The sequence below is a fragment of the Coregonus lavaretus genome, assembly GCF_964263955.1.
Source record: "Coregonus lavaretus genome assembly, chromosome: 19".
In the NCBI taxonomy this organism is placed as follows: domain Eukaryota; kingdom Metazoa; phylum Chordata; class Actinopteri; order Salmoniformes; family Salmonidae; genus Coregonus; species Coregonus lavaretus.
Window position 1 is genome coordinate 24,580,922 of NC_140006.1, and position 60,948 is coordinate 24,641,869.

Consider the following 60,948-nt stretch of genomic DNA (forward strand, 5'->3'; position numbering starts at 1 on the left):
CCCGGCCTGTCCCTGCTCCTCGCACCAAGCCTACGGTGTGCGTCGCCAGCCCGGTCCGGCCTGTCCCTGCTCCTCGCACCAAGCCTACGGTGTGCGTCGCCAGCCCGGTCCGGCCTGTCCCTGCTCCACGCACCAAGTCTACGGTGTGCGTCGCCAGCCCGGTCCGGCCTGTCCCTGCTCCACGCACCAAGCTTACGGTGTGCGTCGCCAGCCCGGTCCGGCCTGTCCCTGCTCCACGCACCAAGCCTACGGTGTGCGTCGCCAGCCCGGTCCGGCCTGTCCCTGCTCCTCGCACCAAGCCTACGGTGTGCGTCGCCAGCCCGGTCCGGCCTGTCCCTGCTCCACGCACCAAGCCTACGGTGTGCGTCGCCAGCCAGGTCCGGCCTGTCCCTGCTCCACGCACCAAGCTTACGGTGTGCGTCGCCAGCCCGGTCCGGCCTGTCCCTGCTCCACGCACCAAGCCAGGGGTGCGCATCGTCAGCCCGGTACGGCCCGTTCCGGCTCCACGCACCAAGCCAGGGGTGCGCATCGTCAGCCCGGTACGGCCCGTTCCGGCTCCACGCACCAAGCCAGGGGTGCGCGTCGTCAGTCCAGCACAACCCGAGCCTGGGTCACCGGTGCCTGGTAAGGTACCGGTCAGCTGCTCCACAACGGAGCTGAAGCGAACCGCTCCTGCTACGTCCAGTTCTGCTCCAGCCAGCGGGGCCAGACCGGACCAGGGGCGCTATGGGGGGTTTATTGGAGGGTGGTGGGCAAGGCCGGAGCCAGAACCGCCGCCGAGGAGGAATGCCCACCCAGCCCTCCCCTGTTTTGTTCTAGTTGAGGCACGGTCGCAGTCCGCGCCTTTAGGGGGGGGTACTGTCACACCCTGGCTCTGGGACTCTATATGTTGAGCCAGGGTGTGTTCATATATTGTGTTGTATTTCGATGTTGGGAGTTCTAGTTTGTTTATTTCTATGTTGGCCTGAATGACTCCCAATCAGAGGCAACGAGTGTCAGCTGTGGCTGGTTGTCTCTGATTGGGAGCCATATTTAAACTGTCTGTTTTTCCCTTTGTGTTTGTGGGTTTTGGTTCCGTGTTGGTCTATGTTACCTAGGACGTTACGAGTCGTTTGTTGTTTTGTTCATTGTCAGTATTTATCACTATAGATAAATAAACATGTTCGTTCATCACGCTGCGCCTTGGTCTATTCCGTACGACGATCGTGACATTATGTTAGGTCCTGATATGGCTGTGGGCTACACTAGTTCATTTAGCAGACAAGATTTGCTTATAATTCCGTGGCATTATTTTATATTATTTTATAGTATGAAGAATACAATTGAACAAAGCTGAATAAAATAGAAAGGATATTTTCTCCAAACATTTTTAGCGAGTGCGCACATGCGGCTATTCTGTGTTGAGCGGTTAACAAAGAAATAGGTACTCCTATATGCTTAATTTAGAGTTATCAATGTAACTTTAGTTGTTCTACAAATGTTGGGCTATATGTTTTGATATTTAATACATTGTAAGGCTGCATGATGCGACTCTAATGATGATTTGAAAAAAGTCGCATGAAAGACATGAGCTCTGCTTAGTTTTTTGCGCAGGCTGTACACACTTTCGTCAGTCTCTCATTCACAATTTGAGAAGCACTTGATAATGCCTTCAATTTCCTGGCGGCATCCCCTTTGTGTGGCCATAATGCCCCCTAAAAAGATCCATGCCTTTTGTAGCACTTCTCCCTAAATGCTGCCCGCTCCAAAGTACCTCTCATTTCACTCACACGGCTCTCCATCAGGTGATCGGGTCTTTCTCACAGGTTCCCTTGGAGAGTTCATCAATGAGCTTGACGCCTTGATAAGTTCCTTTCCTGAGGATGGCTCACCCCTCACAGTTCTGGGTGACTTTAACCTCCCTACGTCTGCCTTTGACTAATTTCTTTCCACTCCTTTCCTCTTTTGACCTCACCCTCTCACCGTCCCCCCCTACTCACAAGGCAGGCAATACGCTTGACCTCATCTTTACTAGATGCTGTTCTTCTACTAATCTCACTGCAACTCCCCTCCAAGTCTCCGACCACTACTTTGTATCCTTTCCTCTCTCGCTCTCCTCCAACACTACTCACTCTGCCCCTACTTAAATGGTAATGTGCCGTCGCAACCTTCACTCTCTCTCTCCCGCTACTCTCTCCTCTTCCATCCTATCATCTCTTCCCTCTGCTAAATCCTTCTCCCTCCGATCTCCTGATTCTGCCTCCTCAACCCTCCTCTCCTCCCTTTCTGCATCTTTTGACTCTCTATGTCCCCTATCCTCCCAGCCGACTCGGTCCTCCCTTCCTGCTCCGTGGCTTGACGACTCATTGCGAGCTCACAGAAGAGGGCTCCGGGCAGCCGAGCGGGAATGGAGGAAAACTAGACTCCCTGCGGACCTATCATCTTTTCACTTGACCGCTGGCCATGTCCCTTCCGTCTTCAAGAGAGCGAGAGTTGCACCCCTCCTCAAAAAACCTACTCGATCCCTCCGATGTGAACAACTACAAACCAGTATCCCTTCTTTCTTTTCTCTCCAAAACTCTTGAGCGTGCCGTCTCTAGCCAACTCTCCTGCTATCTCTCTCAGAATGACCTTCTTGATCCAAACCAGTCAGGTTTCAAGACTGGTCATTCAACTGAGACAGCTCTTCTCTGCGTCACGGAGGCTCTCCGCACTTCTAAAGCTAACTCTCTCTCCTCTGCTCTTATCCTTCTAGAACCTATCCGCTGCCTTTGATACTGTGAACCATCACCACTGGTGTCCCCCAGGGCTCAGTTCTAGGCCCTCTCCTATTCTCTCTATACACCAAGTCACTTGGCTCTGTCATATCCTCACATGGTCTCTCCTATCATTGCTACGCAGACGACACACAATTACTTTTCTCCTTTCCCCCTTCTGATAACCAGGTGGCGAATCGCATCTCTGCATGTCTGGCAGACATATCAGTGTGGATGTCGGATCACCACCTCAAGCTGAACCTCGGCAAGACGGAGCTGCTCTTCCTCCCGGGGAAGGACTGCCCGCTCCATGATCTCGCCATTACAGTTGACAACTCCATTGTGTCCTCCTCCCAGAGTGCAAAGAACCTTGGCGTGACCCTGGACAACACCCTGTCGTTCTCCGCTAACATCAAAGCGGTGACCCGATCCTGCACGTTCATGCTCTACAACATTCGCAGAGTACGACCCTACCTTACACAGAAAGCGGCACAGGTCCTAATCCAGGCACTTGTCATCTCCCGTCTGGATTACTGCAACTCGCTGTTGGCTGGGCTCCTTGCCTGTGCCATTAAACCCCTACAACTTATCCAGAACGCTGCAGCCCGTCTGGTGTTCAACCTCCCAAGTTCTCTCATGTCACCCCACTCCTCCGCACACTCCACTGGCTTCCAGTTGAGGTTCGCATCTACTACAAGACCATGGTGCTTGCCTACGGAGCTGTGAGAGGAACGGCACCTCCTTACCTTCAGGCTCTGATCAGACCCTACACCCAAACGAGGGCACTACGTTCATCCACCTCTGGCCTGCTAGCTCCCCTACCTCTACGGAAGCACAGTTCCCGCTCAGTCCAGTCAAAGCTATTCGCTGCTCTGGCACCCCAATGGTGGAACAAGCTCCCCCACGACGCCAGGACAGCGGAGTCTGACCACCTTCCGGACACACTTGAAACCTTACCTCTTTAAGGAATACCTGGAATAGTATAAAGTAATCCTTCTTACCCCACCCCCCATAAAAGAAATAATTAAAAATTATAATAATATATATATATATATATATATATATATATATATATATATATATATATATACAGTGGGGAAAAAAAGTATTTAGTCAGCCACCAATTGTGCAAGTTCTCCCACTTAAAAAGATGAGAGAGGCCTGTAATTTTCATCATAGGTACACGTCAACTATGACAGACAAATTGAGAAAAATAAATCCAGAAAATCACATTGTAGGATTTTTAATGAATTTATTTGCAAATTATGGTGGAAAATAAGTATTTGGTCACCTACAAACAAGCAAGATTTCTGGCTCTCACAGACCTGTAACTTCTTCTTTAAGAGGCTCCTCTGTCCTCCACTCGTTACCTGTATTAATGGCACCTGTTTGAACTTGTTATCAGTATAAAAGACACCTGTCCACAACCTCAAACAGTCACACTCCAAACTCCACTATGGCCAAGACCAAAGAGCTGTCAAAGGACAACAGAAACAAAATTGTAGACCTGCACCAGGCTGGGAAGACTGAATCTGCAATAGGTAAGCAGCTTGGTTTGAAGAAATCAACTGTGGGAGCAATTATTAGGAAATGGAAGACATACAAGACCACTGATAATCTCCCTCGATCTGGGGCTCCACGCAAGATCTCACCCGTGGGGTCAAAATGATCACAAGAACGGTGAGCAAAAATCCCAGAACCACAAGGGGGGACCTAGTGAATGACCTACAGATAGCTGGGACCAAAGTAACAAAGCCTACCATCAGTAACACACTACGCCGCCAGGGACTCAAATCCTGCAGTGCAAGACGTGTCCCCCTGCTTAAGCCAGTACATGTCCAGGCCCGTCTGAAGTTTGCTAGAGTGCATTTGGATGATCCAGAAGAGGATTGGGAGAATGTCATATGGTCAGATGAAACCAAAATATAACTTTTTGGTAAAAACTCAACTACGTCGTGTTTGGAGGACAAAGAATGCTGAGTTGCATCCAAAGAACACCATACCTACTGTGAAGCATGGGGGTGGAAACATCATGCTTTGGGACTGTTTTTCTGAAAAGGGACCAGGACGACTGATCCGTGTAATGAAAGAATGAATGGGGCCATGTATTGTGAGATTATGAGTGAAAACCTCCTTCCATCAGCAAGGGCATTGAAGATGAAACGTGGCTGGGTCTTTCAGCATGACAATGATCCCAAACACACCACCCGGGCAACGAAGGAGTGGCTTCGTAAGAATCATTTCAAGGTCCTGGAGTGGCCTAGCCAGTCTCCAGATCTCAACCCCATAGAAAATCTTTGGAGGGAGTTGAAAGTCTGTGTTGCCCAGCGACAGCCCCAAAACATCACTGCTCTAGAGGAGATCTGCATGGAGGAATGGGCCAAAATACCAGCAACAGTGTGTGAAAACCTTGTGAAGACTTACAGAAAACGTTTGACCTGTGTCATTGCCAACAAAGGGTATATAACAAAGTATTGAGAAAGTTTTGTTATTGACCAAATACTTATTTTCCACCATAATTTGCAAATAAAATCATAAAAAATCCTACAATGTGATTTTCTGTATTTTTTTTCTCTCAATTTGTCTGTCATAGTTGACGTGTACCTATGATGAAAATTACAGGCCTCTCTCATCTTTTTAAGTGGGAGAGCTTGCACAATTGGTGGCTGACTAAATTCTTTTTTTCCCCACTGTATATATATATATATATATACACAATTATAAAAATAGAACAAAAAAAAAAGACACACAAAAAAAAAATATTGGTTGTCCCACTGGCTATCATAAGTTGAATGCACCAATTTGTAAGTCGCTCTGAATAAGAGCATCTGCTAAATGATGTAAATGTAAATGTAAATGTACAAGTAAAGACAGACACATCGGGGACGCAACTGTGCACGTCCTTATCCAATTCCGAGGTGCATATTGAAGATATTGTAAGAACTGTCCACATTTACTTTTCGTCAGCCAACAAGATGAGTAGGCCTAACGAACAGCAAAAGTACTAGCCTATGTCAATCTACTATCCCCCATAGTACAAAAGTTGACCTATTCTATTCTGTGCGAGAAACAAATATTCCAAACATAGTCTGGGACAGTTGTGGGATGCAATAGATCCCAAATTAGTACAACCACTAGCTTCAAAAAAACGTTCTTACGCAATGAGGCTAATGCAACAGATCAGAACCTTTAGCTTAAAATGTTGATAAAATATTAGGCTATTTCTTCACATTGTAAGCGCAGCAATGCACAAACGGCAGTAGGCTTTAAGCGCGAATGTTCCATTAGCGGGGAAACACCATTATCAAAAGTGACCACAAATGTGATTATGCATGTAATGCTTTTATTATAAAGGTGCATTTTTATGGGGAAAATGATCTTCCCCAAACTTGAAACTCACGCGCTGCATACAGTATGTATGCCACTTAGGCTCTACACCGGTTGTAAAGCAGATTAATGTGCTTCATTTTAAGTTATTTGGCCACTTTAGTATGGGCTAGGCTACATGAGGTGTGCAACTATGATTAGAAAAAGTCACAAAAAAAGGCATTGTTTCTTGCCTTAAGCTGGACATCATTCACAAGTGATAATATATAATTCACAAGTGATAAGCTAATATTGTCACCCATCAGACTATTCTTGATTTAATGTTGTCTTTACATATACTAAATAATAAATGTGTGAAATTTGTTTTCATTTAGAATGGACCATGTCTCAAAACAGGGGCAGGGGGAAAAATATATGTCATCTCTGCACTTAAATAGCAAATGGAGGATGCTTTTCCTGTGGTTCATTTTCATGCCAGCCAGGTTGGCTATACTCCTGTTGTAAATATAAGCAATGTGCTTAATATTTGCATAATATTAAGAAAGTTGAGAAATAAATATAGTAAGCCTATAGAAAGCTGATGTTTTCTCACACAATTGCATAGCCTAAAGAAATGTTGCGCAACATGAGCTCATGGGCTCTCATTAAGTGTTTGATTAGATTTTCGATTATAATTGCATTGATGTCAGAGTGATTAGAGAGACAATAGAGTGCTGAGTACCAGGCAGTTAGCAAGTTTGGTAGGCTACTAATGACCATCAGCAGCATAGAGCTTGGAGAAGCCTAATTACCGTGACTAAACGGTCACATGGAATTTGACTGCCTTCATACTCATGACCGCTGGTGTGGCGGTAATATGGTCACAGCAACAGCCCTAGTCAAAGATACCTTTTTAAAAATGTAGGGGCGTGGATCAGAAAACCTGTCAGTATCTGATGTGACCACCATTTGCCTCATGCAGCGTGACACATCTCCTTCGCATAGAATTGATCAGACTGATGATTGTGGCCTGTGGAATGTTGTCCCACTCAATGGCTGTGCGAAGTTGCTGGATATTGGCGGGAACTGGAACATGCTGTCGTACACGTCAATCCAGAGCATCCCAAACATGCTCAATGGGTGACATTTCTGGTGAGTATGCAGGCCATGGAAGAACTGGGACATTTTCAGCTTCCAGGAATTGTGTACAGATCCTTGCGACATGGGGCTGTGCATTATCATGCTGAAACATGAGGTGATGGCGGCGGATAAATGGCACAACAATGGGCCTCAGGATCTCGTCATGGTATCTCTGTGCATTGTGTTCGTTGTCCGTAGCTCAAGCCTGTCCATATCATCACCCCACCGCCACCATGGGGCACTCTGTTCACAACTTTGACATCAGCAAACTGCTCACCCACACAACGCCATACACGCTGTCTGCCATCTGCCCAGTAGAATTGAAACCGGGATTAATCCATGAAGAGCACACTTCTCCTGCGTTTCTGTGGCCATCAAATGTTAGCATTTGCCCACTGAAGTCATTTACGACGCCAAACTGCAGTCAGGAAAAGACCCTGGTGAGGACGACGAGCATGCATCTTCGGTTGTGCAAACCCACGGTTTCATAAGCTGTCCGGGTTTATGGTCTCAGATGATCCCGCAGGTGAAGAAGCCAGATGTGGAGGTCCTGGGCTGGTGTGGTTACACATGATCTGCGGTTGTGAGGCAGGTTGGATGTACTGCCAAATTCTCTAAAACGACGTTGGAGGTCGGCTTATGGTAGAGAAATGAACATTCAATTCTCTGGCAACAGCTCTGGTGGACATTCCTGCAATCAGCATGCCAATTGCACACTCCCTCAAAACCTGAGACATCTGTGGCATTGTGTTGTGTGATAAAACTGCACATTTTAGAGTGGCCTTTTATTGTCCCCAGCACAAGGTGCACCTGTGTAATGGTCATGCTGTTTAATCAGCTTCTTGATATGCCACACCTGTCAGGTGGATGGATTATCTTGGCAAAGGAGAAATGCTCACTAACAGGGATGTAAACAAATTTGTGCACAACATTTTAGAGAAATAAGGTTTTTTCTGGGATCTTTTATTTCAGCTCATGAAACATGGGGACCAACACTTTAGATGTTGCGTTTTATATTTTTGTTCAGTATAGTTAACTATGTATGCCTATTATCATCAACTGAAGAGTACATGGTGTGCTCACTCGAAGTTCACGATAAGGCATGTCCCCTGTGGAAATACACAGACTCAAATTCAACACATCAATGTGTTTTACAATGGAATCCACTAAAGTGGCTCTGGTTCATAACCATGTCACAGCACCAATCACTCTCACAAGACTGAAGCTTTTACAGTACTCCCAGATTGACTGTGACATTAATTGAATCTCCTGGATTCTATTCTCTCTACCCCACATAGTCTATTCTCTCTATATGGCATGAGTCATGTAGATAGAGTTGACTCCATCAGTCTGCCTGAGACACGGTATTTCTAGTGAATGTTCCCTCCAGAGGCCATGGAAATCCGACTCATTACAGTGATTCCTCATGAGATCGGTTGCAGGGCGAATCGGTACGCTAATCCATACCATGATCTCACTATCACATGCTCCAGTTGGAGGTTTGGCCCTCCATCCTCAACACAAACAGCAGCTTTCATAACGCAAGCCTGAAGGGGGGGATCTGGGGGTGGTGCGTAGGGGGTGCAGTAAGAGGGTTTGAGGAGTTGCTGCTGGATGGATCCACCACCACTACACTACATATCAACTCTGAGGTTACAGAACAGAGAAGATCCCATCCAGCCAGCGATCACGCAGAGACATACACCTTCTTGCGGGGGAGGGGGAGAAAGAGGGAAGGAGGAGGGATGTGGCGCAGTGGAGGGACTTTTTCCACATTTTGTTACGTTACAGCCTTACTCTAAAATTAATTACATAGTTTTTTTTCCTCCTCAAACTACACACAATACCCCATAATGACAAAGACAAAACTGTTTTTTAGAAATTTTAGCAAATTTATGGAAATAAAAAAAAAGGAAATATAACATTTACATAAGTATTCAGACCCTTTTCAGTACTTTGTTGAAGCACCTTTGGCAGAGATTACAGCCTTGAGTATTCTTGGGTATGACGCTACAAGCTTGGCACACCTGTATTTGGGGAGCTTCTCTCATTCTTCTCTGCAGATCCTCTCAAGCTCTGTCAGGTTGGATGGGGAGCGTTGCTGCACAGTTATTTTCTGGTCTCTCCAGAGATGCTCGATCGGGTTCAAGTCCGGGCTCTGGCTGGGCCACTCAAGGACATTCAGAGACTTGTCCCGAAGCCACTCCTGCGTTGTCTTGGCTGTGTGCTTAGAGTCATTGTCCTGTTGGAAGGTGAACCTTTGCCCCAGTCTGAGGTCCTGAGCGCTCTGGAGCAGGTTTTCATCAAGGATCTCGCTGTACTTTGCTGCGTTCATCTTTGCCTCGATCCTGACTAGTCTCCCAGTCCCTGCCGCTGAAAAACATCCCCACAGCATGATGCTGCCACCACCATGCTTCACCGTAGGGATGGTGCCAGGTTTCCTCCAAACGTGATGCTTGGCATTCAGGCCAAAGAGTTCAATCTTGGTTTCATCAGACCAGAGAATCTTGTTTGTCATGCTCTGAGAATCTTTAGGTGCCTTTTGGCAAACTCCAAGCGTGCTGTCAAGAGTCTTATACTGAGGAGTGGCTTCCGTCTGGCCACTCTACCATAAAGGCCTGATTGGTGCAGTGCTGCAGAGATGGTTGTCCTTTCGGAAGGTTCTCTCATCTCCACAGAGGAACTCTAGAGCTCTGTCAGAGTGACCATCAGGTTCTTGGTCACCTCCCTGACCAAGGCCCTTCTCCTCTGATTGCTCAGTTTGGCCGAGCGGCGAGCTCTAGGAAGAGTCTTGGTGGTTCCAAACTTCTTCCATTTAACAATGATGGAGGCCACTGTGTTCTTCGGGACCTTCAATGCTGCAGAAATGTTTTGGTACCCTTCCCCAGATCTGTGCCTCGAAACAATCCTGTCTCGGAGCTCTATGGACAATTCCTTCGACCTCATGGCTTGGTTTTTGCTCTGACATGCACTGCCAACTGTGGGACCTTATATAGACAGGTGTGTGCCTTTCCAAATCATGTCCAAACAATTGAATCTACCACAGGTGGACTCCAATCAAGTTGTAGAAACATCTCAAGGATGATCAATGGAAACAGGATGCACCTGAGCTCAATTTCGAGTCTCATAGCAAAGGGTCTGAATACCTATGTAAATAAGGTATTTCTGTTTTTTATATTTCATAAATGTGCAAAAAACATTTAAAAACCTGGTTTTGCTTTGTCATTATGGGGTATTGTGTGTAGATTGCTGAGATTGTTTAATTTTTTAATCCATTTTAGAATAAGGCTGTAACGTAACAAAATGTGGAAAAAGTTATTAGGTCTGAGTGCTTTCCGAAGGCACTGTAAGTCAAACCACTGTAGCTGGCAATAGCATCCATGTTAATGTAGCCAGTGGCACCTAGTGTTGTGTATTTAATAAAATATACAGGTTTTGATATTGCTATTTTGTAAATGAGCAGGGGTTATAATTGTTTGTATTTTTCAGAGTGCTCCGGAGAAGCCTTTGGCTGCCTTTACTGTGTCATTAGTTTGTGTCCCTTACATTAGGTAGGCAGGATTTGGTATTTTGTCTAGTCCGCCCAAGCAAATGACCTGGTATTTCAGGCAAAATATTTGGGGTTGCCTTATCGGTCGGATTAGTATTATATTTTTTAAATGTTAAATGTTTGTTTGTCTACCTGTTTAATTTTGGGACCACTTCCCTATAGACCTCCACGGCTGGCTGTTCTTAGGAGGGAACTATTTAGTTAGACAGCAGAGGCAAGTCTTATTAATCCACGTGTGCGCTTTTGCATGCTAATTATCAAGAGTGTGTTATCATCTTACCAAGAGTGTTTCATCACGAGTGTACCATCTTGCAAAGTGTTTCATCACAAAGAGTGTGAATACTTGCTATTATTTCATGCCCTGCTGCTAATTATTGTCGGTGTTCTCCAAGTGATCGCTCCAGTCCGTGAGTTTGTTCTACTGTGGTCATTTATCTTTAATAATCCTTGGCAATTTGGTTAACTCTGTCATTTATTTGACAGAGCTGTGTTTAACTTGTCCCAAGGACCTCACCTTGTGTATAAACAAGGTGGCATAGTACAGTTTACATGAATGTTGATGTGATGCTGCCTACGAGGACATAGGAGGAAAACTAATGAGGCACTTGCGTTAGGAATCCCCCGTATTAACACAGTCTTAAGAGGTACAGTATCTATGACTGGATGTTCTGCTCTTAATTGCCAAAATGAATCCCCTCTGGTGACTATTGACTTGGGGTGGTCACTGCTACACTGTCAGACTCTCACCAGAAACAAAAGAGGACAAAGGCAATTGTACACAGACCATAAAAATGGAGGAATTGTTATTAGTGGACCAGACTTAATTCAGTTGAATGGTAACATGGTGAGACTGTTGAGGTCAAACTAGAAAACGTGAGAATACAAACAACCCATTTAAAAGATGTTCAAAACAAGCTTGGATCCCACAGTTTCTGTGCCAGGACTTGGTGACACGTTGACTATGTCTGAAAAACAATACCGTCCTTTATATCTTAGCATTGAAGCGGTTGTAAGATTCTCTGTTCTGTGTGGTTTGCTGTAGCAGAGGCCTCCTAAATGGGACCCCTCCCCACTAGCTTCGACTGAGTCATTGCTGACTTGCCTCTGCTGTATCAGTGTGAGAGAGAGAGACGGAAGAATGTGTGGGTGTGATTTCACCTGTTTTGTGTCAGCTGAGTAACTGCTTCCTATCAAGACTGGGGAGGGGAACAGAACAGAGTAGGGAAGAGAAGGGAGGGGAAGAGAGAGAGTGGGGCTGTCGGTTTCCCAAAGCGTGCCGTGCAAATCCTCCTCCGTTGCGTGCGGGGGGTGCAGGCGGCTCCGGCTCCTACTCACCTCCCGCCTGGCTCTGAGCGTGCTCACTCTCATTAGCATCCCAACACTGCTCTGTGGTGTGCAGCACCACTCCACATCAGGCCCTGACAGGGTCAATGAGGCCTGAACACTCAGGTTAAAAGCCTGCTGTGTGACAGACCCAATAGTGTTCAGACATTTTAATCTGTCACCCTCACACAGCTTCCATACTTAATTTCACAGCAGACAATGGCTCATATACACACACACACACACACACACACACACACACACACACACACACACACACACACTGTACATAGTGTAATTTACACACAATCCACTGACTGGATCCAGTGCAGCTTTCAGCGCTTGACTGGAAAAACATGGAGGGGAGAATCTTTAAAGCTGTGGTCTATAAGGAAAGCAGATGTCTGCTTCTTCATGTGTTTGCACGGAACAAATGAAAACAGATAAAAGCCCCATAAACTAAGCTTCATTACTATAGAGGAATGCTGCACATCCAACTACCTCATCTCATTAAATAATGAGTCAAAGACAACAAGAATGTTTACAGTTACACAGCCATTGTTGTAAAAGTGAGTTCAGTTTAGCGACTGTCAAATGACATTTCTACAGGTTATTGTAAAAATACTTAGAGGGCCACTTCAATTAATAGTCCTGAACTGAAGAGCCACATTTGCATAGTTAATTGTTTATTTCAACAATATCTCTATATGTGGTTTAAGAGAGTATTTTTTTTCCCACAGAAAAAGGTTTGTTCTGAATACACATTCCTGTCTGGGCTGATGCAATACCTAACAGTCTGACATAGTGCTTATGAACTGATACACAAAACGACGCCGGATTCAAAACTTAGAATTTTTCAATTTAAATGATTATACAAAATTCTTCCTACCAATACAATGTTATTTATATGGGGGATACAATCTTCCCAGCTCTGCAGATTTTGCTGCGAAGAGACAAAATCATTAGATCATTTGTTTTGGTACTGTCCATTTGTAGCTTGTTTTTGGTCACAGGTCCAGGAATGGCTGAAGGTTTGCAATATTTACCTGGCGCTAACCCTGCAGATAGCACTACTGGGTGATCTGAAAAGTCATAGTCAATCGATCAATAATATAATAACACTTTTAGCAAAAAAAAATATTTTCAATTTACAATCTGTAGAAACAATGAGAATAGAAGGGTTCAGAACTTTTGTGAAACATCACAGTACAGTTGAAAAAGATATTGCATATAGAAATCCAATTTGGATGGTGTTAAGAGATAGATGGGAGGTGTTGAATAGAGCTGAATGATGGGACTAATAACAACTAACAACAACTAATAACAACAAGATAACTCATGTAAAGCATACTGTGTCCATAATAGGTTTATAGGTTATAGGTTGAGAGCTTTTGTGAAAGAGCACAGTTATGGCATATACAGTTGAAGTCGGAGGTTTACATACACTAAGGTTGGAGTCATTAAAACTTGTTTTTCAACCACTCCACAAATGTCTTGTTAACAAACTATAGTTTTGGCAAGTCGGTTAGGACATCTACTTTGTGCATGACACACATAATTCTTCCAACAATTGTTTACATACAGATTATTTCACTTATAATTCACTGTATCACAATTCCAGTGGGTCAGAAGTTTACATACACTAAGTTGACTGTGCCTTTAAACAGCTTGGAAAATTCCAGAAAATGATGTCATAGCTTTAGAAGCTTCTGATAGGCTAATTGACATAATTTGAGTTATTTGGAGGTGTACCTGTGGATGTATTTCAAGACCTACCTTCAAATTCAGTGTCTCTTTGCTTGATGGAGTCATGAGGAAGGAAAATTATGTGGATATACAGTGGGGGAAAAAAGTATTTAGTCAGCCACCAATTATGCAAGTTCTCCCACTTAAAAAGATGAGAGAGGCCTGTAATTTTCATCATAGGTACACGTCAACTATGACAGACAAAATTAGAATTTATTTTCCAGAAAATCACATTGTAGGATTTTTTATGAATTTATTTGCAAATTATGGTGGAAAATAAGTATTTGGTCAATAACAAAAGTTTCTCAATACCTTGTTATATACCCTTTGTTGGCAATGACACAGGTCAAACGTTTTCTGTAAGTCTTCACAAGGTTTTCACACACTATTGCTGGTATTTTGGCCCATTCCTCCATGCAGATCTCCTCTAGAGCAGTGATGTTTTGGGGCTGTCGCTGGGCAACACAGACTTTCAACTCCCTCCAAAGATTTTCTATGGGGTTGAGATCTGGAGACTGGCTAGGCCACTCCAGGACCTTGAAATGCTTCTTACGAAGCCACTCCTTCGTTGCCCGGGCGGTGTGTTTGGGATCATTGTCATGCTGAAAGACCCAGCCACGTTTCATCTTCAATGCCCTTGCTGATGGAAGGAGGTTTTCACTCAAAATCTCACGATACATGGCCCCATTCATTCTTTCCTTTACACGGATCAGTCGTCCTGGTCCCTTTGCAGAAAAACAGCCCCAAAGCATGATGTTTCCACCCCCATGCTTCACAGTAGGTATGGTGTTCTTTGGATGCAACTCAGCATTCTTTGTCCTCCAAACGCGACGAGTTGAGTTTTTACCAAAAAGTTATATTTTGGTTTCATCTGACCATATGACATTCTCCCAATCCTCTTCTGGATCATCCAAATGCACTCTAGCAAACTTCAGACGGGCCTGGACATGTACTGGCTTAAGCAGGGGGACACGTTTGGCACTGCGGCGTAGTGTGTTACTGATGGTAGGCTTTGTTACTTTGGTCCCAGCTCTCTGCAGGTCATTCACTAGGTCCCCCCGTGTGGTTCTGGGATTTTAGCTCACCGTTCCTGTGATCATTTTGACCCCACGGGGTGAGATCTTGCGTGGAGCCCCAGATCGAGGGAGATTATCAGTGGTCTTGTATGTCTTCCATTTCCTAATAATTGCTCCCACAGTTGATTTCTTCAAACCAAGCTGCTTACCTATTGCAGATTCAGTCTTCCCAGCCTGGTGCAGGTCTACAATTTTGTTTCTGGTGTCCTTTGACAGCTCTTTGGTCTTGGCCATAGTGGAGTTTGGAGTGTGACTGTTTGAGGTTGTGGACAGGTGTCTTTTATACTGATAACAAGTTCAAACAGGTGCCATTAATACAGGTAACGAGTGGAGGACAGAGGAGCCTCTTAAAGAAGAAGTTACAGGTCTGTGAGAGCCAGAAATCTTGCTTGTTTGTAGGTGACCAAATACTTATTTTCCACCATAATTTGCAAATAAATTCATAAAAAATCCTACAATGTGATTTTCTGGATTTTTTTTCCTCAATTTGTCTGTCATCGTTGACGTGTACCTATGATGAAAATTACAGGCCTCTCTCATCTTTTTAAGTGGGAGAACTTGCACAATTGGTAGCTGACTAAATACTTTTCCCCCCCAGTGTATATTGAAGCAACAACTCAAGACATCAGTCAGGAAGTTAAAGCTTGGTCGCAAATGGGTCTTCCAAATGGACAATGACCCCAAGCATACTTCCAAAGTTGTGGCAAAATGGCTTAAGGACAACAAAGTCAAGGTATTGGAGTGGCCATCACAAAGCCCTGACCTCAATCCTATGGAAAAGTTGTGGGCAGAACTGAAAAAGCGTGTGCGAGCAAGGAGTCCTACAAACCTGACTCAGTTACACCAGCTCTGTCAGGAGGAATGGGCCAAAATTCACCCAACTTTTTGTGGGAAGCTTGTGGAAGGCTACCCGAAACGTTTGACCCAAGTTAAACAATTTAAAGGCAATGCTACCAAATACTAATTGAGTGTATGTAAACTTCTGACCTAATGGGAATGTGATGAAATAAATAAAAGCTGAAATATATCATTCTCTCTACTATTATTCTGACATTTCACATTCTTAAAATAAAGTGGTGATCCTAACTGACCTAAGACAGGGAATATTTACTAGGATTAAATGTCAGGAATTGTGAAAAACTGAGTTGAAATGTATTTGGCTAAGGTGTATGTAAACTTCCGACTTTAACTGTAGAAGCAAACCAGATGGACATCATGAAAATGATCAGAGAGGTTGAGGGTAGAGGAAGTTCAGGAGTAAAAACAAACAAAATCGAATTATTGTAAATTGACTGTGTCCATAAAATGTATATAGTATACAGTCGTGGTCAAAAGTTTTGAGAATGACACAAATATTAATTTTCAAAGTCTGCTGCCTCAGTTTTTATGATGGCAATTTGTATATACTCCAGAATGTTATGAAGAGTGATCAGATGAATTGCAATTAATTGCAAAGTCCCTCTTTGCCATGAAAATGAACTTAATCCCAAAACAACATTTCCACTGCATTTCAGCCCTGCCACAAAAGGACCAGCTAACATCATGTCAGTGATTCTCTCGTTAACACAGGTGAGAGTGTTGACGAGGACAAGGCTGGAGATCACTCTGTCATGCTGATTGAGTTAGAATTACAGACTGGAAGCTTTAAAAGGAGGGTGGTGCTTGAAATCATTGTTCTTCCTCTGTTAACCATGGTTACCTGCAAGGAAACACGTGCCGTCATCATTGCTTTGCACAAAAAGGCCTTCTCAGGCAAGGATATTGCTGCTAGTAAGATTGCACCTAAATCAACCATTTATCGGATCATCAAGAACTTCAAGGAGAGATGTTCAATTGTTGTGAAGAAGGCTTCAGGGCACCCAAGAAAGTCCAGCAAGCGCCAGGACCGTCTCCTAAAGTTGATTCAGCTGCGGGATCGGGGCACCACCAGTGCAGAGCTTGCTCAGGAATGGCAGCAGGCAGGTGTGAGTGCATCTGCACGCACAGTGAGGCGAAGTCCTGTGTCATGCCAACAGTAAAGCATCCTGAGACCATTCATGTGTGGGGTTGCTTCTCAGCCATGAATAAACACAGCCATGAATAAAGAATGGTACCAACACATCCTCCGAGAGCAACTTCTCCCAACCATCCAAGAACAGTCTGGTGACGAACAATGCCTTTTCCAGCATGATGGAGCACCTTGCCATAAGGCAAAAGTGATAACTAAGTGGCTCGGGGAACAAAACATCGACATTTTGGGTCCATGGCCAGGAAACTCCCCAGACCTTAATCCCATTGAGAACTTGTGGTCAATCCTCAAGAGGCGGGTGGACAAACAAAAACCCACAAATACTGACAAATTCCAAGCATTGATTATGCAAGAATGGGCTGCCATCAGTCAGGATGTGGCCCAGAAGTTAATTGACAGCATGCCAGGGCGGATTGCAGAGGTCTTGAAAAAGAAGGCTCAACACTGAAAATATTGACTCTTTGCATAAACTTAATGTAATTGTCAATAAAAGCCTTTGACACTTATGGAATGCTTGGAATTATACTTCAGTATACCATAGTAACATCTGACAAAAATATCTAAAAACACTGAAGCAGCAAACTTTGTGAAGACCAATACTTGTGTCATTCTCAAAACTTTTGACCACGACTGTATATAAGCTGGAAGTAGAGGCCTAAGCGTTGTTGTTCACTAGTTTACAATTAGGGAAGGGGTGATGGGGTTGGAAAGTAATAAAGGGAAATATATTTATATGTATGTGTGTGTATGTATGTATGTACAGTGGGGGGAAAAAGTATTTAGTCAGCTACCAATTGTGCAAGTTCTCCCACTTAAAAAGATGAGAGAGGCCTGTAATTTTCATCATAGGTACACGTCAACTATGACAGACAAAATGAGAAAAACAATTCAAGAAAATCACATTGTAGGATTTTTAATGAATTTATTTGCAAATTATGGTGGAAAATAAGTATTTGGTCAATAACAAAAGTTTCTCAATACTTTGCTATATACCCTTTGTTGGCAATGACACAGGTCAAACGTTTTCTGTAAGTCTTCACAAGGTTTTCACACACTGTTGCTGGTAGTTTGGCCTATTCCTCCATGCAGATCTCCTCTAGAGCAGTGATGTTTTGGGGCTGTCGCTGGGCAACACGGACTTTCAGGTCCCTCCAAAGATTTTCTATGGGGTTGAGATCTGGAGACTGGCTAGGCAACTCCAGGACTTTGAAATGCTTCTTACGAAGCCACTCCTTCGTTGCCCGGGCGGTGTGTTTGGGATCATTGTCATGCTGAAAGACCCAGCCACGTTTCATCTTCAATGCCCTTGCTGATGGAAGGAGGATTTCACTCAAAATCTCACGATACATGGCCCCATTCATTCTTTCCTTTACACGGATCAGTCGTCCTGGTCCCTTTGCAGAAAAACAGCCCCAAAGCATGATGTTTCCACCCCCATGCTTCACAGTAGGTATGGTGTTCTTTGGATGCAACTCAGCATTCTTTGTCCTCCAAACACGACGAGTTGAGTTTTTACCAAAAAGTTATATTTTGGTTTCATCTGACCATATGACAATCTCCCAATCCTCTTCTGGATCATCCAAATGCACTCTAGCAAACTTCAGACGGGCCTGGACATGTACTGGCTTAAGCAGGGGGACACGTCTGGCACTGCAGGATTTTAGTTCCTGGCGGCGTAGTGTGTTACTGATGGTAGGCTTTGTTACTTTGGTCCCAGCTCTCTGTAGGTCATTCACTAGGTCCCCCCGTGTGGTTCTTGGATTTTTGGTCACCGTTCTTGTGATCATTTTGACCCCACGGGGTGAGATCTTGTGTGGAGCCCCAGATCTAGGGAGATTATCAGTGGTCTTGTATGTCTTCCATTTCCTAATAATTGCTCCCACAGTTGATTTCTTAAAACCAAGCTGCTTACCTATTGCAGATTCAGTCTTCCCAGCCCGGTGCAGGTCCACGATTTTGTTTCTGGTGTCCTTTGACAGCTCTTTGGTCTTGGCCATAGTGGAGTTTGGAGTGTGACTGTTTGAGGTTGTGGACAGGTGTCTTTTATACTGATAACAAGTTCAAACAGGTGCCATTAATACAGGTAACGAGTGGAGGACAGAGGAGCCTCTTAAAGAAGAAGTTACAGGTCTGTGAGAGCCAGAAATCTTGCTTGTTTGTAGGTGACCAAATACTTATTTTCCACCATAATTTGCAAATAAATTAAGAAAAAATCCTACAATGTGATTATCTGGAAAAAAAATCTCAATTTGTCTGTCATAGTTGACGTGTACCTATGATGAAAATTACAGGCCTCTCTCATCTTTTTAAGTGGGAGAACTTGCACAATTGGTGGCTGACTAAATACTTTTTCCCCCCACTGTATATATATATATATATATTTGCGAGAGAAAAAACCTACAATTGAAGTCGGAAGTTTACATACACCTTAGCCAAATACATTTCAACTCAGTTTTTCACAATTCCTCACATTTAATCCTGGTAAAAATGCCCTGTTTTAGGTCAGTTAGGATCAGCACTTATTTTAAGAATGTGAAATGTCAGAATAATAGTAGAGAGAATGATATATTTCAGCTTTTATTTCTTTCATCACATTCCCAGTGGGTCAGAAGTTTACATACACTCAATTAGTATTTGGTAGCATTGCCTTTAAAATGTTTAACTTGGGTCAAACGTTTCGGATAGCCTTCCACAAGTTTCCCACAATAAGTTGACAGAGCTGGTGTAACTGAGTCAGGTTTGTAGGACTCCTTGCTCTACATGCTTTTTCAGTTCTGCCCACAACTTTTCCATAGGATTGAGGTCAGGGCTTTGTGATGGCCACTCCAATACCTTGACTTTGTTGTCCTTAAGCCATTTTGCAAGTATGCTTGGGGTCATTGTCCATTTGGAAGACCCATTTGCGTCCAAGCTTTAACTTCCTGACTGATGTCTTGAGATGTTGCTTCAATATATCCACATAATTTTCCTTCCTCATGACTCCATCTATTTTGTGAAGTGCACCAGTCCCTGCTGCAGCAAAGCAAGTAGAGAGATCTTTGTCCCCATGTGCAGTTTTAAACCGTAGTCTGGCTTTTTTTATGGCAGTTTTGGAGCAGTGGCTTCTTCCTTGCTGAGCGGCCTTTCAGGTTATGTCGATATAGGACTCGTTTTACTGTGGATATAGATACTTTTGTACCTGTTTCCTCCAGCATCTTCACAAGGTCCTTTGCTGTTGTTCTGGGATTGATTTGCACTTTTCGCACCAAAGTACATTCATCTCTAGGAGACAGAATGCGTCTCCTTCCTGAGCGGTATGACGGCTGTGTGGTCCCATGGTGTTTATACTTGTGTACTATTGTTTGTACAGATGAACGTGGTACCTTCAGGCATTTGGAAATTGCTCCCAAGGATGAACCAGACTTTTGGAGGTCTATTTTTTTCTGAGGTCTTGGCTGATTTCTTTTGATTTTCCCATGATGTCAAGCAAAGAGGCACTGAATTGAAGGTAGGCCTTGAAATACATCCACAGGTACACCTCCAATTGACTCAAATTATGTCAATTAGCCTATCAGAAGCTTCTAAAGCCATGACATCATTTTCTTGAATTTTTCAAGCTGTTTAAAGGCACAGTCAACTTAGTGTATGTAAACTTCTGACCCACTGGAATTGTGATACAGTGAATTATAAGTGAAATAATCTGTCTGTAAACAATTATTGGAATAATTACTTGTGTCATGCACAAAGTAGATGTCTTAACCGACTTGCCAAAACTATAGTTTGTTAACAAGAAATTTGTGGAGTGGTTGAAAAACGAGTTTTAATGACTCCAACCTTAGTGTACTTTCGACTTCAACTGTATGGGGGATGGGAAGTGATGCAGACAATTACATTGATGGAAGTTACAATCTATCTGCAATATTAAAGCTGATCTACCCCGAAAAATAAAATAAACAATATAAAAAAATATATAAAAAGATACAGTCTGACATGATAGATAGACCTACAGTATGAAATCTACACTAACTCTATCATTTGGTTGCTTAGTGGTGGCATGAGCAGGTAGCCTAGCGGTTAGAGCGTTGGGCCAGTAATCAAAAAGGTTGCTGGTTCGAATCCCTGAGCCGACTAGGTGAAGAATCTGCCGATGTACCTTTGAGCAAGGCACTTAGCCCTAATTGTTCCTGTAAGTCGCTCTGGATAAGAGCGTCTGCTAAATGACGTAAATGTAAAAAATGTATTGAAATGGAGCCTGCATTTTACTGCTGGGCAGTTGTGAATGGATGCTAATCAAACCCAGACACCATTATATTTACAACCAGGTGTGTGTTTATGCCGTCGAAATAGTGTCGCAGGGAATGGAATGACAACACTGCCAAATATATTTTCATAATATCAAAAACATGAGAATTACAAACCCAATCTCAGATGGACACTGTCTGCATCTGCCTGTCTCTACAGTGATTTCAGTCCATATCATACTCATGATCATCACTGGCAATTTGAAAATGTTTAAAAGAAGGTCACTGACTGGCTCTAGAGGACCATCTCTCTTCTGGTCTATTGAATAGGCTCAGCAGGTCATTCCTCAGTACTGTATGCAGAGACCCAGAGACAGGGAGGGTCAAGGCCAGAGTCCTGTAGGATAGCTCTCCCTGTAACACCATCCCCCTGGGGATGAGGGATGGGACCTCTCTGACATGGAGAATATCTTTGGCCACCGCAGGGATCTGCTGGCCATGATGGAATGCCCTCTCCTCTCCATGACAACTGTCAATCACTCCCGTCAGGAACCACGGTGATTGGACTGACACTGACCATCATAATGGCTCTTTACCTCTAAATATTGCAGAAAAAAACTCTCAGTAGCTTGGTTTCCATCTAATTGGCGACAGATTTTCATGCGAATATTCTCAAATCTGCATAAAAACAATATGCACATTTTCTCACTAGTTGCAGACAAAGGGCTGTGTGTGATGATGTAGTGCACATAAAAATACATTTTGCAGTTCAATTCCCATGTACTGAATAAAAAACACAAGTTAAATGGGTTTCCATCGCATTTTCAATTCTACTGAAGGGTTCCTCACAAACAATTTTGCGTTAAATTGCTAGTGTGCCCACTCTGGTAATGGCACGTGCGCACTAGCCAACAGCTCGCACATACAGTGCGGTTAGCCTATAGCCTATATGATGAGATTATTATGGACAAAAGAGCAAGATTTTGTATTTTTCAAACGGCAGCCAAGCATCAATGATCGTGTCACCAGAATAAGACCCTCGATATTTATTGGAAAAGAGCATTAAACTCATTACCGTGCACTTTCACCACCCTGTGAAGTTCATCATCATTTATTTCATCTGTAGCCTAATAAACTATAGGCTATGCTTTCCCTAGTCATAGTGGGAGGACCACACAACATATCATCGTGTGACTCCAAGTTTACTTCAATATGATTGTTTTATATCAATATTTGTGCATAAAAGCGTTTCCACTGACATTTATCACATAATACATGTAACAGACACAAAAAGACCCGACCTTGTCTAGCGTATTTTGTTTTGTCGACATTTGGAAAGATTACCGACACATTTTCTGTTTCCATCAGGACTATCATGACATTTTTATCTGACATGTACTTTAATTGCATAAAAAAGTTGGACGGAAACTTGGTTAATGTGGATTCAAGGCAATCATTTTATTCCACTGACATTGAATCAAGGAGAGCAACGGAAACCTGTCCCAAAAAACTGCTGCTAACAAAAATATTCCTTTGTGGGGTTTGGAAGGATTAGTGATCTAATTTGCTTATGTAATCAGATTTTGAGCAATAGCCAAAATATAAACTACCTCAATGCAGAATTACCCAAATAATCTACCCTTAATTCCATTCCACTTTCAGAATCAGTCCTTTAGAATTCCGGATCAGCTGCCCTTTAAATTCCCTCTGTGTTGTTCCATTAAAGCACAGGTGTCAAACTCATTCCACAGAGGGCCGAGTGTCTGTGAGTTTTCGCTCCTCCCTTGTAATTGATTGATGAATTAAGGTCACACCTGGTTGTCTTGGGCTTAATTGAAAGGAAAAACAAAAAACCTGCAGACATTAGGCCCTCTATGGAATGAGTTTGACACCCCTGCATTAAAGTGATGCTCCAGAACTTCTGTATAATTTCAGCCAGTAGTTTTGAAAGTGATGCTCACAAGCAAAAACAGGTCCCTGTTTTTTGTGTGCTAGTCATCCAATTGTGTACTACATCATCCATTTCGTATGATATGTTACATCATTTTTTTGGGCAATTTGTATGTTATGTTACAAATCCAATTTGTACAATATGTTACGAATTTGTTGTATTTAAGATCCCAGACTGCATCTTTAACTGTTTATAAAGCCATTGTTATAGGTTTCATGTTTGAGAGACAGCAATTGCATAAAAGCTAAGTGACCTCATGTGAGTGACCAATCTTGGTTTATGTAATGTTCAAACATATGGCTGCCTAGTCTGGCTAACACCTAACTCTCTAAGTCCTTCTGACTTCAGTGTCTGCAATGGCACTTGGATGTTGTCTTCACAATGTATCGATAATGAAGGCTCTCCTCTGTGTCTTTCTCACTCAAACACCCACATGCACAGCCACACAGCCCTCGAGCGTCGCCCCCTTCCATAACGGTTGGATTTTCAAATCCCAACAACGAGAGGTCTCAACCCCAGAGGAAAAATAAACATTTGAGAGAACCAATCAAATCCATTGCACAATTCTGAGAGAATATTACATTAACAAACGGCCTCCTTTCCAGACCAGTATGGTCACAGCTCTTCCTGCGCTGAGTCACATGGGTCGCGTCAGTCAGGCTAATGGCTGCCTCCATGCAAAATAAAACTGAGCACGCAAACCGGGGTCAAGGAGAATGTGTTGGCTTTTAAATAAGTATTGGTCTCTCCTTGCATTAATCAAACCCACTGACCTTTACAATCTCTGGTTGTATAAATCAACTGATTGCATGATTTACTCATGCATACTTCCCCATTAGCTATTGTCAAACCCAATTTTAAGTATAAAACTTGGTTAAAACTGAAAACAACAATGCAGCCAGGATCTGAAAATAGAACTATATCTAAAACACTTCTGCAAGTAGAGTAATAAGGTAGCTAAAGAAGTGAATGAGACAAGAGGAATACGACCCCAGCTGCCAAGCATAAGCAGTGCCATGTCTAATGTAATCAGCCCGGAGTCTTTAATACATGGGGCTAATTGGCTAGGAGCATGTATACAGCAGTACTACACAAAGTGGCTGTGACAAGGCCTGGGTGGCTATGGAGGGGGGATATGTAAATAATGACATCAAGGACAAGGCAAAAGATGGCCCTCAAGCAATGAACGGCAAATAAATCTATCAACCTTCTAAACTCTACGCTATAAATGACATAGAAATCCTATCCAAGCTCTAAGGGAAGGAACATTATAATACCACCTCTAGACTGGGTATATGTAAATCAATCTTAACATCTGTTTATACAGTGCATTCGGAAAGTATTCAGACCCCTTCCCTTTTTCCACATTTTGTTATGACAGCAGTATTCTAAAATTGATTCAATTACATTTTTCCCTTTTCAATCTACACACAATACCCCATAATGACGAAGGTTCACCTTCCAACAGGACAACGACCCTAAGCACACAGCCAAGACAACGCAGGAGTGGCTTCGGGACAAGTCTCTGAATGTCCTTGAGTGGCCCAGCCAGAGCCCGGACTTGAACCTGATCGAACATCTCTGGAGAGACCTGAAAATAGCTGTGCAGCGACGCTCCCCATCCAACCAGACAGAGCTTGAGAGGATGGCGTATCGCTGCAGAATGCTGTGGTAGCCATGCTGGTTAAGTGTGCCTTGAATTCTAAAAAAAGCAAAGCCCCCCCCCCCCCACACCATAATACCTCCTCCTCCATGCTTTACGGTGGGAACTACACATGTGGAGATCATCCGTTTACCCACACCGCGTCTCACAAAGACACGCGGTTGGAACCAAAGATCTCACATTTTGACTCCAGACCAAAGGACACATTTCCACTTGTCTAAAGTCCATTGCTCATGTTTCTTGGCCCAAGCAGGTCTCTTCTTCTTATTGGTGTCCTTTAGTAGTGGTTTCTTTGCAGCAATTCGACCATGAAGGCCTGATTCACACAGTCCCCTCTGAACAGTTGATGTTGAGATGTGTCTGTGACTTGAACTCTGTGAAGCAATTATTTGGGCTGCAATTTCTGAGGCTGGTAACTCTAATGAACTTATCCTATGCAGCAGAGGTAACTCTGGGTCTTCCATTCCTGTGGCGGTCCTCATGAGAACCAGTTTCATCATAGCGCTTGATGGTTTTTGTGACTGCACTTGAAGAAACTTTCAAAGTTCTTGAAATGTTCCATATTGACTGACCTTCATGTCTTAAAGTAATGATGGACTGTTGTTTCTCTTTGCTTATTTGAGCTGTTCTTACCATAATATGGACTTGATCTTTTACCAAATAGGGCTATCTTCTGTATACCCCCCCCTCCAGGTGACTACCTCATAAAGCTGGTTGAGAGAATGCCAAGGGTGTGCAAAGCTGTCATCAAGGCAAAGGGTGGCAATTTGAAGAATCTCAAATATAAAATATATTTTGATTTGTTTAACACTTTTTTGGTTACTACATGATTCCATATGTGTTATTTAATAGTTTTGATGTCTTCACTATTATTCTACAATGTAAAAAATAGTAAAAATAAAGAAAAACCCTTGAACTTTTGACTGGTAGTGTATGTAAATAAGGTATTTCTGTTTTCACTGTGTTGATCGATGAGAAAAAGGCTGTAATGTAACAACATTTGGAAAAAGTCAACGGGTCTGAATACTTTCCGAATACACTGTATGTCCTGGTGCGTATGTAGTGCTGTAAAGGCAATAAGGGCCAACTCTGAAGCGCAAGAGGTGGCTCCCCACTCATTTCTGCAGGGCTGGCCTCCTACATGCTACACTGATCAACATATCGTTTTCATAACCATTTCTGAGGTCAGAATCCAGCCTGCTGCAGTCAGGCAACTGCTCGCCTGGTTTTCCTACACCACTACTAGACCAAGAGCCTCTTAAAGAGACAGTGTGCTGATTTCCTGAGAGGCAAAAACTCATTACTGTACAGTACCTACAATGCCTATAGAAAGTCTACACACCCCTTGGATATCTTCACATTTCATTGTGTTACAAATTGGGATTAAAATGGATTTAATTGTCATTTTTGTCAAGGATCTACACAAAATACTCTAATGTCAAAGTGTAAGATTTCTTTTTTTAATCATTTCTTTTTTTATTAAAGAAAAATAAAACACTAATATACCTTGATTAGATAAGTATTCAATACATGTTAGAAACACCTTTGGCAGCGATTACAGCTGTGAGTCTTCTTGGGTAAGTCTCATAAGAGCTTTGCACACCTATATTGTGCAATATTTGCCCATTATTATCTTCAGAATTCTTCAAACTCTGTCATCATGTTGGGGATCATGGCTAGACAGCAATTTTCAAGTCTTGGCTTGCCATAGTATTTCAAGCAGATTTAAGTCAAAACTGTAACTTGGCCACTCAGGAACATTCACTGTCTTCTTGGTAAGCAACTCCAGTGTAGATTTGTATTTACTCCATTAGGGATTATTTTGTGAAGATCAATGAGAAAATTACAATTAAATCTATTTCAATCCCAATTTGTAACGCAACAAAATGTGAAAGAAGTTCAAGGGGGTGTAGACTTTCTATAGCCACTGTACCCATGTCAGGAGGAGGGGTAGGTTTTCAGGGGTCAACTGAATGAGAAACAGGGAGGAGGTTTTAATTTCTGTGACTGATTCCGTCCTTGCTGAATTAAATTACTGTGAGTAGCTACTACAGTAATTTGAATGTTCAGCACACAGTGACAAATGACAGGGGGGTCAGTGAGTGTGAGGTGCATAGGAGAGTATACATCATTGGGAATCTCAAGGAGAGTAGCCTAAATGCACATCATGAAGTTAATTGAGGAGCCAAATATGAAATCTAAATAAGACTACTTACTTTTACAGCCATGTTGAAACGACATAATATAAAATTATATCATTGTTGTTATTTACACATTACCGTAAGTAGCATAATATACTAAAATAAACAAATTAAACTAAATTGTTACTGTCTAAACCCCCCACCCCCGGGGTTTTCTCATTGACTTGCGTGATCTATGTAGTGCCATGAGATCAAGTCTAGTGCATTGATGATCAACGACGGTGGTGTTGTAGACAAAAGTGCGAGTTGACACAAAAAAATTGTTTGGTGACAATAGCCTTTGTCGGGGATCAGAGGTTAAGTTCTTGAGTCAATAGAGTTTTGTATATTGACTAGTCCGAAGAGCAGGTGGATTTGTCGTTGTACAATGCATGTCTGTCGTAATAGTAGCAGTCATGAAAATAATAAAGATGTAAACATTACTATGCATTTACACATGATAATTCATCATAATTTCTCCCGTCATATTCACTTTTGAACAGTTGTCTTTGGGCTTGATCAATCGAACACCATTAATCCATCAATAAATCAATATATTTCCTTTAACATACATTTGTTGTTTTGTGGCTGTCTTTGTTAACATGCCAATATGGATAATAATATCTGTGGTGAAAATGCTTGTTAAGTAGATGTCATTAGATTGAGCTGATGGGATGTTTTCTTATGATCTGATGACACATTAAAGATCACAGTTTAGACAAAAAGGGCTTGTGCCAATTCAGTTAGCACTGCAGTCATCATGCAATAAGACCAAGATTAGCGCCCCTCCTTTATGACATATTAAGGTCACTTCCACACACTATTGCGTGCAGACAAATAGTTTTCCTGTATCTATATTTTCCATGAATGTTGCCTTTGGCTGATTGAACACAACCGATATCGGATAACTGAATATCACTGAAAAGTAGAAAACATAAGTAAAATACATGTTGGATCACAACATGCATACGTATGATATCAGAATAACATCTGCAAAGATTTTAATCGTTGTTGATAATAACAATTATTTGGTACAAACAGAACAAGACAAAAAATGTGTACTCTTTCTAAAAACACTCTTCATAATCAATCGAGGCATTGTTTCTGGAAATAACAATGAAGTGAACAATAGATTTCTGGATGAAGTGTAACAACGACCGACAGATCAGGATGAAAGAAGAACATATTACATTTACATTTTAGTAATTTAGCAGACACTCTTATCCAGAGCGACATACAGCAGCAATTAGGGTTAAGTGCCTTGCTCAAGGGCACATCGGCAGATTTTTCACCTAGTCGGCTCGGGGATTAGAACCAGCGACCTTTCGGTTACTGGCACAACGCTCTTAACCACTAAGCTACCTGAAATGGAATTTCTATGCAAAACCTAAATTATCCTGGGATAATTATTAAAATCAGGAGCTAATTGCTTGGATTCATCGGAATGAATATTTCTGATCCTTATTGAAAAAAGTATATTCAAACATGATGACAACAAACACAGGGGGGAAATGGAATTTCCCCGTTCTGCACGCAAGCTGAAGGAAATCTGCCAGCTGCCAAACAGCAGTGTAACACTCTGCCCTCCGAGGGCCAATTTCAGAGCACCTAGTTAAACATGGAGGAGAAGTGAGAACCCAAGACCTCTTCTGTGTACTGATTCCATTCTAGCCCCTTGATCCTCCTGGTCAACATGATAAGCACTACAACTGGAATGGGAAATATGGAGCTGTGACTAGACTGCAGAGCATGCAACATCACAATTCAACACATTTACAGTCCTTACAAAGGTTTTACATTAAAGTAATGCTTTCTCAGTGGTACTTCATAATTTGGTGGGGCCTTTGGCTCCCTTTGTACCAATTCTATAACATTTCAGAACCCTTTTCACTCATGTCATTATACCAAACCTATAACCTCTTCTGCATTTCCTTATGAAGATTATCACGCTCCTGTACTGGTACAGTGAGTTTCAGAAGATCATTTTAAGGTTATGGATGATAATCCAGTCTACCTCTCTTGCTTTAACATGGTCAAATTCACTCAACTGGCAGCGCCTCAAATACATTAGCTCAGATTAGCTTCATTTGAATTACTTAATTTGGCCACATCTGGGATATAATTCCCTAAAATCCAGATCTAAAATGACATGAGGACCTATACAGTAATTCTAAGGAAAATGTCTGTTGTGATTGAACATTTTAGGCATAGTATATAATGGCTCTTTTATTTGATTATAACCAATTCAATTTGGGTTTACAATAGGTGATAGATTACAAACTCACATTGGAAATTCATTGTTCACATTCACACACAGCATCCTTGTTGTGTCATGCAAGGTCATTAGACCCCCACCAATAAACACTGATGTATAAAACTCAATGCTGTGGCACTTGATACATACATTCCCTCTCTGATCTGACTATCCCTCCACTGCCACTTTCACTAGTGTACAATTACTCGCTCATGTGCTGGAGCACATTGCAGCTTCCTAATATCTACCATTTTCCTTTCCCCATTACTCTGTATTCCATATAAATACACTGTCATTTAGGCTCATAGAAGTCAAACAGGCGAGTTAGCCAGCACTGACAAGACGCTCATACATTCATCTCCAGGTAACACTCTAGGAACAGGCAGCATAACACCTTACTGGAGATGTATCCTGTACAGAAAATGACATTTCTATGGACTTTTAGGGTTCGTATGAATGTACTGCGGAGAAATCACCACATCTTCAAGACTGTTACCCTTTTATTGTCTTTTCCTTGTCTGATCATTTCAAAGAGCAGCCTTTTCATGTTGAATGTACAACAGGCAATATCAGAATCAAACAGTATTCAGGACCATGGAATTAAAGACCATTGACACTGATCCTCCCCGTGAGGACGCTCACCTGAAACCACATTGAGCTGTGCAGTATGTACTATGTCTCCTAAGCTCTATCACTTCACCTGCCCTTTTTTAAATTCAGGTCACTGTAATTTTACATTTTAGTCATTTAGCAGATGCTCTTACCCAGAGCAACTTACAGTAGAGTGCATACATTTTCATACTGGTCCCCCTTGGGGATCGAAGCCACAACCCTGGCGTTGCAAGCGCCATGCTCTACCAACTGAGCCACACAGAAGTGACGTGCATGCACCAATCCTATTAACCTCTCTGTGATCTCATTGTGAGCTGCTGGTAGGACCATACGAGGGTGCGTGATATCTAAGTGTGCCTGATGACTGGAACCTGGCAAGGGGAACCACAGCTGCTGGTAAATAGAAAGAGCAGCACGTGGCACAACTTGTACTGCACACCCATTCCTCAGGCTATAGGGGGTTATAGCACTTGTATTATGCAGTATCCTTATGCAGTATCCTTAAAAAGAACAGCATTTTTCCTCATTCCTCACACACTGTGTTAGCTGGATGACATACAATCTCATCAATATGATTCACAAAAGTACTAAGCAGATAGCACACAAAATTAGAGATAACAGAAAAACAAGAAATACCAGCAGTTCTGGCACACATCTGGCATAAGTGTGGTAAACTATCGGAGTTCTCAGTCTGTTGCTGTAAATAACATCTGCTCTAAACTTGAAGGTTTGTAGGGTGCTGCTGAAAAACCATAAAAAATAAACCATCTGTTAAAACTGGAATACATAGAGTTTCAGACGAGGGTCAAATCTGAACGAACACTTGTAGTGCTTTAGTCTTAACCAAAAGGTCATACAATCAGACAGGGTGATCAACGCAGGGAGTTGAGTTCTGGGTGATCAAATTTGAGCGTAATTGTAAGCGACAATAGTCCAACAATAGTGTTGGGACAACAAAGGAGTTCTCTCCGCTGCATGCTGTGTTCTCAGCTTCCTCTTGTTGGACCAACATATTTGGTGTCTAGACCAGAAGTGGTTTGGGGTCAGTCACTTATGCCTTTTGTTGTGCAGGCCCAATCTATGCAATTATTGACGTGAGACTATTCAAGCAAAGACTCCCACCAGCTCCAGCATGGTGAGGCCACAGAAAGAGACGAGGTCATTACATCACTAATGAGGGAAAATGCTTTAATGTTTTCTTCTGTTGTACTGTAACTGTAGATGTGAGGTTTCAATTGGACAATTGGATTGCTTTAAGTTTGTAGATATTGATATTAGTGAACAGAGAACAGCTACTAATTTCCTTAATTGGATAGCATATCTATCCTTTTCGTTATTCGTAACAGGTAGGGTACCACCAGTATAAACTTAGTCTTTGATGTAATTAAAAGCTTTGAAGATTTACAGTATATTGCAAAGACATAAATAGCTGATGGCTGACACCTCATTTCACATGTAGACAATTCAGTCAAAACAAGATCTGAATCCAGAATCAGATAATCAAATGACGTTAACACATGCAGCAACACCACCTTGACCTAACATATTTCATTACAGACTTTGAAGGGATTGGAAATGACACAGAAGAAAATAAGGCCACAGCTAGATAAATTTGACCAATGTATAAAACAGTCTATTTCAAAAGTTAATATAGGCTACCAGGCATGTATATCCATCACATATTGGCTGAATGAGCAAGGCTACCACAGCGACATCATGCAGACGTAGGGTCATCCATGAATGGGTAAAATATCAAGGCTGTTTGGTCATGTTTTCCATTTTCATTTTCTCAAAGTGATAAACCTTGTCAAATACATAGAAAAGTAGGAGAGTAATAGGAGTGTGCATGGTGAGAATATCAATAGGTAGGCTACATTCTTTAAAAAAATTGGAACTTAAAAGGGTTCTTCGACTGTCCCCATAGGAGAACACTATGAAGAACCCTTTTGAGTTCCATGTAGAACCTTTTACACAGAGGGTTCTATGTGGAACCTAAAAGAGTTCTACCTGGAACTAAAAAGGGTCCTACATGGAACCAAAAAGGGTTCTCCTATGGGGACAGCCGAAGAACCCTTTTGGAACCCTTTTTTCTAAGAGTGTAGTGATGTCTTATATGGGCCATTCCACCCCAGGAAGGCCTGAAAACATTTTTGATATCTCGGATTGTTCTGGCAATTTTCACAGAGAAACTTAATTGAGAGGAAGGATGTTTGATATGCTTTTTACATTTGTATCACAAACTATTTTTGAGAAAATCATGATGAAAGTGGCAATTTTAGGCCCTTTTAGACCTATACATGCCTCCTGTAAGACCTTATGATCCGTAAACCGTACATGATACAGACAACATGTTGGTGTCATTACACTCCTTATAGTGTGCTCTAAAATATGTCTAGTTATTGAAATGTTTTTTTTTCCACATGAATTTATTCAACATTACAAATATCAATATTAATATCTCAAAAGTACCCTTTTTGATTTTGTTCATTTTTAGACATATTGTTTTAAACAATATACTCTACAAGTACATCACATTTCCAGAGTGGGCTCTCTGCTCTTTAAAAGTTATGATCAATTTTATGGGCACCACCAACACAGTGAAAGGGAAAATGGATTCAAAGGGAACTCCCTCTGCTGGTGATTTACTGAATGTACAATCCTAAAGGAGGGCTTTGATTGGTTAATGGCCTCTGTCAATTTCTATGTATACAATGGGTCATATCTTTAAAAGTATCAGAGAGCCGACTCTGGAAATTTGACGTGCTTAAAGAGTAAAAAATAAGTAAACTCAAAAAGGGCACTTCTGAGATATAAATATAAATAAATACATATTTTAAATGTTGAATAAATTAATGTGCATTTTTATTTCAGAATATAGACATACTCCATATTTTAGAGCACACTGTAAGGAGTATAATGCTACCAACATGTTGTCTGTATAATGTACGGTACACGGATCATAGGGTCTTACAGTGAGGGAAAAAAGTATTTGATCCCCTGCTGATTTTGTAAGTTTGCCCACTGACAAAGACATGATCAGTCTATAATTTTAATGGTAGGTTTATTTGAACAGTGAGAGACAGAATAACAACAAAAAAATCCAGAAAAATGCATGTAAAAAAATGTTACAAATTGATTTGCATTTTAATGAGGGAAATAAGTATTTGACCCCTCTGCAAAACATGACTTAGTACTTGGTGGCAAAACCCTTGTTGGTAATTACAGAGGTCAGACGTTTCTTGTAGTTGGCCACCAGGTTTGCACACATCTCAGGAGGGCTTTTGTCCCACTCCTCTTTGCAGATCTTCTCCAAGTCATTAAGGTTTCGAGGCTGACGTTTGGCAACTCAAACCTTCAGCTCCCTCCACAGATTTTCTATGGGATTAAGGTCTGGAGACTGGCTAGGCCACTCCAGGACCTTAATGTGCTTCTTTTTGAGCCACTCCTTTGTTGCCTTGGCCGTGTGTTTTGGGTCATTGTCATGCTGGAATACCTACCCACGACCCATTTTCAATGCCCTGGCTGAGGGAAGGAGGTTCTCACCCAAGATTTGACGGTACATGGCCCCGTCCATCGTCCCTTTGATGCGGTGAAGTTGTCCTGTCCCCTTAGCAGAAAAACACCCCAAAGCATAATGTTTCCACCTCCATGTTTGACGGTGGGGATGGTGTTCTTGGGGTCATAGGCAGTATTCCTCCTCCTCCAAACACGGCGAGTTGAGTTGATGGCAAAGAGCTCGATTTTGGTCTCATCTGACCACAACAATTTCACCCAGTTCTCCTCTGAATCATTCAGATGTTCATTGGCAAACTTCAGACGGGCCTGTATATGTGCTTTCTTGAGCAGGGGGACTTTGCGGGCGTTGCAGGATTTCAGTCCTTCACGGCGTAGTGTGTTACCAATTGTTTTCTTGGTGACTATGGTCCCAGCTGCCTTGAGATCATTGACAAGATCCTCCCGTGTAGTTCTGGGCTGATTCCTCACCGTTCTCATGATCATTGCAACTCCACGAGGTGAGATCTTGCATGGAGTCCCAGGCCGAGGGAGATTGACAGTTATTTTGTGTTTCTTCCATTTGCGAATAATCTCACCAACTGTTGTCACCTTCTCACCAAGCTGCTTGGCGATGGCCTTGTAGCCCATTCCAGCCTTGTAGGTCTACAATCTTGTCCCTGACATCCTTGGAGAGCTCTTTGGTCTTGGCCATGGTGGAGAGTTTGGAATCTGATTGATTGATTGCTTCTGTGGACAGGTGTATTTTATACAGGTAACAAGCTGAGATTAGGGGCACTCCCTTTAAGAGTGTGCTCCTGATCTCAGCTCATTACCTGTATAAAAGACACCTGGGAGCCAGAAATCTTTCTGATTGAGAGGGGGTCAAATACTTATTTCCCTAATTAAAATGCAAATCAATTTATAACATTTTTGAAACTTGTTTTTCTGGATTTTGTTGTTGTTATTCTGTCTCTCACTGTTCAAATAAACCTACCATTAAAATTATAGACTGATCATTTCATTGTCAGTGGGCAAACGTACAAAATCAGCAGGGGATCAAATACTTTTTTCCCTCACTGTATAGGTCTAAAAGGGGTCTAAAAAATTTTGCGATACAAATGTGAAAAGCATGTCAAACATCCTTCCAATTAAGTTTCTATGTGAGAATTGCCAGAACAATCTGAGATATCAAAACACCAAAAATATTTTTGGGCCTTCCTGGCGTGGAATCCCTCACATGCCTGCTGCAGAAGGCCACAAGATAAACAACTGAACACATGTTGAATCTACTCTGGTACTACTTTAGAAACGTAAGCACTTATCTTGTGACCATAGTGGTCTGAATGTGTTACACCCAGCTTGACGGTGCATATCACACTTCTGCTTTGGTCCATGTATGATAAATAACATTCTTTCAGCTGAGGTATTTTCCTTTTTTTTGTCTAAACGCTCTCATTTATAATGTAAACAGAATTATAGCTTCATAACATGGAAGCAGCACTAGGGTTAACGAAATTAGAGTATGTGTGGCAGCACAGTACAAGTGATGCAATTCAAGTGTACAAACCAATCCTTGCATTATACAAACAAATAACTTGGAATCGTTTTCATACTGCAATAGGGTGTAATCTTGGCATCCAGACATGCCACCAGGGGTCTTTTCACAGTCCCCAAATTCAGAACAAATTCAAGAAAGCGTACAGTATTATATAGAGCCATTATTGCATGGAACTCCGTTCCATCTCATATTGCTCAAATGAACAGTAAACCTGGCTTCAAAAAACAGATAAAGTAACACCTCACGGCACAACGCCTCTCCTCTATTTGACCTAGATAGTTTGTGTGTATGTATTGATATGTAGGCTACGTGTGCCTTTAAACATTGTTTTTATGTAGTTATGTCCTTGAGCTGTTCTTGTCTATTAATGTTCTGTATTATGTCATGTTTCATGTTTTGTGTGGACCCCAGGAAGAGTAGCTGATTTTGCAATAGTTAATGGGGATCCTAATAAAATACCTAAATACCTAAATCCATGGCCAAATCTCACGTGTGTGCTGTCACGATAGGGTGTAACTGCTGTCACGAGAGACTATATAGGGTGTAACTGCAACACATGGGGACGCTGTGTTGTCTGTACCTTGGAAGAAGCTCTTGACCCGGAGGTAGCTGACGCTGAGGCGCAGCACGGAGAGCTTGTCCAGTTTGGAGATGATGTCTGGGGTGAAGGGTAGGAGACTGGCCAGCCGGTCCAGCTCTGTATTCAGACGGTCACGGTGCCTCTTAGACGGGTTGGTCTTCTGGGTGGCCACTGTCTGTTTTCTGTCAGATATAGAGAGTCAAATAATTGATTGATGTTAATTGATGTTATGATAAAAGTTAAAACCTAGGCTGTTTTACATCAATCTACTGAGACCAAAATACAGTCCTATTTATTGTCCCAATGACGACTGGTTTATTCAATAAGCAAGCATGCGTTACTGAAATTTCAATCCCATTTTGTCTCATTAGTCATTGGAACCTTTACCATGTCTAACAGGGTATTTTGAGAAAGTCAGGGGTTGTCTGTGGGGTCAGAAAACAATGACTTAGTAAATAGCCCAATAATTACTAAATAATGAAGAGGGAAAGCCTCTGTAGTAGTAGCAGGTCCCTCAACTGAATAATGCTGAAGATAGAAAATGTCACAAGTTGGACATGAAATTGTAAGAAACTTGCAATGGCTTGATAGATGACATGGACGTCAATTAAGGATTCAGAGGTGTTGGGTTAAATGCGGAAGACACATTTGGTTGAATGCATTCAGTTGTGCAACTGACTAGGTATCCCCTTTCCCTAGTTTTAAGGATACTTACCTCCATATTATATTAAATAATACTAAAACGATGTATTTACAATACATGATACTACTACTTACATAGGCGGGTACAATGTAATTAGTGTGGGTACAGATTGTTACAAAGTACTTACAACTGTAATACATGTTTGTGGTTTGTGTAATTGCACATCTATAACGACATTCAATTTGCAAATAAACATACATTCATTATTTTACATTCTGCACTAGAGTTAGATGGTGAGGGATTTTTTTTAGCAAATTACTTGCAAAGTGTAACCAAATACCCTTGGAAATATACACAATGTAACACTGAATGCCTTGAGATTTGACACACACATAGTACAGAATGCTGTTTTTAATTGTAGCCTACTTCAAAACATCCCAATGCTTTTGTTTGTCATTAATTTACAAGTGTAGAATATCCATGAATGCCAGACTGGAAACAATTATAGAATAGTATATTTTATATTTGCACATGCAACCAACACGTGTTTCATCTGAGATTAACTCATTATGTAACAATATCTGGTACTCAACTGTTTTTGGATGGGCTTCCTTCTCTTCCTTCCCGCATATAAGCAGTCCCCAAGTGGAATCATCATCTGTGAGTCAATTAACATTAATTCCCCGTCTCAAGATAACAAAACTTAAAAAGGGCATATCTTGAATAAAGAAGTCTATATGAGAATATAATTCTACAAGTAACAATATTCTTTTGATTTCATATTTATTTATCACAATAAACATTAGAACTTGCTAACTAATTTAGCGTCCCCGTTATTTCACTATATCCGCTTCACATTCGTGCCTTTGTTTACATTCAGGGACCAATGGCATATAGCTTGAAAAGGTGTCATGCGTAGTAAGCGCTCAGGTATTGTAAACCATCGAGTCAAGGGAAATTAGTATGACTGATAAAATGTTTAAATTAACACATTTACTAACTTGTACACAATATTCAAATGTAATACAACTCACCGAAAGGCTGTTCCAATCAATTTGCAAATCAAAAGGAAATAGATTGAAGTCCACAACAGTGTAGAGAATTTAATTATACTATTTTGTAAATAAAGTAGCATAAAAGCCTAAACTATTGCATAAGGTAAAATACAGCTCTCTGCAAAGATGGTTTATCAGTCGGCGGTCCTCTTGGCAGGGATGTGGTTGATGTTATATAGATCCGATTGGGTGGCGTTAACTTCCTCGTATTTCAGGTGACGAATTTATCCCAATGACCTGGCATGCTCTTCGCACGCAACACTCTCGATGAGATCTGGGACGAGACGCAGAAACAGTTGTGCGCAGGTGGTCGTACCGTACACTTCGCGGCGAAGGCGGGGAGCGAGGGTCTCTTTAATATTATGGATATTATTTAATATTTACATATAATGGAATACGGTCACTTACAAATTGAATAGTATTAATGTAGGTTATAGTTATATGCACTATTCCCATTCATTGAAGTTTGGAAAGGAAGTGGAATGGAAAAAGCTACAGCATTTTCTCACAGATTTTCTCAAAATCTTTACTTGCCTACAGAGAGAAATGGACAAGACAGTGAATTAAAATTAAAACAGGGTGAGTAGCCATTTTTGTTCTAGAATAGATGTTTGAGTATAAAACATTTTATTGGATGTGCTACTGTAGCTTAAAAGAACATGTCTGTAAAACATAGCCCATATTATTGTAATAAATTGAGGTTGTTGTGCATTTAGGCTATGCTATAAGTCTATGATAGGCCATTTCATTGTATCGTCAAGATCAAATGAGGGATAGAGCATAATTCAACACAGCACGAATGTCAGCTGAATTAGGGTCAATGGGTTTTAAATATATAAGACAAATCCATTCTAAAAAATAGCTAATAAATGTATCATATTCTGTTATCAATAACAATAAAAAATACAGTAGTAATACCTCTTTAGAACCAATGTTCCATGAATATCAGAGATAAACAAAAAGCGTATATTCTTCCCTATAAAAAAAAACCTGGCCCCCTCAATGTCCCCATAGTCCAACTGACATGCCCTTAACCATTGGCCTGAACTCTGAGGCACCAGTGCTATGATAGGTGAAAGTGCGCCACCTGGTGAGCACAACTCATTGCAAAAAATGTATTTATTGAAATGCATAGACATGAGCAGTATGACAAAAGTGTATTAATTTCATATTCTGCATTACATTTTTTAGACAGTACATTGACATTCAATAGCAACATGTCAGCACACCAAGTGGACAGTAGGCTATTGTAGCTGCAATCACAAATTCAATTACCTTTTCCACAATATCTACGGCTGAGGTGGACGTGGACCCTACCTAGTCTTCCGGGATGTAATTGGGGTTGACCACTAAGAAGGGGTCCTCTTTCTCCACAGGTTCCTCTCCCTCAACACCATGCTTCAGTCCAGTCTTTGTTAACTCTATGATGATGTGGCCCTGAAATGAACAAATAATACAGAGCATGTCACTCACTCACAAATTGTACAAATCTCACTGCATTGTGTAAAGGTCAATACCATAAATGCTTCAAACAGTCAAATATTTCAGATGGTCTTAGTGTGTCTTGTTTTCCAATGCTTTACTTAGATAGTGGATTAGTCTCTGAAGCACTTTTTCAATCAGATTCTTCATGGCAACCATCTCAGCTTCTGACTCGATCTCACTCTTCATCTCTTTCAGGTACCAGTTAAATCAGCTCGCACTACTTCAGTGAGGACTCTTCGTCAACTGTAAGAATGAAACATTTTGTTAAATGTTGACAAAACTAGTATCTTTTTAATTAAACTATATAGAAAATAAAGGATCCTTTCAGTTTGTTTAAACTCTTACTATCTTCCATCTTCTGCATGTGCACAACGATGAGGTTGGAGACCCTCCTATACTCAGCGAAGGTCATCTTGAGAGTAGGCTTGGCAGTGCTGGTCTTCTCAGGTCTGCCTGCCCCATGGTTTATGTCCATAGTGTCACACCTTGATCTGTTTCACCTGTCTTTGTGATTGTATCCACCCCCCTCCAGATGTCGCCCATCTTCCCCATTATCTCCAGTGAATTTATACCTGTGTTCTCTGTTTGTCTGTTGCCAGTTCATTCTGTTTCGTCAAGCCTACTAGTGGTTTTCCCCTTGCGCCTGTCTTTTGCAAGTTCCTGTTTTCTAGTTTTCCCGGTTTTGACCATTCTGCCTGCCCTGAGCCTGCCTGACATTCTGTACCTTGTCACACCACCCTGGATTACTGACCTCTGCCTGCCCTTGACCTGTCGTTTGCCTGCCCTCTGTTTTTGTAATAAACTTTTGTTACTTCGACACTGTCTGCATCTGGGTCTTCTCCTGAAACGTGATACATAGCCTCCTCTGCATGATGGCCATTAGTGCCGTTGGTCCCCTTCACAGCCTCATCTATCATGTCATTCTCATCTGGAGAACAGAGGGTGGCTATTTGTGATGTGTAAATGTATCACTTTCAATAAACATATTGTTGCACAAAGGTGAAAGTAACAATTTCTTACCATTAATTTCCCCATTGTGTTTCTTACCATTCATTTCCCCGTTGTCGTCTTGTTCCTGGTCGAAGTTGATGTCTGGGGAGTCGACACTGATGACAGACTTACAGTGGCTTGCGAAAGTATTCACCCCCCTTGGCATTTTTCCTATTTTGTTGCCTTACAACCTGGAATTAAAATTGATTTTTGGGGGGTTTGTATCATTTGATTTACACAACATGCCTACCACTTTGAAGATGCAAAATATTTTTTCTTGTGAAACAAACAAGAAATAAGACAACAAAATAGAAAACTTGAGCGTGCATAACTATTCACATAGCTGCCACCACCATGCTTCACTGTGGGGATGGTGTTCTCGGGGTGATGAGAGGTTTGCAAAAGACATAGCATTTTCCTTGATGGCCAAAAAGCAAAATGTTAGTCTCATCTGACCAGAGTACCTTCTTCCATATGTTTGGGGAGTCTCCCACATGCCTTTTGGCGAACATCAAACGTGTTTGCTTATTTTTTTCTTTAAGCAATGGCTTTTTTTCTGGCCACTCTTCCGTAAAACCAGCTCTGTGGAGTGTACGGCTTAAAATGGTCCTATGGACAGATATTCCAATCTCCGCTGTGGAGCTTTGCAGCTCCTTCAGGGTTATCTTTGGTCTCTTTGTTGCCTCTCTGATTAATGCCCTCCTTACCTGGTCCGTGAGTTTTGGTTGGCGGCCCTCTCTTGGCAGGTTTGTTGTGGTGCCATATTCTTTCCATTTTTTAATAATGGATTTAATGGTGCTCTGTGGGATGTTCAAAGTTTTGGATATTTCACTTCACCAATTTGGACTATTTTATGTATGTCCATTTTATGAAATCCAAATAAAATTCCATTTAAATTACATGTTGTAATGCAACAAAATAGGAAAAACGCCAAGGGGGATGAATACTTTTGCAAGGCACTGTATTCCCTCCATACCATGTATGGTGGGGAAGAGGCTGGTGCAGAGGTTGTGGTAGAGGTTCTTGTCCTTACTCATCTCAAACAGCTTCTCCGACTCCTGTACAGTCATCTGGTTCTTCAGTCTCTCTGCAGTCTGGTCTGCATCAAAGCCCTCCCTCCCCCCAGTCACTCTGATGCTGGTCTCTGCACTGGTGCCTGCAGTGCATACATGGAGAAAGTACAGGGGAGAATGTCACTATTATGCTCCATTGCAATGATTTTTATAAAGGGCAGTCTTATGTGTAATAGAATAAATGGTGTTTGGAGGGCAGTTGCTTTTCACCTGACACAGCCAGCGCAGCGACATCTGGTACGACGATCAGGGTGCCCGTGAAGTCGCAGTGGTCCCCTGCTTGAGCCATCTCCACAGCCTCTGCCCTCAGGATCACCGCCACACTGTGGGGGATGGAATCACAAGCCACAAAGCAGCTCGGCCTGAGTCTCCTGGATACGCAACTATATGAACTCACAGTCACGCACAATTAGAGTCCTGATATACAGTGCCTTCGGAAAGTATTCAGACCCCTTGACTTTTTCCACATTTTGTTACGTTACGTGGATTTCAAAAATAATAATCCTCAGCAATCTACACACAATACTCCATAATGACCAAGCAAAACCCGGTTTTTAGAAATTTTTGCAAATTTATTACAAATAAAAAACTGAAATGCCTTTGCTATGAGACTCAAAATCGAGCTCAGGTGCATCCTGTTTCCATTGATGTTTCTAGTACTTGATTGGAGTCCACCTGTGGTAAATTCAATTGATTGGACATGATTTTGGAAAGGCACACTGTCTATATAAGGTCCCACAGTTGATGTCAGAGCAAAAACCAAGCCATCAGGTCGAAGGAATTGTCCATAGAGCTCCGAGACAGGATTGTGTCGAGGCACTGATCTGGGGAAGGGTACCAACAAATGTCTGCAGCATTGAAGGTCCCCAAGAAAACGGTGGCCTCAATCATTCTTAAATGGAAGAAGTTTGGAACCACCAAGGCTCTTCCTAGAGCTGACTGCCCGGCAAAACGGACCAAGTGGGGGAGAAGGGCCTTGGTCAGGGAGGTGACCAAGAACCTGATGGTCACTCTGACAGAGCTCTAGAGTTCCTCTGTGGAGATGGGAGAACCTTCCAGAAGGACAACCATCTCTGCAGCACTCCAGCAATCAGGCCTTTATGGTAGAGTGGCCAGATGGAAGACACTCCTCAGTAAAAGGCACATGACAGCTGGCTTGGAGTTTGCCAAAAGGCACCTAAAGACTCTCAGATTATGAGAAACAAGATTCTTTGGTCTGATGAAACCAAGATTTAACTCTTTGGCCTGAATGCCAAGCATCACGTCTGGAGGAAACCTGGCACCATCCCTACGGTGAAGCATGGTGGTGGCAGCATCATGCTGTAGGGATGTTTTTCAGCGGCAAGGACTGGGAGACTAGTCAGGATCGAGGGAAAGATGAACGGAGCAAAGTACAGAGAGATCCTTGATGAAAACCTGCTCCAGAGTGCTCAGGACCTCAGACTGTGGTGAAGGTTCACCTTCCAACAGGACAACGACCCTAAGCACACAGCCAAGACAACTCAGGAGTGGCTTCGGGACAAGTCTCTGAATGTCCTTGAGTGGCCCAGTCAGAGCCTGGACTTGAACCCCAAATACAGGGGTGCCAAGCTTGTAGCGTCATACCCAAGAAGACTCGAGGCTGTAATCGCTGCCAAAAACGCTTCAACAAAGTACTGAGTAAAGGGTCTGAATACTTATGTAAATGTTATCTTTTTAGAAATGTGCTAAAATTTCTAAAAACCATTTTTTGCTTTGTCATTATGGGGTATTGTGTGTAGTTTGATGAGGGGAAAAAAACAATTTAATCAATTTTAGAATAAGGCTGTAACGTAACAAAATATGGAAAAAGTCAAGGGGTCTGAATACTTTCCGAATGCACTGTATGCAATGGTTCCATTATCTGCTGGAGGGTCAATCTGGCATGGTGGACTCGTGCAGATAAACCTCTTTACCTTCTGAAAGACCACAAAATGGGACTTGTTGGGGTCCAGCATGAAGCGAAGTTGGTTAATACAGACTGGGTTACAGATGTTGGGCAGGGTGTACTTAAATTGCTGCTCAATGTCTTTGATGACCGACTGGCAGTCCGCTGACCAGCTCCGGGTGCACTGGGTGTGTCCTCACCACCTGGCCACTGATACGGAATAGGGACCCGATCTGGGCCATGGAGAGCTCTCCGTTCCTGGTGAGGGACAGCACATTTGTCACTTGTTGAAACTACTTTATGTAAGCAGAGTAACCATCTAATTTTAAATGACAGGTATTCCGTGAGATCTGGCTCAGTAGTTTGTGTATTTTTGTTTTGATGGAAAGTCAGAGAAGGCCATTTAGAGCTCTTTGGATGCCGGTATGTTCTTATGGTCTTGAGCAAAGTGGCGCACTGCTCTGCACAGGAATGGATACACCCTGGGGATGGCAAGACATGAAAAATATAATTCCTTGTGGATTATGATTGGACAAAATGTATATGTTCTGGTTCAATGCAAAATTGAATGAAAGCTTTTTGGGCAGGACTACCAAATTAGCATTTAAATTACCTGTAATAGTCCTCCTGAATGGTGGTAGCTAGTTTCTGAGTGAAATGCTCAATGTTGGTGAAGCTCACCGTCAGCATGTTTCTCTCTGGTCGAATGAGTGCCTCAGCATCAGGTAGATACAACATTACACCGATTCTGTTGAAAAGTTTCTTAAACGGAAGCAAATGGAACGAAATGGGGAGGGACCTACCTGAATTTGTCCAACTGAAACTCTTGTTTTGTTGCAAAACACAACTGTTTGAACTAATGATTACACCCCAGTTCCCCATTTCTATGAAACCTGCGTGCGTAAAAGTGAGGGGTGAGTTACGCATAGATTATCACTGGTATCAAGCACTATCGGGCTCGTCCAAGAAATATAAACAATTTACTCCTCCAAGAACTCGAGAAATAATTTCTGAAATTTTTCCGAAAGGTAATCTTTTACTGAAATGCCTGCAGTGCTGGTCTTGGCCGCGGGCACCATTCAGAAATATTATGTAAGTTCTATCGATGGAAGAGGGAGCTTCGCTTGCCAACCTTACCTGCAAGCAGTAGCGGTGCGTGGGTAAAATCACTGGGGAAGCCAAGCCAGAAGAAAAAGCCATATTACAACCTGTGTTGTGATAATTGCGTTGTTTGCTCTATAACCTGTTAGTTCATATGCCTTGCGACCATGATATATAGGCCTAAGTCAGAGACAATAAAAACCGGAGAGCAACCTCTGTCTGGTGAAGTCCACATAGCATATTTAATATAACAAGCAGTTACTTGACCTACAGCATGGTCAAGCAAGTTAACGTTTCCGACATTTTTAGATTATTAAACAACTATTGATTTAGAACCAAGGAGAGTTACTGTAAGTCACAAAGAAAACAGGAGCTGCCTCCACTATTGCAGCACCATTTCAACTTCAACCTCATCAAATCACCTATGCTTAGTATAATACAGTGACAACTAAAAAATAACAAAAATCAATTTAGTCCAATCAATGTAAGCTAAATATGATGTGGCTGTCCATGGTTCTGATTTCTGTATGTGTGTGCCTGCATGTGAGTGCGTTGTGCAAGTATAACAAATCACGTTGACTCACCCTCTTTCATGTTGACAAAACAGTCTATGACTCTGTCATACAGTACATGCTTATATATTTTGTTGTTCTAGGCTACCTGGCTAAAATGCTTGCTCGCTAGCCTAACTTCCTTTCATGGACAACGTTAGCTAGTTAACATTAGCCTTCTACATCTAGCTACATACAGTAGTCAGCCACCAATTGTGCAAGTTCTCCCACTTAAAAAGATGAGAGAGGCCTGTAATTTTCATCATATGTACACGTCAACTATGACAGACAAATTGAGAAAAAAAATCATGAAAATCACATTGTAGGATTTTTAATGAATTTATTTGCAAATTATGGTGGAAAATAAGTATTTGGTCACCTACAAACAAGCAAGATTTCTGGCTCTCACAGACGTGTAACTTCTTCTTTAAGAGGCTCCTCTGTCCTCCACTCGTTACCTGTATTAATGGCACCTGTTTTAACTTGTTATCAGTATAAAAGACACCTGTCCACAACCTCAAACAGTCACACTCCAAACTCCACTATGGCCAAGACCAAAGAGCTGTCAATGGACACCAGAAACAAAATTGTAGACCTGCACCAGGCTAGGAAGACTGAATCTGCAATAGGTAAGCAGCTTGGTTTGAAGAAATCAACTGTGGGAGCAATTATTAGGAAATGGAAGACATACAAAACCACTGATAATCTCCCTCGATCTGGGGCTCCACGCAAGATCTCACCCCGTGGGGTCAAAATGATCACAAGAACGGTGAGCAAAAATCCCAGAACCACACGGGGGGACCTAGTAAATGACCTGCAGAGAGCTGGGACCAAAGTAACAAAGCCTACCATCAGTAACACACTACGCCGCCAGGGACTCAAATCCTGCAGTGCCAGACGTGTCCCCCTGCTTAAGCCAGTACATGTCCGGGCCCGTCTGAAGTTTGCTAGAGTGAATTTGGATGATCCAGAAGAGGATTGGGAGAATGTCATATGGTCAGATGAAACCAAAATATAACTTTATGGTAAAAACTCAACTCGTCGTGTTTGGAGGACAAAGAATGCTGAGTTGCATCCAAAGAACACCATACCTACTGTGAAGCATGGGGGTGGAAACATCATGCTTTGGGGCTGTTTTTCTGCAAAGGGACCAGGACGACTGATCCGTGTAAAGGAAAGAATGAATGGGGCCATGTATCGTGAGATTTTGAGTGAAATCCTCCTTCCATCAGCAAGGGCATTGAAGATTAAACATGGCTGGGTCTTTCAGCATGACAATGATCCCAAACACACCGCCCGGGCAACGAAGGAGTGGCTTCGTAAGAAGCATTTCAAGGTCCTGGAGTGGCCTAGCCAGTCTCCAGATCTCAACCCCATAGAAAATCTTTGGAGGGAGTTGAAAGTCCGTGTTGCCCAGCGACAGCCCCAAAACATCACTGCTCTAGAGGAGATCTGCATGGAGGAATGGGCCAAAATACCAGCAACAGTGTGTGAAAACCTTGTGAAGACTTACAGAAAACGTTTGACCTGTGTCATTGCCAACAAAGGGTATATAACGAAGTATTGAGAAACTTTTGTTATTGACCAAATACTTATTTTCCACCATAATTTGCAAATAAATTCATAAAAAATCCAGCATGTGATTTTCTTGATTTTTTTTTCTCATTTTGGCTGTCATAGTTAACGTGTACCTATAAATTACAGGCCTCTCTCATCTTTTTAAGTGGGAGAACTTGCACAATTGGTGGCTGACTAAATACTTTTTTCCCCCACTGTATTGAACTTACATCCTCTTAGGAGATGGGCACAATGTATGAATTTATGGTTGGATCAGAATAGCCATTATATTAATTGGCCAGTATGGAGAATTAAGTAAAATCCCTATCTCCATGCATGGCTAATTTAGGAAAGGCTCAACACACTGTCTCCTCTTGGCCTTAACGAGGAGTTCAACTTGAAACCGTTTTTATAGTTAAAAAATATCAACATTATCGTGTTTTTTTATCCTAATTGAATATTTTGTGTATATATATTACTGTAAATATTGATCACATTCCTTGTGTATGATCATATATTTTTGATATATTGAGTGTTAACATTGTGAACCTATGTTATATATTTTTTACCTCCTGTTTCAGGAAGTGATGTCACTGAGCGTTGCCCCTATATTTAGGACCTCCACCCCCATCTGGGATATGGATGCCTGATGAAGACCTAAGGGTTGAAACGTTGTTATAAATAAAATCACCGGGGAGCATGAGCAGCAGTATCTAATCCTGAATGCTGATTGGTTAAAAACGCATTCCAGCCGGTGTCTATTCCACAAGTTACCACCGGCTAAATCTATGACATTAAAATGCCTATTTACTCTGTTCCATTTATGAACTTGATCTCCACTATAAAAAGCATCTAGACATTATCTCACATTTCTTTTAGACTAACATTTAGTTTTCAACAGCGGAGGTTTGTATAAACCTTGCTGTCTGTCTCCGACATTTGCAAAATTGTTTAAATATTCAAATTCGATCTCCAGCTGTCCCATAGTAATGAACAAGTCTGGAGGAGACAGCGTTTCTCAACCAGTCGAAATCATGAATCAGCTGGCATTCTTTTTATGGATATATACAAAGAAATGTATATTGAAAAAAGGTAAAACGAAACGAAGTGCAGCTAGTTTGCAGTGGTGGAAAAAGTACCCAATTGTCATACTTGAGTAAAAGTAAAGATAACTTAATAGAAAGTGAGTCACCCAGTAAAATCCTACTTGAGTAAGTCTAAAAAGTATTTGGTTTTAAATATACTTAAGTATCGAAAGTAAATGTAATTGCTAAAATATACTTAAGTATCAAAAGTAAAAGTATATATAATTTCAAATTCCTTATATTAAGCAAACCACACGGCACCATTTTCTTGTTTTTTATTTATTTACGGAGAGCCAGGTGCACGCTCCAACCCTCAGACATAATTTACAAACGAAGCATGTGTTTAGTGAGTCCGCCAGATCAGAGGCAGTAGGGATGAGCAGGGATATCCTCTTGATAAGCGTGTGAATTAAGACACTTTTCCTGTCCTTCTAAGCATTCAAAATGCAACAAGTACTTTTTGGTGTCAGGGAAAATGTATGGAGTAAAAAGTATATAATTGTCTTTAGGAATGTAGTGAAGTAAAAGTATAAAGTTGTCAAAAATATAAATAGTAAAGTAAAGAACAGATACCCCAAAAAACTACTTAAGTAGTACTTTCAAGTTTTTTTTAACTTAAGTACTTTACATCACTGCTAGTTTGCATATGAATGTTTGCAGTGACATTGATGTACATTCTGATGAAAGCTGATCATATAGCAACCTTCAGTTCTAATACCTACAAAATCCCAAATTATCCTGTTGTCAACAAGCTTTATTTGAGTTTAACAGTTTACAAATGACTGGCGATGAACAGCTGAGTATGTCATTTCTGGATTGCAATGTCAAGTAACCAGCACTGACTTAAAATATCCAGGTGACATGCTTTTTCATTCCTGCAGGCCTACACCCCCAATTATATGACAGCCCTGGCCCCCAAAGTGACAGCCTGAGCACAAGTTCAGTGCACAGTATATATCCATTAATGTCTAACATATCATCCAAACTTTTACATCAGTTTTGAAGTAATAAAGACCATCAGAGGGCATACAGAAACCTTTAACTTTTATTTACCACATAAAAAAAAAAGTGAACCACACTATAACAAATGGTTTTCTGGTAGCAGGTAACAATGCAGATTACACTTCTAAGGGCCTTTTTCAAACACACAAATCCCGCTCTGGAAGTGCAGCTAAAATTGATCATCTTTTTTAAAACATAGGTTCCTAATTTGCTACTGCCATGTAAAGCAGCAGTGTCTTCATAGCTTCTGTCTATTATGTCCTTTTGCTTCTTAAATGCAGATAGGCAGTAGCATGCAACCCTCGCTGTGAAGGGTTTTGATTGGGTTTTTTGTAATGTTATTAACTCTGCAAGATAAAGGTAAAGGAGTAAAGGTCTCTGTCCATATTTACATATCAAAATGTATCTGTCGATCCTGAGCAGTTCAGATGGGATCTTCAAACAAACACTGGGCGAGCAGCTATCCCATAATCTCAGAGTTTAAAGGGAAGTCCAGCTTTAGCAACCACCTTGATGATGATGATTCAGAAGACTTTTCTTTCTTCTTTTTTTTATTTTTTATTTTATTTTTCTCCTTCCGTGCTCGCATTCCTGACAACATTGGCCAAATGTCAAAAAGAATTATGTTTATTACTCAAGAAACAACGTAAAAAAGAAAGGAGGGAGGATGGAGAACAATGAAAAGGTTTTAAGCCAAGTAGCTGTAAGTGTCTTTCTCTCCGTCGACACGCTCCAGGTACTCTTTCTCTATCAGGATGTCGATGCATTTCTGAAAGACACAAACACACATTACCATTATTACCATTACTAACATGGCAGATGTTGCATACAGAAAGTAGTTTCCATAAACCTACAGGAAACAACCCTAATGTAAAAACACAGTATAGATTTGTTACATTTCTGAAAGACACAAACAAGACCGTTCCTACCATGGCAGATGTTGCATTTACAGTATGTGGTTCCAAGAAATCCTCTGGAGTCACAAGGTAAATTGCCATCTAATGTTCCCTAATCTAATGCATCATTTACCTTGATGACGGGGTAATCTAATGCATCATTTACCTTGATGACGGGGACTCTTGGTTTGAACCTGGATGACAGCTGGTTCAGAACCTCTGCCAGGAGCTGCTGATGTTTCAGCACTTTACGCATCTTCATGATTCTCACGATGGCTGCCTACAGTAGGGTGGAGGAATACAACAGAGCATGCTTAGACAACAATGACCCTGGGTGAATATTCTAGAATAGAGAGTCATTTGTGCACAATGGATGATAAACATAGATTTCTGTGAGTGTGAATGAGAACTTGAGTGTGTGCGTGTGTAAATGTCAGCGAAACAGAGGAGCATGATGATGGACTGATGGACAGTGTACCTGTATTAGCAGTTTCCTATCCTCCTCTATGTTCTTGTGAGTGGTTTCCTGCTCCTGCTTCTGCTCGGTCTTCATTGGCACGTTAATGTTCACCCGAAGTTTCTTGCTGTCAAGATTAAAATCAAAACCTGCTATCAGCAACAATTCATGGAATCGATTACAGTACAGTAACATCATAGCAATTATGAATATCTGTTTTACACCATTTGTACAGTTGTGATCTACACTGATAACATGGGCTGCTTCCCAAATGGCACTCCATTCCCTACATAGTGCACTTTAGGACTCAGCCATGGTGTGTGTCATCACTCACTTTTTGTATCCCAGGAAGAGTTTTATTAAGGTGTCTGGTTTGAACTCCACTTCATCCACATTTGCATTCTCATCCTCCAGGACCTGGACAAAAGAAGGTCAAAACTTTCAAAGAGACTCTACAGTGCTGAATGGTGACTGGTGGTTCCCTATCAACTGGAGTTTTTTCTGTCTATTATCTGATAATAAGAGGCACAAAATTTACCAGCAATTTGGACTTCAACAAGATTTGCAACACTTGCACCAAAATGTCCTGTTGGGAAAAAACAAACAAACCGTCATCAAAATGTATTTGAAGCAAATTAGTGGCTGTTGCTTTCAGCTTATATCTTCACATCAAAACATAACATCTTCCTTTGAAAAACCATTCATCAAAGAGAATGGTCTGTCTGACAGTAACTGATTCCCTTAGAGTTGTCAGTACTCACTATCTTGATCTGCGTGCTGTCAGTGAGCTGCTGCACTGTGTAGACGTCCTCAGCGTTGTACTGCAGTAAGATGGCCATCTGGAAGGTAGAAGCCTGGGAGGACAGGAGGAGCAACAGGGAATACGTCAAAACCATCTAACAGTACAGGATACAATGTCAACTCAGCTACATGCATATTGTTGATTTGTGGAATTTTTGCTTGTTGACAGTGAGCACACACCAGTACGCTCCAGTATGTTTGTTCAACAGTGTTAGTTGATGAATATTCCTAACTTGTGTGAGTCTGAAAGGACATTATTGCATTTTATCTGATCAGAGACAACATCTGTACTCGCCTGTAGAGTGTATCTGTTCTTAAAGCAGTTGGTGACCAGCTCTCCTTTGGACAGGTGGTAGAGCCAGGTCAGCTTGCGCCCGCTGTGTCTGCTGGCGTAGAAGGCCGTGAACCTTTGGTAACTCCTCTCCAGCTGAATGAGGGTAGGAGAGAAGAAAAGAGAGAACAGTGAGTAAACAGGGATCAATGTCAGTCAATTGGGTCACAGTGGAGGGGATCCGTTAGTGTGTCTTACCTCAGAGGGCAAAGCGAATGTACAAGACTGCTGGAAGGGCCAGGAACCAGAACTGAGGACCTGGATGCTGAAGTCCACTGGGATATACACACACAAACAGAAAACAGATCAGCAATCTTCTTACCATAGTTTTTTGTTTCAAAGTGATTCTTTGTTTTACAGTTTGGTTAGGATAACCCAGTAGATTAATCTCGGTAGCAGAGTTTCCAATAAACTCCTTTCTGACATCATAATGAATCCCAGAATCTGGAAACTCTCCTTTTGCTCATTAGTCACATTATACTCACAGTCCAAAGGCTCAGAGTTGGTGAGGTGCTTTTTGAATTGTTCATTTAGGTCTTTGCTGACTCCGATGTCCTGGAACATGCGCTGGAGTTTAGAGGTGTACTCGAAGCCGCACGCTTGCTGTTGGGGGCAGGACATGCTATTAAAACAGGGGTGATCCCAGGTAAAACACAGTCCAAAGACTGAGCAACCAGAGAATATCTTACGGATTGTAAATCAACAAACCAATCAAAATGTAATGGCAATATCACAAAAACTGCAAATTGATCAAATGTGTTTCAAGGCAATTAAAGGCATTGTCATGAGGTGACCAAGATTTCAGTCGTGTACTACCTTCAGTTTGGAGATCATACTGGCTTCAGCATCGTCACTGGCGCTGTTCTGATGGACTAACCGCTTAGCCAGCATCTTGGCGTAGAACTTCTGGAACACATCTTTGTCCTCTATGTACTTGAAGACAACCATCTAGGGAAGAGAACACATAACAGTTAGATATAGAGTTGTGAATAGAGATCACGTCACATACTGTAAACCAACTAAAATGCAACATCGGGCTGAAGGAGGGAGAGGAGATTGGGTCTGCAATGGAGGGCAGGCAGTTGAGAAAGTCCAAGTTTTCATCCCGTCTTCTCTAGACATCCAGATGAAGTACCAGTGGCCGTGTACGAATACCCATACTTGCGTCCTAAATAGTAGGCTGTTTGAAGATGCGAAAAAAATCAAGTTTAATAGTATGCAACGTTTCAAAAATGTAGTATACTTTAAATGCCCTGATGTCATACTCATTTCGGCTTTGACCACAGCTAATCAATTTGATATTGGGAGGTGCTACCGAAATCAACGAATAGCGGGAAACAACGAAATCGCGCATGATGCATTCTCAGTATGCGAAAATAGAACGTGTTTTAATGGTTTAAATACCTGGATGTTAAACTCATTTTGGCTCTTCATCTAGTAGAATTCGATGCACACTTTTCCACAATGCATTGGAAGAGGTGGGCTGCGAGTGATAGGTCATAGTTCTCTTCAAGTAGCCAAACAAGTATTTTTTCTCTCTCTTTTTTTTTTTAACCCAAAGTGGATTTCTGTTTTCTTATTGAAAAGTGTTTATTGTTCTCTTGGCTTTCGTCAGAGCTTTTAAACTAACTACTAAACCATATTTTGATATCTGAATGTGTCAGCACCGGGGACTCAGGATGTGGCTGCGTTATGTCATGTTAATTTTTTTGAATTTGTCAGTACGTCCAACCAGCCTCACAACCGCAGAACATGTGTATGGCGTCGTGTGGGCGAGCGGTTTGCTGATGTCAACGTTGTGAACAGAGTGCCCCATGGTGGTGGTGGGGTTATGGTATGGGCAGGCAGGCATAAGCTACGCACAACGAACACAATTGCATTTTATCAATGGCAATTTGAAAGCACAAAAACACTGTGACGAGATCCTGAGGCCACTTGTGAGGCCGATTTATTTTAAGGTATCTGTGAACAACAGATGCATAACTGTATTCCCAGTCATGTGAAATCCATAGATTAGGGCCTAATTTATTTATTGAAATTGACTGATTTCCTCATATGAACTGTAACAGTAAAATCTTTGAAATTGTTGCATGTTGTGTTTATATTTTTGTTCAGTATAAATAGGATAGATGGACTATATGGGCTACGCTATAGGTCGAATGTGATAGTCTGCCTATTACCAGCCTGAGTATGCCTATAACTCCATTCCTATTCTACTCAGTTTAGAGAAATGTATCGAATTGGAAATGAGCTATTGTCAGGCTGGTTAATGCGATGCAGGGCTGCGTTTTTACGTTCCTGAACATTCAATTGAACGGAAACGATGCCGTACTGAACGACCAGTTGAAAAACAGGGAGGAGTTGTGTTGGGGGTTGGGGAACGCTGTCAGCATGGCCACTGCCCATTAAATACGTCACTCATTGCTTCAAGCCACATCTCACCACAACCATCAAACGGGAACAAACGTACCTCAAAGTCCGTTCAAGAACATTTTGGGAAAAGTATAGTTCAGTACCAACCATTCCGCAACATGGCAAACATTTACGCGAACCGAAAGCACCTCATGTCTGTTCAATTTGGAAAAATCCTCCCGCACTCGGCCCGGCCTCACCTACTCAGCCAGTCAGGAGCTGCTACTGCGTTGCAGCCGTGGCATACTGCATACTTTTTCACTAAACAGTATGTGCTGAATAGTATGCGACAATGAGTACATAATCTGTAGTTTAAGTATGTAGTACGCTAATATGGGTATTCAGACACGGCCAGTGTGACAGCTGAACACTTGAAAAAAAGCAGTCCCCCAACTCACCACTTGGTTTAGTGTGTCTTCCAGCTCTGCCTCCTCTGGGTTCTTTGAGCTGTGCGAAATAAATAATGTATTTTAAAATCAATGTCAATATGAACCATTTCAGAACAAATGTCAATAGCAATACTGGAGTGCAGGCTACTGCTCTCAGCTGTGCGTGCGTAGACTTTAATATCAAACTGTGGGTCTGGAGTTATGTATTGGGTGAATGCACCAGAGGAGAGACTGAGTGACACACCTCTTCTTCAACAGAGAGTCACAGTATCTAGCCAGCAGCTCTGGGGATTTGCTGGACGACTGCACCATCTTGGTCACAGCATTGTTGTTTATGAAGCGTCCACAGGCCTGGAAAAAAGGCTTCAAACGTAACAACAGCAACAGTGTGCGTGACACCATATGAAAACCTCTTACACCACAAAATATAGTAAGCTATGAACATACCTTGTCCAGAGCAGCAACAAAACCAGCGTCGTTGTTGAACGCTGACATTACTAAAGCATTATACTTCTTGTGGACATCTAAGATGGTCTGGACATACATCTTGGGATCCTGTGGTAAAGTAAATGAAAACAATAAAGTCAAGGATAACCCAAGAGAACTGGACAGTGTCTCAGATTAATCCAATAAAGATGTGAACCTTTGGGTAAAAAGTACAGTCGTTGTCAAATTTTTGAGAATGACACAAATATTAATTTTCACAAAGTCTGCTGCCTCTGTTTTTATGATGGCAATTTGCATATACTCCAGAATGTTATGAAGAGTGATCAGATTAATTGCAATTAATTGCAAAGTCCCTCTTTGCCATGAAAATGAACTTAATCCCCCAAAAAACATGGTTACCTGCAAGGAAACACGTGCCGTCATCATTGCTTTGCACAAAAAGGGCTTCACAGGCAAGGATATTGCTGCTAGTAAGATTGCACCTAAATCAACCATTTATCGGATCATCAAGAACTTCAAGGAGAGAGGTTCAATTGTTGTGAAGAAGGCTTCAGGGCACCCAAGAAAGTCCAGCAAGCGCCAGGACCGTCTCCTAAAGTTGATTCAGCTGCGGGATCGGGGCACCACCAGTGCAGAGCTTGCTCAGGAATGGCAGCAGGCAGGTGTGAGTGCATCTGCACGCATAGTGAGGCGAAGACCTTTGGAGGATGGCCTGGTGTCAAGAAGGGCAGCGAGAAAGCCACTTCTCTCCAGGAAAAACATCAGGGACAGACTGATATTCTGCAAAAGGTACAGGGATTGGACTGCTGAGGACTGGGGTAAAGTCATTTTCTCTGATGAATCCCCTTTCTGATTGTTTGGGGCATCTGGAAAAAAGCTTGTCCGGAGAAGACAAGGTGAGCACTACCATCAGTCCTGTGTCTTGCCAACAGTAAAGCATCCTGATACCATTCATATGTGGAGTTGCTTCTCAGCTAAGGGAGTGGGCTCACTCACAATTTTGCCTAAGAACACAGCCATGAATAAAGAATGGTACCAACACATCCTCCAAGAGCAACTTCTCCCAGCCATCCAAGAACAGTTTGGTGACGAACAATGCCTTTTCCAGCATGATGGAGCACCTTGCCATAAGACAAAAGTGATAACTAAGTGGCTCGGGGAACAAAACATCTAAATTTTGGGTCCATGGCCAGGAAACTCCCCAGAACTTAATCCCATTGAGAACTTGTGGTCAATCCTCAAGAGGCGGGTGGAAAAACAAAACCCCACAAATTCTGACAAACTCCAAGCATTGATTATGCAAGAATGGGCTGCCATCAGTCACGATGTGGCCCAGAAGTTAATTGACAGCATGTCAGGGCGGATTGCAGAGGTCTTGAAAAAGAAGGGTCAACACTGCAAATATTGACTCTTTGCATAAACTTAATGTAATTGTCAATAAAAGCCTTTGACACTTATGGAGTGCTTGTAATTATACTTCAGTATACCATAGTAACATCTGACTAAAATATCTAAAAACACTGAAGCAGCAAACTTTGTGAAGACCAATACTTGTGTCATTCTCAAAACTTTTGACCACAACTGTATGTGTAAATGTCACTATTAAATCCACTGTAGTTCTTACATTGAGAGCCGCTTCTCCACACTTCTCTATAGCAGCAAGGCCCTGGTTGTATATGTGCGTCTCCAGGAGTTTCTTCAGCTCTCCCAACCCATCAGTGATCCGGGACACCAAATTGTACATCCGCCCAAGGTCTACACAGAGAGAGAGATATGAGAGAATAAATGGTGATGACCACAAACATACATTTACACAGCCAAAGCTCACATGGAAAGTACATATACAGTAAATGTACATTTAGAAGTACATACACTGAGAGTACAAAACATTAGGAACACCTTCCTAATATTGAGTGACACCCCCTTTTGCCCTCAGAACAGCCTCAATTCGTCGGGGCATGGACTCTACAAGGTGTCAAAAGCATTCCACAGCAATGCTGGCCCATATTGACTCCAATGCTTCCCACAGTTGTGTCAAGTTGACTGGATGTCCTTTGGTAGGTGGACCATTCTTGATACACACGGGAATCTGTTGAGTGTGAAAAACCCAGCAACGTTGCAGTTCTTGACACACTCAAACCGGTGGGCCTGGCATCTACTACCATACCCCGTTCAAAGACACTTAAATCGTTTGTCTTGTCCATTCACCCTCAGAATGGCACACATACACAATCCATGTCTCAATTGTCTCAAGACTTAAAAATCCTTCTTTAACGCGTCTCCTCCCCTTCATCTACACTGATTGAAGTGGATTTAACAAGAGACATCAATAAGGGTTCATAGCTTTCACCTGGTCAGTCTGTCATGGAATGAGCAGGTGTTCCTAATGTTTAGTACACGGTGTATACATTTATGGAAAGTACATATAAAGCAAAAAGGCAAGTCTGGCAATTGCCATCTGGACTTTCCTCTGTACCTTCATTTTTGTCAGCGTCCAGAAGATTCTGGAACTCTGTGTGGAAGATCTCCAGGTGCTTCTCGATGAGCACCTGCTCACACTTGCGGGCCAGTTCGTCCTGCGTGCTCTCGTGGAGGTACACCTGCACCCTCCGCTGCTCCTCCAAAAGACGTGCCTCCGCCTGAGAGAGAGACAGAGAAGGAGAAAAAGAGAACAGAGGGAGACAGATAGAGATGGAGAGAGAGACAAAGAGAGGGATTCGGTTAAAATTTTTACCCTAAACAAAGGCTACAGATACAGCTACTATTTCGCTCGATGCACAGGTTTGATAACCAACCTTCTTCATGTACTCAGTAACAGGGTTTTGTTGCAGGAACTCTGTGCTCTCTCGTGTGTAGAAGCGCTCGGTGTCCGCCAAGAACTGAGTCTCAAAGTACTCTTTGTAGACCGACAAAGTGGGGCCTTTGGCAAAGGCATCATCCTCATTGAGACCCAACTCAACTGAAAAACACATAACCTCCACTGTCAGATTTTGCACAACAGTTTCATATTGGTTGACCAACACACAATTAAAATATGCCAGGGCTTACCATAGGATTGGACGACTCCACTGATAAGCCTGGTGTTGATGGTCTCTCCGTTACGTTCCTTCTCGATGAGCTTCAATACAGCATTTGTGACCTTAGTTGTGGGGGGAAAGAAATATAGGGTAAATGCTTTCAACAAATTGTACACTTTCACAATCTACTCACTAATCAACTAAGACTGGGAATAACTTTTCCACAGCTGATCTGAGGGGATACTCACTTGTTTATTCAAAGGTCTGAAAAGACATTCCCTCCATGTCACCAAAGCGAGCTGAAAGGAGAGGAAAGGATGGGGCGATGGATACGGTTGAGAAAACCATCGAAGAATATGAGATTTGGGTTAAGAAAAGTATTGTTTATCGTCTTACGGAGTAGATTTCGTAGATCCCTTTGCGCCCTTCATCACACTCACGGCGGACCCAGTGCCGGTTGAGGTAGGCACAGATACCATTCAGCACTTTGCTGGAGAATCTGTAGTCTTCCCACTGCTGTGTGTAGAACTTTAATACACTCTCATCCATCAGGTCTTCTCCATCCTGCAGATGAAGGGAACAGAGAGGGAGGAGAATAAGATACTGATATTTAGTTAAAGATAAGCATGCAAATGTGGTAGGATATTTGATATGCTTCCTTTAACCTCCTTTGAAAGGGCTTATGGAGAATTAACCAGTAGGCCAATTCATTCAGTCGCTTCATTGACCTCAGTCCATTTAAAAGGTACGGGAAAGAGCATTACCTTGAGCAGGTTGGTCAGGTAGTTCTTGAGGAATTCCTTGAGTCTCTTGTAGAGCTCCAGGCCCACAAACTGGGCCCCTCCTGGGGTGGGGGCCTTTTTGGAGGGTTTGGATGGCGGGGGCCCTGCCCCACGGGCCTGATTAGACTGGTGCACACTGGTACAGTAGTTATAAACATGTCTGGGTGGTGGGTTAAGGCAACAACATAAATGTAGAAACTGAAAATACTGACAAATGGATTATCCCCAATTATGCTTTAAACTGAGGCAAACCTGTGCTGGTGTCTGTGCCATAAAAACAAAACATTTTTTTTTTTCCAGCTTTGCCATTTTGTTTGACTTACCAGGCAAAGAAACCATCCGTTAGCTATCCCCCTTAATATAAATAATATAAATAAATAAATATTATTAATAAACACACACCGGGAAGTTACAAAGGAAATACATTAGTCAGAGAAGCCTCGCAGTGTATCTATGTGGAAGGATACGTGTAGAGTTCCATGTATCGTGCTTTGGCCATGCTCTGTCTGGTGTACACCTGCTGTATTCCTGCTCGCAGGTCATCCCAGATCTGGTCCAGGCCAATCTGTTTGAGCCCATGAGGGTTCTGACTTCTGTTGGATGACATTGTCTCTTTGCTCGTTGTTGCTCTCTTCTCAGTTGCTCTGTGTCACGTTTAGTTTTATCGCGTGTAATTAAACTGTCAAGAGCTACTCCTCCATAAGGTGATGAAGAGAGAGGCCACAATCCAACACAGAGACAAGGTGGGGTCTTCTCTTCAGAGTGGCAGATGATATTGGAAGACCCCCTTCAAGTAGCAATCAGGAGAGCACCCTGCCAAGAGACCTGCAAACAAACACACAACAAAAAACATTATAAGAAAGGAGCACACATTTGTATAAGTCACATAGTGCAGGCTCTGAAGTATAAAATAAAATGTTGGATCGTAGAACGTTGGGATTGCAATAATCTGTGTTGACATTCAAGTGAAAAAGTCAAAAATCTAAATAAATTAGCTCATCAATATATGCACTCTTTCAAAACTGCTTCCATTATAGACTACACTACACAGCAAAATGATTAGAATAGTTCCCCTGCCATACAAAGCTGCTCTCTAGACAGGTGCTAATGTATGACATATTGTAAGAGATTAGCCTAGTCAGTGTTATATTGACTCCAGCCTCCCCTTGATCAGGACCTAGCAGCTGGGCCTGAGGTCTGACCTTCACTGGTCCTGAATATTGTAACTATAATACAGTGTCAGTAAGTGTGCCTGTCCACCGCAGTGCAGTGCTGCCTGGGGGGAATATGGCTGACTGGATTGGGCTTTGCTTCAGCTTGAAACATAAACCCTGCTGCCCTCGGCTTCTGTTTACCATGTGCATGGCGGGGCTGATTTCCGGCATGGAGAAGGAGATCCTTCAAGTGTAATTGAATAATACATTGAAGGCAGAGAAATTACAAAGAAAAAAAACAACCATGATTTAAAAGGAGACAAGAGCGCAGAATTATGATTTCAAGATTATGTAGGCGTAACCTGATCTTGTTTCATTGCTGTGTTTTTGTATGTAAATATGTTAATTTAGATTCTACCAAGTCATGTGTATATGATAATATATTTGGTTACTAGAGACAAATGTATCTAATGAGAATATGAATTGTCTTGAATGCAGAAACACTGCATGCATTTTGCATGAATGACAAACATGAGATGGTAACATAAGTGGGCTTAATAGTTTAATAACCAACTGTTCTCAAGATAATTTGCTACTCCTCCAGTCAAGGCTAAATTATTCATCATCTTATCATAGTGACAGGGTTGGCTCTGTAACCATGGCAACAGATGCAGATAAAGCAGCAAACTCATTAGAAAGAGATAGCCTAACCTCTCAAAGTGGTGTGAGTGCTATGGATGGAGGGAACTAGCATATGTGCAGTAAAGGTAGCTTGCTGCAACAACAGAGTTCTGAAACAGTGACACTAATCCAGTTCAACAAATGAAACGTCTGACAGATGGCAGAAAAGAGGAAGCTACATGATTATAGTGACAGTAACGTTATGTTTGGGCAAAAGGAGTGTCACTTAGCTGGTAGCTAACAACATAATCTTGGAATACCTGGTTTACAATACAACGTCACATATCTATTCTCTGTCTATTGTTAGCTAACTCACTGTCAGTTGCACAACTGTTAATATTGATAACTAACGTTAGTATGTAGCTAGCCCAAGGCAACATCGACGTTGTAGCTAGATACAGTAACTTTATCTGGCTATATACACCTGTACAGTCTCCCGGCACGATCTAGCTTGCCAGGGAAGATTCTGAGTTTGTAACTAACTAGCCTTGTCATTCCTAAACATGTACGTTAATATTAACCTGGTCAGTGAAGCGTAAGCAACCATAGCAGTTAGCAATGATTTGGACTAGCTGACGTTAGCATTACATTTGCTAGGTGTATGTAGCTAGCTAGTTAAACCAAATAGCTACTCGAATACACGTCAATAACAATACAAACTGCACATTTTGATTGACAACTGTTATTTAGCTAATATAGGGCACTGGCTAGTACTAGCAGGATATATAGATAGCTAACTAACGTTACCGCAAGAAATGAGGCCTGTTGTTCAGGCGCAATACTAGCTAGCTAGCGAAGTTAGCTCACCGCAGAAGGCAACAGAAATACTGTATAAACACAACAACAAAATAGTCTAGTGCGCGTTCAGTTCTTGTATAACTAGTTAGCTAACCTAGCTAGCTAAATAAGTACAATAATATCCACGTTCACTGGTGATATGTGTAGCTAGCTATGCTTAGCCAGTCAGCTTAGCTACTGTAATAGCTAGCTAACAAGCTGACGTTAGTTTACCATCGTCCAGTAGCAGTAGTGCTCGTTCTTGGCTCCAAATCAAACAAACTGTACAATTTAGACACAGATATTACGCTTATAATCCAAGTATAGTATTGGAAAATGTCCTTTCTAAAACAAATCCACTTTTCCCTCTAAATGATTTACTTTCACTGCCACAACAATAGCTGCGGCAGTGTATAGAAATAACACTTTACAAGTCTGCGTTCACAGAAAGATGTCCCTTAGAATTTGAGTGTGGAATTTAACGTTCCGTATATGCTCGGCGGTTATTAGGCCATTTTGTGTCATGTTACAGCATGGTTTATAAGAAGGTCAAAGTTCTAATGAAAACTGATTGATACTGAGGTATACCACTACTACAACAGAAAACAATTCGTGTCGTCATATTCTGAAACATCCTACAATTTTAATATGGTTTTATGGGTCAGGCTCTGGCATAGTTTGATGGACCAGGCTACAGGCATTTATTTTTTATACTGAATGTTCTCAGATCTTCAACCAAAACCTAATAAAATAATAAAAGGAAATTGAGTTTACAAAAAATGTATACTTATTTTATTAACAAAGTTACCCAATTCCCCTGTGAGCAAAAGTAATTGCCCCTTACACTCAATAACTGGTTGTGCCACCTTTAGCTGCAATGACTGCAACCAAATGCTTTCTGTAGTTGTTCATCAGTCTCTCACATCGCTGTGGAGGATTTTGTCCCATTTTTGCATGCA

The 60,948-nt window shown here is 41.8% G+C and overlaps 1 protein-coding gene across 2 annotated transcripts; it reads right to left on the reverse strand.

The window, feature by feature from the left end:
• Window positions 1–47,870: 47,870 nt before the first annotated feature.
• LOC311147087 (cullin-1) lies at window positions 47,871–60,422 on the reverse strand. 2 transcript variants are annotated; one of them, XM_084183713.1, is made up of 22 exons: window positions 60,224–60,422; window positions 57,845–58,164; window positions 57,360–57,537; window positions 56,992–57,159; window positions 56,844–56,894; window positions 56,627–56,717; window positions 56,374–56,537; window positions 56,055–56,217; window positions 55,203–55,333; window positions 53,579–53,686; window positions 53,376–53,482; window positions 53,141–53,189; window positions 51,147–51,278; window positions 50,816–50,933; window positions 50,529–50,605; window positions 50,295–50,426; window positions 49,960–50,052; window positions 49,737–49,784; window positions 49,533–49,615; window positions 49,220–49,325; window positions 48,908–49,021; window positions 47,871–48,614 (listed from the first exon to the last, which is right to left on the reverse strand). In XM_084183713.1, exons 2-22 carry the CDS (start codon window positions 57,982–57,984, stop codon window positions 48,534–48,536), a joined length of 2,334 nt encoding a protein of 777 aa, XP_084039839.1. In that variant the 5' UTR covers window positions 57,985–58,164; window positions 60,224–60,422; the 3' UTR covers window positions 47,871–48,533. The 2 variants fall into 2 exon arrangements, with proteins under 2 accessions (XP_084039839.1, XP_084039838.1); XM_084183712.1 differs by having other exon boundaries at window positions 57,845–58,202.
• Between the last annotated feature and the right edge of the window lie 526 nt (window positions 60,423–60,948).

Excerpts from the sequence above, each read along its gene's own strand:
- LOC311147087 (XM_084183713.1), bottom strand. The coding sequence starts at position 57,984 with ATGTCATCCAACAGAAGTCAGAACCCTCATGGGCTCAAACAGATTGGC. Across the intron at positions 53,483-53,578 it reads TTGTTGCTGCTCTGGACAAG|GCCTGTGGACGCTTCATAAA; the intron begins GTATGTTCATAG and ends CCTTTTTTCCAG. Across the intron at positions 49,616-49,736 it reads TGTTGAAGTCCAAATTGCTG|GTCCTGGAGGATGAGAATGC; the intron begins GTAAATTTTGTG and ends TCTTTTGTCCAG.